The 72,089-nt window shown below is 41.6% G+C and overlaps 3 protein-coding genes across 8 annotated transcripts in view; 2 read left to right on the forward strand and 1 right to left on the reverse strand.

Moving 5' to 3' along the window:
- Positions 1-321: 321 nt before the first annotated feature.
- Positions 322-20,728, forward strand: LOC139415332 (consortin-like). Of its 4 annotated transcripts, none has more exons than XM_071163396.1 (12): positions 322-539; positions 3,840-3,969; positions 4,115-4,309; positions 5,889-5,986; positions 9,274-9,304; positions 10,008-10,094; positions 10,227-10,341; positions 11,061-11,082; positions 11,202-11,292; positions 11,615-11,877; positions 18,947-19,091; positions 19,258-20,728. In XM_071163396.1, the coding sequence occupies exons 3-12, from the start codon at positions 4,222-4,224 to the stop codon at positions 19,464-19,466; spliced, it is 1,149 nt and encodes a 382-aa protein (XP_071019497.1). In that variant the 5' UTR covers positions 322-539; positions 3,840-3,969; positions 4,115-4,221; the 3' UTR covers positions 19,467-20,728. The 4 variants fall into 4 exon arrangements, with proteins under 4 accessions (XP_071019497.1, XP_071019498.1, XP_071019496.1 ...); XM_071163397.1 differs by having other exon boundaries at positions 4,119-4,309; XM_071163395.1 differs by having other exon boundaries at positions 3,840-4,309.
- A 1,271-nt stretch (positions 20,729-21,999) lies between these two features.
- On the forward strand, positions 22,000-39,934 carry LOC139415331 (saccharopine dehydrogenase-like oxidoreductase). Of its 2 annotated transcripts, XR_011634958.1 has the most exons (13): positions 22,036-22,557; positions 24,948-25,060; positions 25,431-25,511; positions 25,788-25,917; positions 26,314-26,363; positions 26,730-26,860; positions 27,118-27,235; positions 28,407-28,526; positions 28,991-29,047; positions 29,240-29,351; positions 29,531-29,612; positions 29,985-30,138; positions 39,248-39,934. XR_011634958.1 is itself a non-coding variant. In XM_071163393.1 (12 exons), the coding sequence occupies exons 1-12, from the start codon at positions 22,365-22,367 to the stop codon at positions 30,079-30,081; spliced, it is 1,284 nt and encodes a 427-aa protein (XP_071019494.1). In that variant the 5' UTR covers positions 22,000-22,364; the 3' UTR covers positions 30,082-32,529. The 2 variants fall into 2 exon arrangements, 1 of the variants encoding a protein (XP_071019494.1); XM_071163393.1 differs by lacking the exon at positions 39,248-39,934 and having other exon boundaries at positions 22,000-22,557; positions 29,985-32,529.
- An 8,503-nt stretch (positions 39,935-48,437) lies between these two features.
- The window catches only part of LOC139415335 (synaptosome associated protein 25a), a 38,709-nt gene continuing 15,057 nt past the window's right edge, over positions 48,438-72,089 (reverse strand). Inside the window, exons 2-8 of one of the 2 annotated variants that reach the window (XM_071163400.1) lie at positions 64,681-64,825; positions 63,139-63,180; positions 61,328-61,376; positions 59,066-59,183; positions 52,505-52,624; positions 51,414-51,558; positions 48,438-50,882 (exon numbers count right to left, since the gene is read on the reverse strand). In XM_071163400.1, the coding sequence (XP_071019501.1) occupies positions 50,814-50,882; positions 51,414-51,558; positions 52,505-52,624; positions 59,066-59,183; positions 61,328-61,376; positions 63,139-63,180; positions 64,681-64,752 (615 nt within the window). In that variant the 5' untranslated portion in view covers positions 64,753-64,825 and the 3' untranslated portion in view covers positions 48,438-50,813. Of the gene's footprint in view, positions 50,883-51,413; positions 51,559-52,504; positions 52,625-59,065; positions 59,184-59,379; positions 59,498-61,327; positions 61,377-63,138; positions 63,181-64,680; positions 64,826-72,089 lie in introns of both variants that reach the window. The other variant, XM_071163401.1, reaches the window with a different exon arrangement.

Below are 72,089 nucleotides of genomic sequence, written 5' to 3' on the forward strand. Positions count from 1 at the left end.
AGTCATCAAAGTAAGGGAATTTTGTATTTTTTTCACCCAACTTTTTACCCAAATCCAATGACATGGTGACATGTTTTTGTTGATTTCACGTTGAATTCACGCTAGTTGACAAATATACCAATTATAAATTACAACTAGACGTTAAACTGACGTCTGTGCCCAGTGGGATGCTATTAAACGAAATCGAGAAACAATTTTAACCAAATGTAAACACTGACGTGCCAGCCCTGTAAATTACAGTCCACCTCTGTGTGGAAGTTGAGACATCAACCAGCTGCCAGAAGATGGCCCCCTTGCCTCTGTTGTACAATAAAATGATATATTTCGCAATGAGTTTCGGACGAAGGCAGAAAATGCCCGGATTAGATCATAAACAACCATGGATCCGCAGAGATGGTGACACTCAAGGTTGTATATCAAGTGCATTTTAGAACATCGTGTTCAGAATAAAAGGGATATGGATTGAGCTGGATGTCCGTTCAGCTGATTGTCAACCACGAACCTTTCTTTGCTTTACAGCGGGACAGTATCTTGCATGTGTGAGTATGGTTACATCCGCGTGATGATGGGTACCGCCGTTTTTACTTACGGTTACCGTCTTCGAATATGATTATAATGACAGAATTGTTGCGTATATAGCTATAGCCTAAATATCGCATGAATGGCTTCTTGATTTCGCTTCGTTTATTCAATAGAAAAGGATGAAATAGTTGCTCTTCATTGTTGAATAATAAACATGAAATTGGCGTAAGAAAATGTATACTGTGAATTGCAACATTGTAGCGCATGTAGCCGGTTTATTACTGTGTAAACTGCGTTGATAATGTGCTACAGTATTCCAATGAATTGAATCAACATGAAATGTTTGTTTTGGCTTGGACTCACTTGAGTGCCACTGACTGGATAGGCACAGTAGGGAGCATCAGCTGCAGCATAAATTCTTCACTATTGGTTCGCAACATAAGTAAATGCAATGAGATGTAAACGTTTATCAAATAAAAATACACATGGCCATACGAAAGAGATCAAAGTATGCGTATAAAACCAAACATACTACTCTATACTAAAAAGGTTAATTATTCTGGTAAGAAATTGTACCTGAACGCGCTTCAGCCCAGTTTGAACAAAAAGGGAACCAGGTGCTCGACTGAGGGTCTTCAAAACCCAAAAGACAGACAGACACCCTTTGAAGTGTCCTGGGGGTATGTTTTTTGGAGGTTAATTCTGCTACCAGTGTATAACTATAGTTTATCGGTTACTGGTTGGATGATGCAAACATGGATGGTTATTCAAAATCTGTGAATTTTGTCACCTTCAATCTATGTAAGAGTGGCGTACTACACATTAGACACGATGCATATGAGTCACACTCCTCTTTCTAGTTCTATGTTCTAAACCACCTCACATCCACATGACTGTGAACATGGCACCTCTTGTCATGTTCCGAACTCCCACTCTGTGCATTCCATCCATACTCTCTGGTCATTCATTTATGCTTAAATGTAGGCTAGGTATATTAGAATAATAACCCGTGTTTAGAATAATACCCAAACATGCAAAGGAGGATATTACATTTTTCTACCTATTTTTTACCTATACATCACATGAACAGAATGACATAATTATGCATTTCTGTATAGTACAGAATAGGGACCCATGATGTCATTCTGTTACCATCATTCTACTGGGTGTTAATCCACTTCGATTACTGTCGTTAAATAACCAAAATAGATTTTTTTTCAAACTCAAGGAGTAATATCATAGCTGACACCCCATTCTTTCTGCAGACATCTTTGAATCATAATTCAGAGTAGATGTATAAGAGTTTTTGGAAAATGTGGTCACATAAAAAAGGGAGGGAGATTTGACCATCATTCTGATACCAAACATTACTGCACTGTTCTTTGAGCAAATGTGTTTTTGTCAAATGTTCTGTGGAAATTGTTAAAAGTAGTCCTTGTGCATAGAGTTGTATGATTTGTTTAACTTTGCAATCAATGGCTTCTGGCCTCATTCTGTTACTGTGGAATTGCCCATAAATTACTATGGAATTTGGCATATAGACAGTGCATTTGGAAAATATTCAGATCCCTTTACTTTTTCCACATTTTGTTTCGTTACAGCCTTACTCTAAAATGTATTAAATTGTTTTTTCCTCCCTCAACAATCTACACACAATACACCATAATGACAAAGCAAAAACAGTTTTTTCTGTAAAATATATTTACATAATATTTAAATATTTACATAAGTATTCAGACCCTTTACTCAGTACTTTATTGAAGCACCTTTGGCAGCGATTACAGCCTCGAGTTTTCTTGGGTATGACGCTACAAGCTTGGCACAGCTGTATTTGGGGAGTTTCTCTCATTCTTCTCTGCAAATCCTCTTAAGCTCTGTCAGGTTGGATGGGGAGCGTCACTGCACAGCTATTTTCAGGTCTCTCCAGAGATGTTAGATTGGGTTCAAGTCCGGGCTCTGGCTGGGCCACTCAAGGACATTCATAGACTTATCCTGAAGCCATTCCTCCATTGTCTTGGCTGTGTACTTAGGGTCATTGTCCTGTTGGAAGGTGAACCTTCGCCCCAGTCTGAGGTCCTGAGCGCTCTGGAGCAGGTTTTGATCAAGGATCTCGCTGTACTTTTGCGTCGTTCATCTTTCCCTTGATACTGACTAGGCTCCCAGTCCCTGCCACTGAAAAACATCCCCACAGCATGATGCTGCCACCACCATGCTTCACCGAAGGGATGGTGCCAGGTTTCCTCCAGACGTAACGCTTGGCATTCAGGCCAAAGAGTTTAATCTTGGCTTCATCAGACTAAAGAATCTTGTTTCTTATGGTCTGAGAGTCCTTTAGGTACCTTTAAGAAAACTCCAAGCATGCTGTCATGTGCCTTTTACTGAGGAGTGGCTTCTGTCTGGCCACTCTACCATAAAGGACTGATTGGTGGAGTGCCGCAGAGATGGTTGTCCTTCTGGAATGTTCTCCCATCTCCACAGAGGATCTCTGAAGCTCTGTCAGAGTGACTACTGGGTTCTTGGTCAACTCCCTGACCAAGGCCCTTCTTTCCCAATTGCTCAGTTTGGCCGGGCAGCCAGCCCTAGGAAGGCCACTGTTCTTGGGGACCTTCAATGCTGCAGACATTTTTTGGTACCCTCCCCAGATCTGTGCCTCGACACAATCCTGTCTCGGAGCTCTATAGACAATTCCTTCAACCCCATGGCTTGGTTTTTGCTCTGACATGCACTGTTGGACCTTTCCAAATTGACCAGAGGTGGACTCTAATCAAGTTGTAGAAACATCTCAATGATTATCGATGAAAACAGGATGCACCTGAGCTCAATTTTGAGTCTCATAGCAAAGCGGCTCAAAAAGCTATTTCAGATTTTTGCAAAAAAAAAAAAAAATACTGTTTTCGCTTAATCATTGTGTGTAGATTGATGAGGATAAAAAAAAAACAGTTTAAGAATAAGGCTGTAACGTAACAAAATGAGGAAAAAGGAAAGTGGTCTGAATACTTCCCGAATGCACTGTACATCTCTTTCTCTCTCGCTGTGTGCAGCCCCATGTGTTGATGATGTAACATGGCCATTATGGTTTCTAATAGACAAATATGTTATTTTAAGTTTCTCAAAATCAGCCTGGCTGATGTAACAGCTTCTCTGTGCCTGAAGGCAAGTCCTGGTTGTAACACAAAGAGTTCTCTCTGAAAAGATTAACTCAGCAAAAATAACTAGCATTTCACTCCCACTCTTCTGCACATTCAGTTTCCTCACTAACTCAAAGCTGAGAATGACACGCTGATGCTAACACTATCAAATCTGTTTAAATCCAACAGGGTATTGAAGAGGAGAGGAAAAAGCTTCGTGGTGACCTGCTAGAGGGATTTCAAGGACCAGGGAGAGCCCCAAACAACTCCAAACAAGGAGGCCAGAACACAGGGAGACCATAAAAACAAGGAGATTGAGGTGGAATAATAGACTGTATATCTACACTGATGACACAACCTTCTACTTATACTCTTCCAACTCCAACAAGCTGGACGCTAACCTAAATATTTTTTTGAGTTTTCTGTGACCCATAGAGTAGCCTAAACCAAATCCATGTTTCTAGACAGAATCCAGTCCTAGTAGGTGGCAGCCAGCCACCTCCCTCCTGTGGGCCCGACCCACCTCTTGGGAACCAGTGAGTTGGTGGAGAACAACATTGTGAGGGAGAGGATGGGCAACAAGAGCACCAGCCCCCCCAGAGACCCAGACACTGAGAAGACTCAGAGAGAGGAGGCAAACAACATGGAGACTGCCTCAGGTGCCTACAGCACTCATCACACAGTACAGATCTCATACAGTAGTTTAAGTGTACATTAGCGGTGCCCGGGTCAGCAGTTTTTTTTCTCGCGCACCTGCCTGCAATTGCTAATAACCCTTTTTCAACCGCCGGACTATATGTGATAAAGTGAAAATAGGAGGTATGCACCCAACCCTAACCCGCAAATATAGAAAATGCGTTAGGCTACAGTCAAAGACAGCAGAATTATTTTTTGAAAGGGGGGTGCATGATTTTTTTGTTGCCTGATTTAGATACGTTTCTGATGATAATTTCCGACATTTTGGTTGGCTATTTGTTAGTCAACTTGTCTATAATTAGATACATGTAGCTTTTTGTATGTCATTATATGTTGCCCTAAAATACAACATATATTCTTGCTCAACTTTTAGGGACTGGGGAGAAAATACAAGAACGCAAAAAAAAGTAATGGGAAAGGTTTTCTGTCCAAAAGACATCAGTTTGACCTGTTGTAAGGAAAACGAAAGCTATGAAAACGACCCAATGTGTTTCTGATAAAATTTCAGTTCTGAAAATATTTCACTTCGGCTTCGAAAGTGCTTGAAATATTATCAGCTTTTATAATGACGACAGAACCTCTATATGGTATCTAACTTGGCATTGCATTCGCTCAAGATGCAGAAGTAAATAAATCATATTTCTCCACTCCTGTTCCTAAATCCAGAACTTACCAAATGTTGGCATATACTTTTACTGCATAAATGCTTAATTCTGCAGGATTTATTAGGAAGGCTATATGAGAGGTTATAGACCTACAGCCAGTGTCCAGATATCAGTTTCCATTTAACCATCTAAACAGTTGGCTAGTTTCCTTGACATGCCTATTTGATGTCCCTTTCTGTGACTGTCGAGTTTGTAAAGCGTCTCGCAATCAACACACACAACACAGCGGGCACTCCTATCATTCTCTTTTCCCACTTCACCAAATATTTTTCAAACATTGCTTTTATGGCCCTTCCTTCTCTTTCTTTTCAACTATCATTTCACAGCTTTTGTCTTGTTAAATAAAACTTTGACACCGTCTTTTTTTGCCTTGGTGGATTGACGTGAACTTTTTCTGCCCGCTCTCAAAAGCATTATTTGGCGATTGGTTGTGTAAACTATTTGGCGCGTAGGCTACGGTTAAGCCCTAAAGTTGAGGCTTTTACACTAATACCAGATAGCCTAAAATAATGAAAGAGAACCCTCAGTGTAGTCTATAGATATAAATTGCACAATAATTATACATTTATGGATTTTTTAAAGTTATTTTTTCTCTTTATTCAACCTGCAGGCCACCCACCCTCCCTCCCTCCAGCTACACACTATTTAATGACCCTAAACCCGCTATCCGCCGGGACTGCGGGTTACGAGTCAACCCGTGTATCACTAGTGTACATTATACATATTTACTGTGTAGATTTGCATATGTCACCTACCTCAAGCTGTTTCAAAAGACAAGCACTCTCTATGGCTGCCACCTTTAAGAGTAACCTTAAAATGTCAAATCAAACATGCCTATTCATCAACTGTCAATTACACTTGACATTGTGTTTTTCAGGAAGTGCCCCGCCAGGCCCCAGCCCTGACCTGCTAGCCTCACTACAGTCTTTGGGAGAACACAGTGACCACACACTGCTGCCACAGACTCTACACCAGGTGTGTGTTTTCCCCGTCACCAGCACAAATCCTCTGTGTTCTTTTCCTCTGTGGTTTGGTCCTGTGGGTTGTACTGTGTTTTGCACAGTAAATCTCATCCTCATCTGTCACATGTGTTTTGCCACTGAAACATCTTGCTTTTCCCTTGTCTTCTTTTCATTTGTAGGGAGAGTAAATCAAGCTTTAAGATGTAACCATGATTACAATGATCATGTACTGTACTCTATACACTTGTTACAATCCTATTCAGGAAGAACACTTGCTTTGGCCCTCAATGTACAGTAATAGCCTTGCAGTTGTTGTTTTATCTTTGCCAGTTCTGGTCATCATGGAACAAAGAGCCAGCTATGATTTACACTCCCCGAGAAAAAGACAGGCCCCACTGATACACTGAGGTTGCGTCCCAAATGGCACCCTATTCCCTACATATTGCACTACTTTTGGGCCCTGGTCAACAGTAGTGCTCTAAATAGGCAGGGAATTGGGTGCCCTTTGGGACGGGTCTGATACACTGATACAGAAGAAAGGGTTGCTCTGTGATCAAACTGGTACAATCAGTGGAGCATTGAAAGAATAACTGGCCAAGAAGTACGCCACGAGATTGCATTTCAGTTATGTGGACAAAATAGATGCCCGCCCATACATGGAGAATTAGAGCTGTACAACAAAAAAACATAAAATCCTGGTAAACAGGCATTGACATTTGAAGAGATTCAGTCTGCCTCTTTGGTTTGTGTTCACTCTACACTGTGGAGTCTACAGAGAGTTGAGAAAGGGACAGGAAGAGTTGTCTGACAGTTTTTTGCGTTCTGTTGTGCGTCATGGTAGAAGTGAATCTGAGGTAAAACAGCTCGTTATTCGCCACATTACACCCGAGTCCCATCTTTTGTCATTCTATCCTTCCAGACTACTATTTCATTAATTAATTTACTAATTCATTCATTTATTCTACACACGGACAGGGGAGTGAGGTTCAAAATTAACAATACACAGTCATGTGTGAACATACTGGACTTCCTAAATGTACAGTAGCCCTTATCCTGCTATCCAGTTAGCTAAACAAATAACTCCATGAGAAGCAGGGTGCCGTTTTGGAAGTTTACTTTAATCAGTGTGAAACTGCAACAAACACAAAAGTACATGTTTTACACAATAACTGTACTAAATGTGCAAAATAAGGAATAAGTAAAATATAAAATCAAGTTACTATAATGAAACTGTATGCTTGATATTGCTAAGCTAGGTGTCCCTTTCGAGAAATAGTACTGAAGCTAATGAAAAGTAGCTAACTCAATTCTTAACCTTTTACAGAAATATGAACATTACATGTGATAAACATTTTATCTTGTGTTAATAAACAATGTACTTACAGACACTGCGCCTTACAAAGCTAATACAAAGGATGTTGAAGATTGTAACTACTCTGTCACACTTTCACGTCATACACGTTGCTTCCCTTCTGAAACTGCTTCCTGTCACATGACAAACAGGTCAATTATATACTGCTGCACTTAATCTGTCACTAGGGGGTGCTAAACAACTAACAGGCCCTTAACAGTGCATATAAACATGAAAAGCTCAGGGTAATACGCTAATCTAGGCTATAACATTTTACATTTATATTTTAGGCATTTAGCAGACACTCTTATCCAGAGTGACTTACAGCAGTGAGTGCATACATTTTCATACTTTTTAAAAGTGGTCCCCCGTGGGAATCTAACCCAAAACCCTGGCCTTGCAAGCACCATGCTTCACCAACTGAGCCACAAGGGACCACGTATACGTTCTTGCATTAAGACATTATGCCTTAAAGGTCATTGTCCAAGGTCAAATGTTTCTCCTGGTATGTCTGTCTGTATAATGTGATTTTAGGCTTTGATATACAGTATCTGTGCTCTCTCTCTCTTGGATTTAAAACTGAGAATATCTGCTTGTGAAACTATTTAATTAATGGAAATGTAATAGCGATGGTATTGCATTATCTCAGCACTTTAAAACCTACCTTACATAACTCAAACCCCCTTTCGTAGGCCCGCAAATCAATTTCCCCCCAAAAATTGGAACTCAGTCGCGGTATCAACTTACTGTTGAGAGTTAGAATAGTACAATACGCAAGGTGCAATTTAGAAATTCGTGCATCAGCAGTTTATCACTTGTTATGTCATTCACTGAGTCACTCAAGGAGCCCATGTCAGCTATAATGTTTTAGCTGGCTAGAATAACTTACCAATCTATCTAAACCGACGAGGGGCCCCTATTGATTTTGTTAGTCACTCTCACTCAGATATAATATTGAAAAAAGCAGCAAGCATTTTCTCTCCACCCTATGGCAAAATGTGTAGAATTGCAGGAAATGTACTTTAAAACAAACATTTTCTCTATGCTCCATGGCAAAATGAGTAGAATTGCATGAAATTTATGGTAAGATCTTCTTCTCTCCGGCTCATGGCAAATTTGTGGAATTCAAGCAAACTAGCTTTGGAGGTACAACCTTTTCTCTACACCCCATGGCAAAATGTGTGGAGTTGCAGGGGGAAAAAAAGTTAAACTTACTTTTTTCTCACCGCTGTCAAGAGGTAAAATGTTTTGCCCGCAACAAAATGTAACCTAGGGCCCCCAAAAGGCTAGGGCCAGCTTTGACTGCATGTGTGGATGGGTATGGTGGGTACACAGACCCGCGAGCCACTGCAGCCCTGTTTTTTGGGGGGACCCGACCCCAATCAAAGTTGCCCATCCCTTCTCTACAGTGACTTCATATAGTCTTTCAGAGCAACATGAAAGTGGTCTAAGGTTAACTCATGGCATTGTTTCATCCTTGAAGTTAAAACTTGAGCCATATTCAAGTTCATCGAGTGACTTGGCTTAGATACAAGATGTGTTGGAAGTCGCACTGTTTTAGTTTTCGGTAGCCGTTAATAGCTGTTAAGATCAGTTCATTACCAAGCAGGAGGATATCTAGTCTGACAGTTCAGTTGAACAGCTGAAGGATGTAGAAGGCTTTATTGGTTTCACTTAGTTCTAAACTGAATTGTCGCGGGGGTGAACATTTTCCTTCCATGCAATAGCCAACAGTAAAATAATAGTTTTCTTTAGGATAAAACCTTTCTAGTTCAATTACATTGATTACTTTAAATGAATCTTTCAAGTTGATTTATTTTCAGGTAGGTTAAATAGAGGACCTGACATACTGTACTGAAGTCTGATTCTGAGCAAGTGAGCTAAGTGACAGAATAAGAAGGTCAGTGTGTAATGATTTTTTTTCTCTCACTCTTTCTCTTTCTTAACAGATAGCGGAGGCCTACTCCCTGGAAGAGGAATGTATCCTTGCCATTGCTTATTGCCAATATTTATTTCCACTCCGTCAGATCTGAACAGCAGTTAAATAGCAGTGTTTTTTATTTTGACGCTTCAGGGACTTTGATGACTGATTTAGGATGACACTCTTGTTTCATTTGAAAAAGTAAAGGGACATGATATTTCTGCAGTGGTGGGGTAAGTGTTTCCATGTGTGCTGGGCAGAACGGAATATTAACTTTTAGTTTCTATAGGCGGGTTAAAATTGAGTTACTATTTGGCTTGTTCTGTTGGTTCATTGGTTGATTTCCCTGCAGGATTTCCCTTGATTTTGGTAAATACTGGGTGTGGAAGTTGGGGGTTGTTGATGAGGGAAATATGTTCTACTGGTAGTAATCCAATTAATTCCCATTGAGATAAGAATCTCTTACACGAGAGGTTTTGCCTAAGAAAGTAATAACACACACACACACACACACACAGAGTCAACTGCAGGAGAACATACTCTGGAATAGCTTTAAAATTCCAAGATTTATTTATAGCGTCATACATTTTCTGAATTCTTGGTTTTCGCACACAAGCACCAGCTCAACATCAGATGCTGTATATATTTGTCTGACGTTTGTTAGTATGATCCTGTCTTTTGAATCCCAGAGTTGACAGCTTCAGGGATAGGTGTTATGGGCTCTTGCAGTGTCCTCTTTCCTTAACTGCTGATGGTTATAAGATCAGTGGGCAGTGCAGTTCCTGCAGCTGGAGAGGCTATATCATGAGCGCCTCCTGTCTAACCTCACTGCCCTGCAGGAAGACTGGGGTACTGCACTCTTCTCTACACAACTGCTCTGTCACTACCGTAGACTCACCTGAACACGACTGACAAAATATAACTCTGTTATTCTTTGAATTCCACTCTGTGCGTGTGTGTGTGTTTTCTGTGTGCTTCCAGAGAGCCAGTGTAGAAAGTGTAACAGAGCAGCGGAGAGCACCTCACCAGGTGAAACCAACAGCATTGGACAGGAACACATAGAAATACTGAGCCAGATCTGCAGGACGCACCAGAGGTGAGATAGATACTGGTGGACCATAACATGGGTGCTGATCTAGCACAATTTTATACTATAACTATAACTGAGACGACATGCACAAAACATTGACTTAGACAATAACTTGTAGCAGTACTGCTTGCTGCAGTAGAAGGGAAAGCAAAGCATGTGTAGATAGTTTAGTTTGTCACATTCTGTCACCACCCACAATATTACCACTCCAGAGGGGGATCAGTAAACACGGTCTTCATTTAAATGCATATTTTCAATCATGAATGCTTTATAATGAACGGTTTATTAGCTAGTCATTTGGTTGATATGTCAGATTATACCCTGTTTGAACTTTGAACATACCATCGCACGCTAGTGGTTCTTGTCTAGACATGAACCACCCCTTAATTAAATAACACTCCTTTGATTTTCAAATATTTCTCTTTACTTACTCTACTAAGCTAGACTCAGATATGTTTTCATGCAAGTCACAGAACCCCACCCATGCCTCTTGGTATGTTAGTAGCTTGTGGCGGTTTGATGGAGATTGATTCAGCTGGATACCAGATGCTCAGTCACTGTAGTGGCCTCCGGTCATTCTAGCTTTACATTAATTAAATCAAGTGGCTTCTAAACATCAGCTTACCCAGTCAGACCTCTTCTCTCTCTCTCGCTCTATTTATTGCTATTGCTCTCTCTTCCTCTCCCTCTCTCGGTCTGTCTTTCTCTCGGTCTCTCCGTAATAGGCCAATGCTTAGTGCGGGAAAGGTAAGAAAATGCACTACACACCCTCCTTTTGATGACGTTTCTTAGTCCATACTTTAAGAGAAGATTAGTGTGTTTGTGACACGCAACATTTATGACAAAGCTGTTTGTTTTTTTCCTAGAGCATGGCAGACACAGTGTTGAAAGACAACCACAACACCAAGGAGCAATGTGAGAGGAATGAGAGAGAATCACCATCCCACCATGGAAAAGGTAAACAAAAAACCCCACCATCAGATGAATCCCTAAATCAATATTATAGAATGACCACTTAGCCTAGAGATGTGTATAGGAGGGAAATGATATCATCCTCTTTGTTCACTGGAAATCCCCAGAGTGTAGATCGGGTTCTAATCTATAAGGGCTCATAATATGGAATCTGATACCAGATGATGCTCCCATACTGCTCCCACAGTGTGATTGTGTCAGTATCTATAATAAGTGCTTATGGGCTCGCTTATGGGCTCTATATGCTGAAGCCAGGTGATTAGTAGTAGGCCTAGTATTGTAAGCAACACTTCTCTTGTCTCTGCAGTCAGAGGCAGCAACCCTGTAAGACAGGGTGAGGAGGATTTTGAGCAGACCACGTCAACAGGAGCTGACTCTGCCATGGCTGAGGAGGAGGAGGGAGGAGTGGTGGAGGGAGGAGTGGACGAGATGGAGGCGGAAGGGCAGGAGGTGGATGAAGAGGAGGTGTTTGAGGAGAGTCCAGAAGAGGAGGTGCAGGTGGTGGAGTGGCCAGCAGGGGTTCCCCAAGCCTCAGCCAAAGACCTGGTCAAACTCTCTCATGTGGAGGAGGTGAGAATACAATGTGACTGAGGCTTAAACAGCCTCATGTTTCTCTCTTTTCTCTGTCATTTTTGTCTCTCTTTCTCTCTCTCTCTCTGTTTCTCTTCTTGTGTGTCTAGATCTCTCTATCGCTGTCTTTCCCTCTGTCTTGTTTGGTAGAGGACACACATTTTGGAATGAGATAGCCTTGGACAGGCTCAAGGGAGCACAGAAATGTCTTGGCAAAGGAGCTGGGTCTGTAACTAGCGAATTGCCCGTGAGCTCGATACTTAATTCCATGTGCTGAGCCACACTACGGGGATGTGGCCATGGGTGGAAGGTTTGAGGACAGGACACAGAGGCTATGATGTCACTAAAGAGCCACAACAGATTTGGAACAAGTAGTTCACATACAAATCCTGAAAAATAGGTCAGACATGGTTCAGACAATGACGTTTAGGAGGGCTTTGTTGAGCAATTATGGTCCTTCTTGAGCATGCCTGGCTAGTATTTGAACCCAGTTTTGTCTAGTAGTGACTGCTGAAACCACAAGTCAGACTAGACACTAGAGACAACCTAATATGATATACTAGCACTCTTGGGTTGACAATAGATCTGTTGCCTGAGGCATTCTCCTGTGTTGTTATTGATCTCCGCATATTGACCCCATATAACTGACCTACCTATATATTATAGACGTGGATGACACTGCCAGTGTTATCAATGACCTAATTTCAGTGCAATAGTGTATGACTCCGCTGAGCTGTACATCATTGCAGTTTGTTGTGCAAACATGCACTTGTTTCACCTCTAGATACATTCTAAGGGTGTCTAAAATGGCTCCCTATTGCCTATACGGTGCATTATTTTGGGGCCGATGGCCCCCACAATAGTATATGCACTGGTTGACGCTCAATGTTAAATTCAAATCTCCCTACCGTCATATCTAAGCCAATATGACACAATGTCACCAGTTGGATGAGAGGCAAGCTACAAGCAAAGGAAGCTATATTTTGCTTTGGAAGGTTTTTCACATGGCTGAAGTCATCTGTGTAAACTGTTGGCCTTTGACACTTGTGTGAAATAAGCACGAATAAGATGGCGAACATCACTGACTGCATAATTACCAGTTAGCTAGCCAACTAAAGTTTGCCAGTAACGTTAGCTAGCTACAAGCCAACAAGGCTGTAACTGTAATATTAGCTGTATGGATGGATCATGCATTCAATGTACAGTGGGGCAAAAAAGGATTGTCAGCCACCAATTGTGCAAGTTCCCCCACTTACAGTGCCTTGCGAAAGTATTCGGCCCCCTTGAACTTTGCGACCTTTTGCCACATTTCAGGCTTCAAGCATAAAGATATAAAACTGCATTTTTTTTGTGAAGAATCAACAACAAGTGGGACACAATCATGAAGTGGAACGACATTTATTGGATATTTCAAACTTTTTTAACAAATCCAAAACTGAAAAATTGGGCGTGCAAAATGATTCAGCCCCCTTAAGTTAATACTTTGTAGCGCCACCTTTTGCTGCGATTACAGCTGTAAGTCGCTTGGGGTATGTCTCTATCAGTTTTGCACATCGAGAGACTGACATTTTTCCCATTCCTCCTTGCAAAACAGCTCGAGCTCAGTGAGGTTGGATGGAGAGCATTTGTGAACAGCAGTTTTCAGTTCTTTCCACAGATTCTCGATTGGATTCAGGTCTGGACTTTGACTTGGCCATTCTAACACCTGGATATGTTTATTTTTGACCCATTCCATTGTAGATTTTGCTTTATGTTTTGGATCATTGTCTTGTTGGAAGACAAATCTCCGTCCCAGTCTCAGGTCTTTTGCAGACTCCATCAGGTTTTCTTCCAGAATGGTCCTGTATTTGGCTCCATCCATCTTCCCATCAGTTTTAACCATCTTCCCTGTCCCTGCTGAAGAAAAGCAGGCCCAAACCATGATGCTGCCACCACCATGTTTGACAGTGGGGATGGTGTGTTCAGCTGTGTTGCTTTTACGCCAAACATAACGTTTTGCATTGTTGCCAAAAAGTTCAATTTTGGTTTCATCTGACCAGAGCACCTTCTTCCACATGTTTGGTGTGTCTCCCAGGTGGCTTGTGGCACACTTTAAACAACACTTTTTATGGATATCTTTAAGAAATGGCTTTCTTCTTGCCACTCTTCCATAAAGGCCAGATTTGTGCAATATACGACTGATTGTTGTCCTATGGACAGAGTCTCCCACCTCAGCTGTAGATCTCTGCAGTTCATCCAGAGTGATCATGGGCCTCTTGGCTGCATCTCTGATCAGTCTTCTCCTTGTATGAGCTGAAAGTTTAGAGGGACGGCCATGTCTTGGTAGATTTGCAGTGGTCTGATACTCCTTCCATTTCAATATTATCGCTTGCACAGTGCTCCTTGGGATGTTTAAAGCTTGGGAAATCTTTTTGTATCCAAATCCGGCTTTAAACTTCTTCACAACAGTATCTCGGACCTGCCTGGTGTGTTCCTTGTTCTTCATGATGCTCTCTGCGCTTTTAACGGACATCTGAGACTATCACAGTGCAGGTGCATTTATAAGGAGACTTGATTACACACAGGTGGATTGTATTTATCATCATTAGTCATTTAGGTCAACATTGGATCATTCAGAGATCCTCACTGAACTTCTGGAGAGAGTTTGCTGCACTGAAAGTAAAGGGGCTGAATAATTATGCACGCCCAATTTTTCAGTTTTTGATTTGTTAAAAAAGTTTGAAATATCCAATAAATGTCGTTCCACTTCATGATTGTGTCCCACTTGTTGTTGAATCTTCACAAAAAAATACAGTTTTATATCTTTATGTTTGAAGCCTGAAATGTGGCAAAAGGTCGCAAAGTTCAAGGGGGCCGAATACTTTCGCAAGGCACTGTAAAAAGATGAGAGAGGCCTGTAATTTTCATCATATGTACACTTAAACTATGACAGACAAAATGAGGGGAAAAAATCCAGAAAATCACATTGTAGGATATTTTATGAATTTATTTGCAAATTATGGTGGAAAATGAGTATTTGGTCAATAACAAAAGTTTCTCAGTACTTTGTTATATACCCTTTGTTGGCAATGACAGAGGTCAAACGTTTTCTGTAAGTCTTCACAAGATTTTCACACACTGTTGCTGGTATTTTGGCCCATTCCTCCATGCAGATCTCCTCTAGAGCAGTGATGTTTTGGGGCTGTTGCTGGGCAATACGGACTTTCAACTCCCTCCAAAGATTTTCTATGGGGTTGAGATCTGGAGACTGGCTAGGCCACTCCAGGACCTTGAAATTCTTCTTACGAAGCCAGTCCTTCGTTGCCCGGGCGGTGTGTTTGGGATCATTGTTATGCTGAAAGACTCAGCCACGTTTCATCTTCAATGCCCTTGCTGATGGTAGGAGGTTTTCACTCAAAATCTCACGATACATGGCCCCATTCATTCTTTCATTTACACGGATCAGTCGTCCTGGTCCCTTTGCAGAAAAACAGCCCCAAAAGCATGATGTTTCCACCCCCATGCTTCACAGTAGGTATGGTGTTCTTTGGATGCAACTCAGCATTCTTTGTCCTCCAAACACGACGAATTGAGTTTTTACCAAAAAGTTATATTTTGGTTTCATCTGACCATATGACATTCTCCCAAACTTCTTCTGGAACATCCAAATGCTCTCTAGCAAACTTCAGACGGGCCTGGACATGTACTGGCTTAAGCAGGGGGACTTGTCTGGCACTGCAGGATTTGAGTCCCTGGCAGCGTAGTGTGCTACTGATGGTAGGCTTTCTTACTTTGGTCCCATCTCTCTTCAGGTCATTCACTAGGTCCCCCCGTGTGGTTCTGGGATTTTTGCGTGGAGCCCCAGATTGAGGGAGATTATCAGTGGTCTTGTATGTCTTCCATTTCCTAATAATTGCTCCCACAGTTGATTTCTTCAAACCAAGCTGCTTACCTAATGCAGATTCAGTCTTCCCAGCCTGGTGCAGGTCTACAATTTTGTTTCTGGTGTCCTTTGACAGCTCTTTGGTCTTGCCCATAGTGGAGTTTGGAGTGTGACTGTTTGAGGTTGTGGACAGGTGTCTTTTATACTGATAACAAGTTCAAACAGGTGCCATTAATACAGGTAACGAGTGGAGGACAGAGGAGCCTCTTAAAGAAGAAGTTACAGGTCTGTGAGAGCCAGAAATCTTGCTTGTTTGTAGGTGACCAAATACTTATTTTCCACCATAATTTGCAAATAAATTCATTAAAAATCCTACATTGGGATTTTCTGGATTTTTTTCCCTCATTTTGTCTGTCATAGTTGAAGTGTACCTATGATGAAAATTACAGGCCTCATCTTTTTAAGTGGGACAACTTGCACAATTGGTGGCTGACTAAATACTTTTTTGCCCCACTGTATATTGTCAGCGACACAGTATTGACAATAAACAGTGCATACGGAAAGTATTCAGTCCCCTTGAAATGTTCCATATTTTGTTACGTCACAGCCTTATTCTAAACACACAATACCCCAATATAATGATAAAGCAAAAACAGTTTTTTAGAAATATTTGCAAATATATATATTTTTTTTAAAACACTGGAGATATGACATTTGCATAAGTATTCAGACTTATTGGGAATTCAGTCTTATTGGGAATGACACTACAAGCTTGGCACCTGTATTTGGGGAGTTTCTCCCATTCTTCTCTGCAGATCCTCTCAAGCTCTGTCAGATTGGATGGGGAGTGTCGCTGTACAGTTATTTTCAGGTCTCTCAGAGATGTTCGATCGGGTTGAAGTCCGTGCTCTGGCTGGACCACTCAAGGACATTCAGAGACTTGTCCCGAAGCCACTCCTGCGTTGTCTTGGCTGTGTGCTTAGGGACGTAAAACCTTCGCCCCAGTCTGAAGTCCTGAGTGCTCTGGAGCAGGTTTTCATCAAGGATCTCTCTGTACTTTGCTCCGTTCATCTTTGCCTCAATCCTGACTAGTCTCCCAGTCCCTGCCGCTGAAAAAACACCCCGACAGCATGATGCTGCCACCACCATGCTTCACATTAGGGATGGTGCCAGCTTTCCTCCAGATGTGACGCTTGGCATTCAGGCCAAAGAGTTCAATCTTGGTTTCGTCAGACCAGAGAATCTTGTTTCTCATGGTCTGAGAGTCCTTTCGGTGCCCTTTGGCAAACTCCAAGCGGGCTGTCTTGTGCCTTTTACTGAGGAGTGGCCTCGACACTTTGACCCCATGGCTTGGTTTTTGCTCTGACATGCATTGTCAACTGTGGGACCAAATATAGACAGGTGTTTGCCTTTCCAAATCATCATGGAAACAGGATGCACCCGAGCTCAATTTCGAGTCTCATAGCAAAGGGTCTGAATACTTATGTAAATAAGGTCTTTTTAAAATGCTTTTTTTAGACATTGGAAAAACATGTTTTTGATTTGTCGTTATGGGGTATAGTGTGTAGACTGATGAGGAAAAAAAGTGTATTTAATCAATTTTAGAGTAAGGCTGTAATGTAACAATATGTGGATAAAGTCGTCAAGGGGTCTGAATACTTCCCGAATGCACTGTAGCTATATCCGAATTTGCACACATCAACTCTTTTAGACAATTATTTTAAACAAGCAAAATAAATAAGTGTTCAATCATTACTGAGTGAATGAACAACAACAAAAGCTTCCTTTCATCACCAGACTGTCTATTTAAATAGTGTCGAGATAATGTGTTCATGACAGGGTTCATAGCATAAGCGTTAATGTAAACACCATGGAATCTGAAGGGTTACCACAGCAACAAAATCCAAATATTTTCCATAAAATAAATGTTAAAATGTTCTAACTCATTTTCATTGGGAAGGCAGATAAAGCATTATTATCAAAAGCAATCCCTTTCGCTTGAGAACACAATCCTAGTAACTACCACCCTCTGGGGGTTTGATTAATCCCGGCTGGGTGCCAATGTAGGCGTGTTTTGCATTGGCTGAAAGTTGATTGCATTCGATTTGGAACCAGGCTGCCTGCTGGACGTGAGCCAAGTGCCATGTTCAAAGCAAACGGTGAAGTTGGCTCAAAAACAAAAGTGACCTATTTAAAGCATGTGTAGTAATTTCTAGGATTCTGTGTTTTCCCAAGCAAAAGCGATTGCTTAAAAAAAAAAAAAGCTTTTATCTGCCTTCCCAATGAAAACTAGTTCGAATTTCAAACATTTATTTTTATGGAAAAGAGATGTTGTATGTTTCTGGACGATGCACCATGCTGCCTTGTTAACAAAATGACAGAGCAGGGCGATTTACTGCGTCGATTTGAGAAGGGCGCGCCTCCCTCCGGGCTCTCCAGGGCGACAACCCTACTGGTGCCCCCGCCTCTTCTTCTGTGGGGTTTATCGGCAGATGGCATCCAACGTTATGATGCATTACCGCCACCTACTGTACTGGAGCGGTCCCACCTGTGTACCAGAGTCCTAGCTTAAAAATGTACCAATAAAGGTATAAAAAGAGTTTCCTGCAGATGCAGGAATGCCCACATGCAGGAACAACCCGAATTGTGGGCCGCAATTGCACCCTGCTCCGTCTTGCTGCTACGGAGAAGAGTACAGTGGAGACTGGTGAGACCAACCCTCATCCTTCAGATGTGCTCCACCCCTATGGTACATCCCAAGGACACACTGCTTAATATTCCCTGAAATGTGTATGCCAGCTGGTTGACGGAGCGCCGAGCCACACTATGCACTTGTTTATCTTCTGGTTCCACTGGAACATCCAGCTCCTCCGCTATTTTAGAAGTTTTGAATCCTAAGCAACCTGCATACACATTGTTTGAAGTACAATAGACCAACATAGCTACTGTAGTAGGTCAAAGCTGTGTGCTGGAAAACCTTGGTAGAGCATGGATGGAGTAGGCATTGTGGTGCTCATGTGAATTTCCTTTATTTTTTTGGCTTCAGAACAATGCTTACTTCTGACTTAAAACAACATATTTTTTTGTTTTTAATTACACAAGGCTCTGGTCAAAAGTAGTGTACTGTATAGAGACAGAAATGTTTAAGCTATTCACTGCACACTGTTTCTAATTCTCACTTATCCACATCACTCTGTTCCCCTGCAGAGCTCCTCACCAGATGGCCTGGTGTCCATTCTGAAAAGGAGGAGGGCGTCGTTAGATGGCCTGCCCCCAGAGGGTCCCGATGCAGCCAAACAGAACTCCAAACGCAAGGTGCGCTTCAGCGAGCCAGAGGATGGCATGGAACCAGGTATGGATCAGCCTGATTAACCACCTCTCTCTCTGTCTCTCTCACTCACACACACACACACACACACGCATACACTCTATACATAAGTTCTTATACTGTGTCTTCAATAAAGACACAATAAGATAGTAGTAACATATTAATAAGTGTTTTTTTTTTATCTGTGCAGAGGAGGTGGGTGGAGACTCTTGTTTGATCCTGCTGTTGTTGTGCTTAGTAACCGTGGTGATCAGTCTGGGCGGGACTGCTCTGTACTGCACCCTAGTGGACACCTACAGTAGTATCTGCACCGACTTCTCTCACAACGTGGACTTTTACGTGGTCCAAGTACGACACTTCCTGGACGGGCTCAGACACTGGCTGTCCATACGCTCATAGTCAGCACAGTCTATCGGAGCAGTAAGGACATACAGTCAGTCGCCTGCTGCAGCAGTATATGGACTTATACAGAAGCCCACCTACTGCTACAGTCTAGGGACTCTTATGAAACCCTAGGAGGAAGACAAGCAAAAATATACTGTAAGACTGGTAACACTATTGGTTGGAGAGAATGCTTTAGGTGAAGTCAGACACTGGCTCCCCAAACTGTCCAAGCCAGGGAATAGATTCACTATACTGTATGAACTGCTCTGAGACTGAGACAAGATGGAGCACCTTACCCTAGTCCCAGTATGAATTAGAGAAGGTCATTGAAGTTCTGGGATAGGGTCTGAAATAGAGTGAACGGGCTTGTGAGCATTGATGTAACAGGAGGCACAGGTGCAGACATTTTGAACTACTGACATTTCATATGCAGACCAAACTGTTTCCGGAACACTGCCTCCTCTTGTTTTAGACCAGAAGTTTTTAACCTCGAGATGGACACAGCACAAAAGAGCTCCCAAAAACGTGCAAAGGAACAAAACACAGCATTGTAAAGTATATTCTAGTTGGATTTTTTTATTTAAAAAAATATAGGTTTATCTGAATTTGTAATGATGTTTATCTGAAAAACAGATACAATTCAGATAAACAGTAAAGATGTTTATCTGAATTTGAAAGCCTCGTGGTAAAATTTGGGGTACAGTATGCCAATAAAAAACAGACATTTTGGGGGATTGAAAGGACACTTTTTTTTTATTATCAACATTTCTGTGTTTTTCATGACAAGTCTTCTCGACTCCTTGACTTGTCAAATGTAGCCTACACGTTGTACATTTTACAGCTGTTTTTGTACATGGAGACATGGGTTTAGAATTGCTCTTACATTCCTCTGAAGGTACGCAAGGTTGTTGACCACTGCAAATGAAAGTCATTTGGGAAGAATGGCTCTCTGGAATTGGCACATTGTTAAGTCATTTGTTGAAAACAGAGTAATATCAATACAAATATGCATGAAAGATACTGTATGTATGGCTCTTGGTATGACAATATGAACAAGGTTTAATGTTCATACAGCAATGCATTTAAATGTAGTCATGATATTCAGTACTTGTACTGATTACTCCAATATTTCAAGAACTTATGTTAACTTTTTTGTGCTGGTCAATATTGTTATGTATTGTAACCATACATTTGTCTTTTATTCTATGTGTCTATTTTAATGTATTCAATACAAATCCATTTCCTTGCTTTGGTGAATAAACGTTGTTTGCTTTTTATCTACTGTATGTCCAGGCTGGTCTCATAGACTAGACGTAACATAGTAAACAAAAATCCGGGGACACTCAAATTAGTATAATATGTTACGTTCAGTATGGCTGCTTAAGACGTAAGTTTACTTAAGGCAAAAACGAAAGTGGAGAGGGAGGGTGGGCAACTCAAATGTTTAGCAACACAGGGAAGCTAACTCAAACATCTAGCAAACCAACGGTTGCATGTTCGAATCTCATCACGGATAACTTTAGCCATTTTTACTTTGCAACTACTTACTACTTTTTTTGCACACCCAGTAGATTTCCAGGACCAGAGTTGGAGAACCCTGTTCTAAACCTAGTGCTTGGTTTTGTGAATGTGTTTGAAGGAAATCAAGACAGAAAGTCACAGTTTGGCATTGGAATGTCCCTAATGACATACTACTTACTCTAATGGGCATGATCTTCTATCCATTGTCTGACATTGGTGTCTGGTAAAAGTAGTATTTCCTCCCATATGCTCTCCAAGAGTGCTATTCAATCTGTATCACTGAAGCATTGCCGATTTGCGTGATATAAATAATTTGAAAGGTAATTTCATATTGAAGCGACATCTGCAGCGTTGACCTGAATGCAGTCTCAGCTAATGTGGGAACATAGAGCCCCACAGTGGAGATGTTAAAACACCCATAAAACCTAGCGGTCAAATGGGGAAATGGTTCCAATTGTTTTTCCACCATTAATTTTTCCAATAGGGAATTTGAGAAACTTAAAATAAAGGCTGTGCTTCATGTAGGCGTACCCTGGTGTGACATTTAGCTAACCATTTAAATCTCTCTCGGACAAGGTGACTTTTATCAATATATTTGGCTCTATTTACACTCAGTTTCGAAAATGCTCATTATAGTCAAAGTAGACATCATGCAAAACTACAAATCCCTGCAAGTTCTCTCTAGCTGACACCTTTGATTACTGGTACTGTGCCAATTTAAAACTTGCAAAAGACAATATATGGATTGAAATAAGTCGTAGATGGCTGTGGTTGAGTAATGTCAATGAATGTTGCCTCTAATTGTCACTGTAGCAGCCTATGTTGTTTGCAATTGTGTTGCATCATGCAATCCATGTTTATATGTTGCAGTATTTTTGTTTACTTGTTTTCTTTATACATAAATGATATAAAATAAAGTTGGTAAGAGATGTTATTTCATTGTTCACTTTGGCATGAGTTGTGCAATGTTGTAGCCTACGGTGCTCCTCTCAAGATGTAATACCACCAACAGGTCACAAGATGTCTCAGTGCACCATGAAACCAAACCAGCCACCATTATTCTAGAATTGTGTATTTATACTACGTACTATCTATCAAGCGTTGGGCTAGAGCTCAGTCGACTCATGCAATATTGTTGCGTAGTTTATGTTTTAAGGCAAAGGTCGCGTTATTTCGGATATCCATATTATGCCTACCCATGTGGTTTTATATATCTCAGCTGTAGTATTTCAATCTCGATATATATTCTTTTTTTTCCAAACATTGCAGTAATACCGAATGCATTGGTTAACATTGTAGTCAGTTGATTCATACGAAACACTACGATAACAAATCCTTTTGCGCGTCACTCTGCGTAAACTAGGCTACAGTAAACGGACGTTTTAGTGCGCAATGGCGACTGTAACCTCTACCAGACCTTATCATATTATAATATTCGGAGCCTCCGGTTTCACCGGGCAGTTTGTGGTGGAAGAGGTAGCCCGGACCGCCTTCGAAGGACCCAGCGGGTCTCTGAAATGGGCCTTGGCCGGGCGTAGCAGACAGCGGCTGGAGGGAGTTCTGAACCAAGCCGCCGAGACCCTCCGTACGTGTTTGACACTAATCAGAAAAGATAAGCGAGTGCCTGCTGCCAGTAAAATAATGATTTTATGTCAAGCATGGTTTGACTAGGCTACTACTGTATAACGATTAACAGCGGCAACGGTTTCAGTTGCTTTTAAACGACAAGGCCTATACACTTGCATTTTTTGTAAAAGGTGCTAGTTACAAAGGTCTCTTCAGTTTCTCTGCAGGGGAACCATTTTTATAGCGGTTCTTCCAATACACCTTTGTATAACAATTTGTACGGTTCTTCATTGCACTGATAGAACCAGAGGGTTCTTCATTACAATGTAAAATAAAAAATCACGGCTTCAGGTTGCAGTGAAAATATGGTATACCCTTAGGAAAAATAATTTGCAGTCAGAGTGCTGTATAACTGCAGTACACGCAAATAATGCCTCCAAAATACACTTTTTTTTTACAGCAGTAATTTTGCAGTGTAACTGCAGTTAGAGTATAACAGCAGCTGTACACGGCAGTTATTCTGCAATTACTGTGTCAAATACAACAGTGGACTGCAGTTACTGCACTTTTACTGCAGGTTCAAAACTGAAATCATTTTTCGTAAGGGAATATACAAAAATATACTTTATTGTTAGAGCTGGATTAAGGTGATGTTTTTGTATATATATATATATATATATATATATTCATCTCACAAGGAACCCTGAGTTTATTTTTGTTTTGACCCTTTTGGGTAACCCAATTGGGTTCTACATAGAACCCTCTTGTTGCAGGATTCTGTCATCTGTCCCTATGGGGGAACCTTTTGGGGTGCCACATAGAACCCTTTGATTTGTCCCTGTAGGGGAACCCTTTTGAGTTCCATTTAGAGCCCTCATGAAGAACCCTCTGGTTCCAGGTAAAACCAATGACAGGTCTACAGATATACTTATAGGATACTTCAGATGTGTTTATGGCATACACTGTTAGGTACTCGCCTGTCGGTGAGTACTGGTCAGTACCATTAAGGATACATGTGCGCAAATCTAGTATAATGGTACATTTCATTTTTCCCCCGTCTATAATTTACTGTCCGCTTGCTGCAAGTAGTTATTTTAAAATTCAGTAACTTCCTGTGACTGATCTCTGTCGCACTCACTGACCAGATGGTGTGGCTGGACGGTCAGTTGGTTGTCAACAATGAGGTTGAGGCCAGTTGAGGCTGAGATCCAAGTGTGCTAACCACAAAGGATTCTTAGTAGTTGTCAACTAATGTTAAGCTTGTAATCAGTATAGTTCAGTGAAAGTACAGTAAGTTACTGTGAATTTTACACTAACTTCTGACAGCTAGTTGCCAGTTAGGTAACGCAAACTTCCAGTCAGCTAACGGCCATTAAGTTACTGTGAAATACACTGCGGTGTTTGCCCTATATTCATTCAAATTGTTGCCACCGCGGCAAAAAAATCCTCTTAGACAAAAAGTCCTCTTAGACATTTCTGTCGAGATGCGCTTTTAAATGGATAGTCATTGGCTCCATGACTGGAAGTCTATGGGAACAGCTAGCATATCATTGCGCTAACACTAGTAACAATGCACACCCACCCCCCTGCTAACCTTGCCACCACTGCTGAAAAAAAAAATCCCAGGGGAAACACTGCACAGTAACCTCTTAACAGTGCAGCTCTTCATGGTCCCAAAGATTGCAGAACTGTCAGTGTTACAAGTAAAAGAGGTGCTCAACCTTTAACGACATAACCACCAACCACTTAAACTGGTACAACACTGGGCACAAATACACAACATTCAGTACCTTGTGGTTTACTGTACTTTCACTGCAACCAGTAGCCTCTACTGTACTTTCACTGCAACCAGTAGCCTCTACTGTACTGTAAAATTACAGGAACCTTTTTAACAATCTATCGTTTCATGGCATAAAGCAAAACATGGAGGAGAGGGAAAGAACAGGATGGGTCTTCACAGCCATCACAGCAGTGAAGAACCCGACCTGAAAAATGGTTACACATATCACCCTCACCTCTGACAAAGAACCCCTTTTTTTGTTTTGTTGTATGGGCACGCAGTGTCCGTTGTTCTCTACGGCTGAACTTGACCGTTAAACAGGTGTCTTGATATTTAACTGGGTACACAGGGACACTGCTGTTTAATCTTAGTTGATATTGATCCCACTGGCTTGCAACTTGCTTAATAATGGTCACCAATGCAAACAATATGATCAGTGATTCAGAGGGGTTGGGTTAAATGCGAAAGACACATTTCAGTTGAGTACATGCAGTTGTACAACAGACTAGGTATTCCCCTTTCCCTTTCTAAATGCCTAATTTAAACATTGCATTAAGCTATGATTTGCTGTAAATGTGTGCGTTTTAACCTATGCGTGCATTCAGGACGACTTTGCTCTCTGTTTCCAGGTAAGCCGGAGTTAAGGACTGAAGTTGAAATCATTGTGGCTGATGTTTCCCAAGCAGATTCATTGGCCATCATGTGCCAACAAGGACTAGTTGTTCTCAACTGTGTGGGGCCAGTAAGTCTACAGTAATAATGAATGTTGTTGTTATTGATACCTGGGATGAGGGCTGGCCTTTTGGGGTGTCATTTGTCCAGACTCCCAAGTTACTCTTGTCCCCAATGATAATTGGAAAGCTTGTTAGGAATATGCTGCCTGTGTAGCTGTGGCCACGGTACTGCTGTACAGTACAGTCGACTCAGCTTTACCAGTGCTTATGGAACCGTAATAGCATGTGGTCAATTGCAAAGGTATGTCAATTTGATAGGGAGATGATACTTTTGATAAAGGGTTGATGTCACACACACACACACACACACACACACACACACACCCATACCTCCATTAACACCCAAATCTTATGGAGTCCTTTTTCTTGTCTCCCTAGTACAGGTTCTATGGTGAGCCAGTGGTTAAGGCCTGCATAGAGAATGGAGCCCACTGCGTAGACATCTGTGGAGAACCTCAGGTAGTAGGCTCTGTCGTTACACAACACCATCATATTAAATGTCCGTCTTTATGGCTCATTTCAGTGCCTTCACTAGCCTCGGCCTCCAACCTAGTTTTATTACTGTCTTTACAGAGACAACGATGGTAGGATATGCATTCGGATTCTAGGAGCTTTATGCTCATATCATCCCTATTGCCAACATAGTCTGGTCGAAAGCAGTGCATGCCTTTTGGGATGCACCCCATGTCTCTCTGCTAGGTGTTTTTACGGTGGTCTTGTGTTGTGGCTCCGTAGTTCCTGGAGAGAATGCAACTGGAGTACCACAGCAGAGCGATGGACAGTGGAGTGTATGTGATTGGCAGCTGTGGCTTTGACTCCATACCAGCTGACATGGGCATCCTGTACACAAAGAACCAGTTTAAAGGTAGAGAGCTACACTGTTAATTGGGGGGGGTGAATGTTTTTTTTAAATATGTTTTATTATAGAGAAACAGCACTTGTTTGTGTCTCTGGGTTTGTGATGGCAGCCACCTGTGAAGAAGACACAGTTCTCATACTTATTTTTGCCCTTGACATTGTATCTGCAGGCTCTTTCTGCTTTACTGGTGTTTTTCCTGTTATCAATGATGAATTACAGCACCATTTTGGCAAAGAAGATGTTTGTGTTTTTAGCTGAATTCCAAACAGGGCGATACAGCTACAGTACACAATTAACTCACTGCGTTAGAAACCTCATTGGAAAAGGGTACAATCGGTGTGCTCGTCCAGTCTGTCCTTGAGTAAAGGATGTATAATAACCCTGTGTCATATCTGTTAACAGGAACACTGACAGCTGTGGAGAGCTTCCTGACTATACACACTGGTCCTGAGGTAGACAGCTCTATCACTTCTGGTTTCCTACATGCACTATGGGAAATGTAGTCATTACACGTGATCTACTCTTGAGATGATTCCAAGGTCCACACCATTGTTTTGTTTAGATCCAGCTATATGCCTCAATCCTGAATGAATAGGAACTATAGGCACCATCTAATTTCATCATTTCGTTAGACACAACAAATGGCATGGGACGCGGACTAGTAAACCACTTTTGAGGTCTGAAAATGTCAACAAACAATTTGTTTGTTGTCATGGGGAATTCTGATAGACTTTCATTTTGGAGTGAACCATTCCTTTAATAGTTTGTTTGTTGTCATGGTGACTTGGCTTAAGCTTTGGGATATTCCTTCTCTGTAGGGAGGCTGTGCCCACGACGGCACATGGCAGTCCGCCATCTACGGCTTTGCAGACAGCGGCTCCCTGAGGAAGCTGAGGAAGAAATTTGGCCACCAACCTCTCCCAGTTGTAGGAGCCACGGTCAAGAAGAGGTATTGGCAGATGTCTAATGTACAGACAGTCTGTGTTCACTCCATTTCCATTCAAAGTCATTGCATTTGAATGGTATGGCACAGTTGTTGCTTGGCAATGCTGAAGTGGATTTAGAGGACTTGTCTATCAACATAGATGAAATGAGTTGATGGCGTCTGTCTGTGCTGAATTCTGTGGGATGCTGATGCTGAAAATTTGAGAGTGTATTTGGAAGTAAACTGACGTGTGTGTGTGTGTGTGTGTGTGTATTCCTCAGGGGTAGCCTCTTCTTCAGTAAGGAGATTGACCAGTATGCCATACCCTTCATGGGCTCAGACCCATCAGTAGTCAGGAGATCCCAGCGCTTCCTATATGAGGGCCATCAGGAGTTACCAGTAAGATCTAACACAACCACACACCTCTATTGCCTGACTGGCTGCCTGCGTTCAGTCACTCAACGATGCCACATTGTGGTCTTGCTGATGCGTAGAGGTTTGGCATGGCAAGAAAACAATCAGTTGGCTAAAGCAGAAACAGACTGGTACCCAGGCTACCCCTCCTTTGCCCAGTATTTTATCCATTATGGCTAGTCTATACAACCTGTTCAATACAGAGACTGTCAAACCCCATCTACTGTCACATACAATACCCAGAGGGGTACACGCTCCTCTGTAGCTCAGTTGGTAGAGCATGGCACTTGCAGCACCTCAATAGTAGGTTTGATTCCTGTTTTGTATGCGCGTATGACGGTATGTCCGCGAAATTACGTTATTATTCTGTCATGTCCATAGTCTACCTCCGTATCTACGTGTCTCTCCCCTTCCTTGCTTTCACAACTCCTAATTAGGTCAAACAACTCTGTCTGTCAAACTTTTATTCCATTTACTAGCTTCCTATGAAACTATATAATGAAGCCTCATTTACTCACAAACATCCAATGTGGAGAGAAATGGATTGTAAAGAACCCCTGTCTTTCTTCACGTGGGGAGAAATAGACTGTAAAGAACCCCTGTCTGTCTTCACGTGGGGAAAAATTGATTGTAAAGAACCCCTGTCTTTCTTCACGTGGGGAAAAATAGATTGTAAAGAATTCCTGTCTTTCTTCATATCGAGAGAGAGAGAGATTGTAAAGAACCCCTGTCTTTCTTCACGTGGAGAGAGAGAGATTGTAAAGAACCCCTGTCTTTCTTCATATGGAGAGAGATTGTAAAGAACCCCTGTCTTTCTTCATGTGGAGAGAGATTGTAAAGAACCCCTGTCTTGCTTCATGTGGAGAGAGATAAATGATAATGAGTCATACAGCAGCTCCAAGTGATTCATCATCTTTCTCTCCTCATTATCTCTGTGGGGTGTCTCAACACTGCTCCTGGCCAATATAGTGCACTAGAGATTATAGTGCCTGTGATGTGCCCTTTCTCTAGCCTTTCCATGGCCTGGGGGAGTACTATTTAGAAGTAGGGGACATCAGTAGCTTACAGGAGCATGCAGGAGTTAAAAGTTATTTATCGAGTTCCCTTCTCTTTCTTTCTCTCTCCCTTTCTTTCCCCCTCCCGCCTCCCTCTTCAGGTACAGTACTCTGCATATGTAGGGGTCGGTGGCGTCTGGTCGTTGATAAAGATGTTCTGTGGTGGCCTGCTCTTCTGGTTCCTAGGGAAGTTCGGCCTGGGAAGGAAGCTCCTCATTACGGTGTGTGTCCAAAATTGCTATTGTCTATATAGTTCACTACTTTTGACCAGAGCCCAAGACCATATTCCCTATATAGTTCACTACTTTTGACCAGAGCCCAAGACCATATTCCCTATATAGTTCACTACTTTTGACCAGAGCCCAAGACCATATACCCTATATAGTATACAACTTTTGACCCGGGCCCCTACAATGTATTTCTCCACATTAGATGTCTGTGGAAATTATATTAACCAAGTAGTTTGGTTACCAATCTTGTAAAAATAGCCAGTCACAGTTGGTTGGCTTAATTAAGGGTAGTTAAAGGAGTGCAGAAAAGACACAAACAAATGGTCTGTCAGATCTGTGTGACTATAACATACAGTTACTGTACAGTGATAACAAGAAGAGAAATGACCTGTGTTGGAGATGGGAGGTAATCAGCTCAATTTTCCGGTGAATTGGTTGATGTTTCTCCTCCTCAGTTTCCAGAGTTCTTCTCCTTTGGCGTGTTCACCAAGGCTGGACCCAGCAGGAAGCAGGTACAGTAGTGGACTCAGGCCCGATGGAAACAGTACATGAATGGCCCGGTCATAGCCATGTGTCTAGTGAGAAGAACCTCCATAAACGTTTCATGCTTAAGTCAAGTTTTGAATGCAGGCATTGTAGAATGTTGATAACACACACACATATATATATATATATAGCGGTAAGACTCTTCTCTCCTATCCCAGATGGAGGGAACATCTTTCAGTCTGACGTTTTTCGGGGAGGGCTATGCTGAGGGGCTGGACCCGTCTCAGGGAAGACCCAACGCTAGGATCTGTACCCAGATACACGGAGCAGGTAATACATTGTCTCTGATTGTAGCCTTGTTTTTGGTTTAGTTGTAATGCAGGTCAGGGTCATGTCTATTCATGCTCTGTCCAATGTCCACACAGTGCTTATTATTTTCTTTGTTTTGATTATCATTGGTCTACTATAGTTTTTGTTGATAAACTATGTTGACTTTCATTGGTCCACAGAGCCTGGCTATGTAGCCACACCTGTTGCTATGGTACAGGCAGCTATCACTGTGCTGAATGAACCACAATTCCTTCCTATAAAGTGAGTCAGGTGCCTCTCACTCTCTCTCTCTCTCTCGTGAATATTTTATAGTTCTACAAGGAATAAAGTCAGACACACTGGTACATCAAATATGCAGCTATCATTACTGTTCACATTGGTACATCAAATATGCAGCTATCATTACTGTTCACATTGGTACATCAAATATGCAGCTATCATTACTGTTCACATTGGTACATCAAATATGCAGCTATCATTACTGTTCACATTGGTACATCAAATATGCAGCTATCATTACTGTTCACACTGGTACATCAAATATGCAGCTATCATTACAATGTAACAGTACATATATATGGTAATATATGCATGTACAGGACCTAGAAGTAAACACTATGTTGTGATTGACAGGGGAGGAGTGTACAGTCCAGGAGCTGCATTTGCCAGGACAACTCTCATTGACCGCCTCAACAGACATGGCCTGGTGTTCTCAGTGAAGAGATTCTGACGAGAGGGTCTGAGAAAAAGGACTCCTGCCTGTGCCCAATCCCAACCCTTAGGACATGTATGGCTGCTAAATTCTGCTGCATTTCGTGCATCTGGGTGGCAGTGGCATTTCTATTATATCTGAGAGGTTTGGATTTGAACCGTTTTTTTTTGTTAGCAATATAGAAATTGGTAATATCTTCACTTTGCCCTCTGGTGGGCATGGTAGTATATTCACCATATTTTTTATACCCATCCAATCCTTTCAGATCTACATGAAGTGCCATGGTGTACAGGCGAATTAGGGTGTTGAGCGATACTCGAGCCCCCTATCACCCCCTAGCCCTAGTCCCACCAGCTCTGCGTATCTATTGCTTAACGCGATGACTGCTGTGGTCAAATGTTAGAGGAAATACTGGATGTCAATATTAGGTCACATGGACAAACCTCATCCCCTTAAAGTTGTATCTGTCTCCCCTTAAAGCCGTACACTATCAGGCTGAGGACACAGGCATTCAGACATCCGGCCACATTGTTACCATTCTCGTCTGAAGTCTGTGTGTCTCTCGTGGCCCGTTTCAACTGTCTTTTTAATGGCTTCACAATTTTGGTCATGCAGAGGTGTCACTCAATCTCTCGGTGGGTTTCAAATCAATTGTCCGTAATACAAGTGGCTTATTTGTGTTGTTAATGTGTAAGGGAGTGTCCTTGACCCAGCTTATACAGCTCTCCACAGTAGGATGTAGTGGAGGACTAGTCTAAGGGCTGTTGTGTGGTCTTGTAGCCAAGAAAGGACTGTGGCCTCTCGGTTCTTTATTCCGTGTTTTAATTCACATTTTAACACACATATTTTGCCACAGTGTGCGTGCGTGTGCTCGTCACATGGCATTTAATCAGACTAGTCCAAGGGCATTATAAGAAAGACTTTCAGAAAGGTGTTTCAGATTTTCCGAATAATACCAGTGTTTTATACACGTGGTGCTATTCTGTTTTTGTGTTATGTAAAAATAACAAGCAAGCAGTACACACTGCTCTGTACAAGTATAAACACACACATATGGTAACCTGAAAATGTAACGACAAATATCGCCTCAGACTGTGCGACCTAAATCATGTTTATAAGCTAACAAAAATGGTTTCAAATGAGGTCTACACCAATGCCCATCAGCACATTCAAGACCCAACCTCCCCACTAGGTGGTGGTGTTTCTCTAATTACACATTCCCTTCCCACTTCCCAAATATTTACACACCACTAACTAGATGAGCTGTCAGTTAAGGTAATTCGCCTGTGAGAGGAGACATGGGATGGTACAATATTTAACCTCAAATAAAAGTCCATGTATACACTTTTAGCCAGAATGGATGGGGGAGGCGGGGTTTATCATGGGTAACAGATGTGGTTATGTGAATGAGGAGGGTCAAGGTTGGAAGGACCTGGGAGGCATTGTCTCTAGACTGTGACTCAACCTCCTTTCTCTTCCCTCCTTAGCCTCCCTTCCCTCTTCAGCTCTGTCTCTCCCCTTCCACCACCACTATCGCAACAACTCTGTTAGCAGAGCATTACAGAGAGAGAGAGAAAGGGAGAGAGAGACAGAGAGAGCAGTGTCCTCGTTCTACTGTAGTGATACAGAGGGAAATAGACAGGTTTGTTCAATCATAAAACTGTGGGAGAGTAATTGTTAAGAAGCGTGGTTAAGTACAGGGTGTATAGCATAGCTATACGTGTTGCTGAGGAAACGAACAGGGAAAGGGAAAAAGAGAGCAAGACAGGAGGATACAGTGGTCTGTTTCCCTATGCACATAGGCTACAGGAGCCCCATCCCTCTTCCCTGCCCTCCTCTCCCTCCCCCACATCCCGCCATCGTGAGTGTGATGTTATTCATGCCATCTCCCTCACCATGGCCAGCTCGTCCCCTCTTCTATCTCCCTCTCCTTTCCCCTCATCTCTTCATCCCCTCTTCAATCACCTTTCTACTCCTCAATCCTCTCCTGCTGACTTGTCTCCTCTTCACTTCTCCTTTGCTCTCTCCCACTCTCTATCTCTTCTCTTATCCTCCCCTCTTCTGACTGATCCCTTCCTCAGTCCAGCAAACAGCCTCCACCCTACCAGTTAGTCATGATGTTTAGAGTGGGCTGCTGAGCAAAACACCTATCGGGCGCTCCCAGCCCCGCATTCACTCTCTATTTAACTATCTCTCTCTCTCCCTTTCTCTCTTGTCTTTTCTGTTCTTCCTTTCTTTCTCCTCTGACTTTCTGTTTACCTTATCTCTCCTCCCCGCTATCTCTTTCTATTTCTTTCTTTCATCCTCTTGCTGTCTCTCTCTGTCCTCTCTCTCTCAGTGGTGACCCATCATTCAGGGCAGGTGGGGCCTGTTTTGCATGTTATTTTGGCATTAATACATGTCACAAATCAGTTAGAAAACAATGTAAAAAATAAGTTATTGATTTAATAAAGACGCATAAAAACATGTTCTCTTTTTTTGCTTGAGAAAGGCAGCTCCAAAATGCCGGTGTTTCAGTCCAGCTCAGTGCTTTCTGTGGCGGAGGGGCAGCCAGATGAAAAACACAGAGTGTAGGGGTTGGTCATCTTCTCTAGTTGCGCCACGATTGGCTCAGTGTTCTATCACTCATGGGGACACTGCATGACTGCAAAACCTACAGGGAAAGCTAGAAAGTTCAAGCCCCCTTGGGTGCTGCCATAGATTTACATTAGAAGTGCCCATCCAAGAAGGCTCAAGGTCATTGGCCACAGATAAAATGACGTCAAATCACGTTATATCTACCGTAGCTTTGATTGGACTGATCATGTCAACATTATACTTTCAAAATCTTAGCTAGCAAACTAGACAGGCAGTCATCATTAATCATGTCGACAATCTACTGGCAAATCCTTTCATATGAAGAGAAATTATAGATGAAACGTATTGGTGCTCATCAGCCATTGGACATAAACATTACACAGCAAGTTGGAAATCACAGATTCAACAAAGAGTGGTTTGGAAGGAATCAGTGGCTAACTGCGAGTGTTGCAAAGCAATCACTATTTTGCTTCCCCTGTATGCTATGCAGCATTCAAAACAACTGGAAATTCAGAACTGGAAAATCTCAACCTTCAGTGAGTTCAAGACAGCTGGGATTCAGGAAAAAAATAGCTTCAACTGGAAAAATAATTTTTGAACGGTCATCCAAGTCGGAAACTGGCATCTTTCTAGAACTCCGACCTGAAGATCACTGACGTTTTCCAGTTCCCAGTTGTCTTGATAGCACTGTCGTGTCTTTACTATCATTAAACTGAAGACATAGGAGAATGTGCCCTAGTGGGCTAAACCGGCATGGCAGCTTGTTAGACAAAAGGGGAAGTGGGGGTCGACTAAGAAGTCACTACATAGTGAAAATTATAACAATTGAAATGCTAATCCCTTGCACATGAACGCTCACTCATTCGTGAACAATTGCAATCAATATAAACTGCTCAAAAAAATAAAGGGAACACTTAAATAACATCCTAGATCTGAATGAATGAAATATTCTTATTAAATACTTTTTTCTTTACATAGTTGAATGTGCTGACAACAAAATCACACAAAGATTATCAATGGAAATCAAATTTATCAACCCATGGAGGTCTGGATTTGGAGTCACACTCAAAATTAAAGTGGAAAACCACACTACAGGCTGATCCAACGTTGATGTAATGTCCTTAAAACAAGTCAAAATGAGGCTCAGTAGTGTGTGTGGCCTCCACGTGCCTGTATGACCTCCCTACAACGCCTGGGCATGCTCCTGATGAGGTGGCGGATGGTCTCCTGAGGGATCTCCTCCCAGACCTGGACTAAAGCATCCGCCAACTCCTGGACAGTCTGTGGTGCAACGTGGCGTTGGTGGATGGAGCGAGACATGATGTCCCAGATGTGCTCAATTGGATTCAGGTCTGGGGAACGGGCGGGCCAGTCCATAGCATCAATGCCTTCCTCTTGCAGGAACTGCTGACACATGCCAGCCACATGAGGTCTAGCATTGTCTTGCATTAGGAGGAACCCAGGGCCAACCGCACCAGCATATGGTCTCACAAGGGGTCTGAAGATCTCATCTCGGTACCTAATGGCAGTCAGGCTACCTCTGGCGAGCACACGGAGCGCTGTGCGGCCCCCCAAAGAAATGCCACCACACACCATGACTGACCCACCGCCAACCGGTCATGCTGGAGGATGTTGCAAGCAGCAGAACGTTCTCCACGGCGTCTCCAGACTCTGTCACGTCTGTCACATGTGCTCAGTGTGAACCTGCTTTTATCTGTGAAGAGCACAGGGCACCAGTGGCGAATTTGCCAATCTTGTTGTTCTCTGGCAAATGCCAAACGTCCTGCACGGTGTTGGGCTGTAAGCACAACCCCCACCTGTGGATGTCAAGCCCTCATACCACCCTCATGGAGTCTGTTTCTGACCGTTTGAGCAGACACATGCACATTTGTGGCCTGCTGGAAGTCATTTTGCAGGGCTCTGGCAGTGCTCCTCCTGCTCCTCCTTGCACAAAGGCGGAGGTAGCGGTCCTGCTGCTGGGTTGTTGCCCTCCTACGGCCTCCTCCACGTCTCCTGATGTACTGGCCTGTCTCCTGGTAGCGCCTCCATGCTCTGGACACTACGCTGACAGACACAGCAAACCTTCTTGCCACAGCTCGCATTGATGTGCCATCCTGGATGAGCTGCACTACCTGAGCCACTTGTGTGGGTTGTAGACGCCGTCTCATGCTACCACTAGAGTGAAAGCACCGCCAGCATTCAAAAGTGACTCGAAAACATCAGCCAGGAAGCATAGGAACTGAGAAGTGGTGGGTCAACCACTCCTTTATTGGGGGTATCTTGCTAATTGCCTATAATTTCCACCTGTTGTCTATTTCATTTGCACAACAGCATGTGAAATTTATTGTCAATCAGTGTTGCTTCCTAAGTGGACAGTTTGATTTCACAGAAGTGTGATTGACTTGGAGTTACATTGTGTTGTTTATTAAGTGTTCCCTTTATTTTTTTGAGCAGTGTATATATTTACGCTCAGTTTGTCGTCTTGATCGCTGGTGTTTCTTTTGTAGAATTGTCCGTCTCTCTCCCTCTCTCTCTTGGTTGTGGTTAGAGGGGATAGTTTAGAGTGACATTCGTTATAGAATGGATGTTTCGGCGGTTGTCGTTCTTCGTGTTCAATGATACCGAATTCCTAGCTGCAGACTAGTAATTAATATCAAAGACTTGTTCTTATTCTGTCGGTATCGATAGTCTAAGAGTTTAACCACGTGGTATGGTTAAAAGATTCAGCAATGGTCTGCAACCTTTAGCCATCTCGTAATTGAGGTAAGCTCGGTCTGCTGATCGAAAACCCGAGTGGGGGTTTTATTCGGAAGGGCCGAAAAAGGGCTGTCCCAGGAGGCCTGACCCTAACTGGGCTCAGGGGCGGTCCTCTGATTTAGTTAAATACAATTCCCTTTTGATTTGTTCTTCATTAAACAGTCCAAAATCATATTACACAATTATACAAACAGTATCATACTCACTCATTCATCTTATACAACAATTAGATGTAAACCTCATATCTGAGGCTATTATATAAACAGCGTTATGGTAATGTGGCCACACCGTCTCCCATGAGCTTCCCCAAGTTGTGACAAACGGACCAGTTCGTAGCTGGATTCTTCACCGATCTTTTATACTTTCTCCGGAACATGAAATCTGTTCGTACCTCAAGTTCTGTGAGGTGGAAGGAATTCCTTTGTTCTCCATGAAAATCTACTCCCTCTATACTGTGTGTCCATGAGGAGATTCTCAGGAATTTACGACGTCTCTCTGACTACAGCAACTTCGTTGAAGGAGGAAAGGGGGAGGCAGGGAGAGGGGGATGGGGCTTGCTATACCCAAAGAGGCCAACAATAGACAGCACCATAAATCCATAGAATGTTAGACTTTGATGACAAAGTTTTATGACAAAATTTTCCCACAAGAAGGACCGCCTCTGTATTCTGAATGGCACAGCGGTCTAAGGCACTGCATCGCAATTGGGCCAGCGTCGTCCGGGTTGGGGGGGGCTTTGGCCGGCAGGGATGTCCTTGTCCCATTGCTGTCTAGCGACTCCTGTGGCGGGCTTGGAGCATGCACACTGACACAGTCGCCAGGTGTACAGTGTTTCCTCCGACACATTGGTGTGGCTGGCTTCCGGGTTAAGTGGGCATTGTGTCAAGAAGCAGTGAATCTTGGTTGGGTCGTGTTTCGGAGGACGCATGGCTCTCAACCTCCGCTGTCCGTACGGGAGTTGCAGCGATGAGACAAGACTGTAACTACCAATTGGATAGCACGAAATTGGGGAGGAAAAGGCGTAAAAGTTAAAAAATAAAATACATGAAGGACTGCATCGCCACCTTCTTGTTCGAGTGAGCACAGCGCAATGGTGAGTCCAAAAATGTCTTGTATGCTGCTGCATAAATTATGTAAGATATGTATACTTAAATTGACTCAAATTATGTCAGTTAGCCTATCAGAAGCGTCTAAAGCCATGACATAATTTTCTGGAATTTTCCAGGCTGTTTAAAGGCACAGTCAACTTAGTGTATGTAAACTTCTGACCCACTGGAATTGTGATACAGTGAAATATTCGTGAAATAATCTGTCTGTAAACAATTGTTGGAAGAATTACATGTGTCATGCACAAAGTAGATGATTTGCCAAAACTATAGTTTGTTAACAAGAAATTTGTGGAGTGGTTGAAAAACGAGTTGAAAAACGGTTAAAGCGAGGGGTTCCTCTCGGGGAACGCCCCCCCCCCGTTCAGCTCAAACCGTGGCGCAGGCAATGCAAAAATATTCTTAGAAATATTTAACCTCCACACATTAACAAGTCCAATACCTCAATTGAAAGATAAACACATTGTTCATCTACCCAGCATGTCAGATTGTTTAAATGTTTTACGGCGAAAACACACCACATATTTGTATTAGACCACCACCGAAACAAAGACAAGAGGCAGCCATTTTGTCCCAGAAAATATAAAATGATAAAAGCAGGATTAAAAAATAAATCATTCACTTTCCTTTTGAAAATCTTCATCAGATGACAGTAATAGGACATGTTACACAGTACATATTTTTTTTCTCAATAATATGCCATTTATATCCATAAATGTCCATTTACATTGAATTCATGTTCAGAAAATACTCAAAAATGTCCGGAGAAATTATAGATAGCGCCGCAAGATAACATAAATAGACATCATAAACTTTGACTAAATATACATGTTCTACATATAGTTAGAAAGATATACTGCTTCTTAATGCAATCGCTTTGTCACATTTATTTTTAACGTTACAGAAATCGCTCACTATTCAATAATCTGAGACGGCGCTCAGACATAAGCAATATTTCTCCGCTATGTTGGAGTCAACAGAAACACAAAATTACAACATAAATATTCCCTTACCTTTGATGGTCTTCGTTCAGAATGTAGTGGAAGGGGTCATACTTACCCAAAACATCGTTTGGTTTCAAGTCGTGTGTCTTTGTATTAGCATCTGCTAGCAGTATCAGCTGAAATGCACCCAAAATTTCCTCTGGTCCCGAAAAGTTGCGCATCAAAACTTCAAAATTACATATTATATGTCGACTAAACTGGTCAAACTAAGTGCAGAATCAAGCTTTAGGATGTTCTAAACGTACAAAACAATTCTCAATTCAACCGGTCATTGTTACTTCTTCTCAGGCGAGCTGGAACAAAGGAATGACTGTGTCCAATTCGCGCCCTAACGCACAGGTATTTTCTCGTGACACGCACTCAATTCACTCCCAAAGAGTCAAAACTCGCGGGATTTGAACAATTAAACGCTGTACTGAATGAGGACATCTAGTGGAAGACATAAAAAGTGTCCCCAGATCCATAGCTGGTTAGGAAGGGTGGGGGCGATGGCGTCAAAGTTGCCCCAACTTTCATGATCCCAAAACTAGTTAGGGAGATTGCCTGCCCTGTGAGTTCTGCTATACTTAGAGACATAATTCCAACGGTTTTAGAAGCTTTAGAGTGTTTTCTATCCAATAATAATTATTATATGCATATATTAGCAATTTTGGACAGATTTTTTTTCAGTTTACTATGGGCACGCAATTCCTCCAAAGGGGGCAGTATTCTGCCTAGGCCTAACAGGTTTTAAAGGGACTCCAACCTAAGTGTATGTTAACTTCCGACTTCAACTGTACCTTTCCATGGTTGCAGAATCTTATCTATTTTTGCTAACTTTCTATTGAAAATAATTGTTGTAAGATCATATATTTTTTTGAATGTGAATAGCAAGTATGTCTGCTTCACCCATCCACCCATTTTATTGGTAAACTACAAGGTAGTGTTAACACAGTATTTTTTAACGATCCAATACATAATATGGTACACTTGTCATAGTTAGGTTTTAATCCAGAGGGGATAGAAAAGTGATTAAGATCTTCAATGAGACTGTGCAGGGATCCAGATTGTGGATTTAAGAAACAACTAGAGTCATCGGCATGCATTGAAACTTTGACACTTTATCCATAGGATTTGTAACCCATTGATGTTCTTGTTGGATCTAATTTTAATAGCTAGCATTTCAATGGCCATAATAAATAGATATGGAGACAACGGATAGCTTTATTTTACTCCTCTTGTCATGACATTGGCCTGTTGGGGGAGGTTTATGACCCCCATAAATACCTTCCCCCCTGTTTCTCTCTGTCTACTCTATAGAGTTGACTCTTTAAAATCCCGTTGTTAACATAGAGAGTCTGGGAACATCAAAAAGTGGGGAAAAGGAACCATATTTCGGTAATCCAACTAGCTGAAAATATGCGTTGGTAGGTAGAGAATATGATTTCAGATCAGTTGGCGTCTGAGACATTATTACTGATGATAGGACAACATAAACTTTATCTTGGAAAGTCTACACATTCTAGTTATCAGATTCACACGGAATTGTTGTGCAATTTAAATGTTTAAATGTGAAACTATTTGTGAAAAGATTAAATGTAATTTTAGCTTCTAAAGGAGAGAATTGGTTGTCATAGAGTAAACTCTGCTCACTCAGAGGCCCCGCCCAAGTGAACAGACATTGGTTGTAAACTGTGAAACATGCCCTTCTCTTCACCACTAAATAAACCCATTGACGAAAATTCTACTTTCTGTTCCAAGGACGTGAGGACTTGCGGTCCCTGCATTAAAAGGACAGAACTAAGCCAACCTCTTCATGAGCTCTGGTTGAACGACAAGAACCTAACGAAATTAGCATCGAATCTCAATGTGAAGGTGACGATCTACACGCCGGAAGGATGAATTTCGACTATACCAGCCAGAATATAGTATGAGCATATAGCATGGCAACATGGTATGAACTTTGAACTCTTAATCACTAAAGAAGTGATACATCCTAGCAGTTGCATTAGCAACAGCAGCTGTAAACATGGGCTAGGAAAGGACGGACAAAAGTATCTATTCTACCACACGACAACAGTATTACCATGTATCCGTTCTACCACGAGACATTCAAAGGTCAACCCGGCCTCCTATCTACGGCCAATCTACCGAAGCGCAGCTCAGAGTAAATATTTATTGCATTTTCATTTTCCAAATGGGCAGTTATTTAGAATGCCTAAGATTCTGCATTTACGATAGCATAGCTTCTCCCTTTGTTACGCAATCTTCCCACGCTCTCATTCGAACCCAACCCCCTCTCTTTGTGTAACCAGCCATCATATCGGTTCCGTCCACCAGGGACGTTTTCTTGTATGACATCATTTGTAATCAATGTATGATCCATTCTGTGTATGTGTAATTCTGTGTGACTGTTTAGGTATTTAGTAAATAAATAATTTAACCAAATGTTGTATTGCTGATTCAACTTGTTAGCCAGGGTTCGTGAAGATAACCAAGAATTTACAACTTTCAGATAAGAGTTTATTCGGAAGATAACAGCTCTATAAACATTATTTCGTGGTGCCCCGACTTTCTAGTTAATTACATTTACATGGTTAGTTCAATCAGGTAATATTAATTACTGAGAAATTATTTTATAGAATAGCATGTCATATCACTTAATCCGGCATAGCCAAAGACACGACACTCTTAAAAACTCGATACTTTCTGAGAAGTAACCATTATTTACTATTTTACATCTGGGGTTGCTGTACATATCTTTAACCTATTCTATAAGAGATTCACCAAAATTAAAGTGATCCAGGCATTAAAATCCAGGCCTGGTATCTTCGATGTTTCATAATGTTCAATTGTTTCAAGTAATTGTCGTATATTATCCTTAGTATGTCGTCCATGTAAAAAAACTGTCTGATCAGGACAATATATCTGGTAAAATCTTTTTTTATTCTATGTGCTATGCATTTCGCCAGGATTTTCACATCACAACATTGAAGTGTAAGAGGCCTCCCGTTTTTTAAATGGACTGGATCTTTATACCACCTGGGTCCTGTTTTGCTAGTAATGAAATCAGACCTTGTTGAGTACCTGAAAGTCTACCATTTGTATAAGAGTAATTAAGACACGCTAATAATGGATCTTTGAGTACACCAAAAAAGATTTGACATACCTCTACCGGTATACTGTCAAGCCCTGGTGTTTTTCCAGACTGAAAATATTTTTTTGTTCCTCTTCTGTAAATTGACCTTCACACAGGTCTTTCTGTAAATGCGGCGGAAGGGTAGCCTAGTGGTTAGAGCGTTGGACTAGTAACCGGAAGGTTGCAAGTTCAAATCCCCGACCTGACAAGGTACAAATCTGTCGTTCTGCCCCTCGACAGGCAGTTAACCCACTGTTACTAGGACGTCATTGAAAATAAGCAGTTGTTCTTTAACTGACTTGCCTAGTTAAATAAAGGTAAAATGTGTTAATTTTACATTGTTATTCTTATTATTATAATTAGGAAAGACATCTTTACAGTTAACATCATTCAGTGAAAATGGAGGAGACATATTTAAAACATATGCTTAAAATATTTTGCTTCTTCTTTCAAAATATTATTTGGTGAATCATCGATAATCATTTGTAACAAGTTTCTGTAAATTATTTTTGGTGGAATTTCTATGTTAAATATGTTTTTTTTAAATTGGTGCATTTAAACAAAAATCCATCCAATTTGCTTTATTTTTGTAATATATTACACTTGATCGTTCTTGAATAAGTACCTCCAATTATTTTTGTTTTTCCTCTAACCTATTTTGTACCTCTATATAATGCAGTTCCCATTACCATCTACCTGCACTGTTATTTCCTTTATTAGTCTAATCTCTTTTGACTAAAACTGCTTTTGTTTTAATCATGAGTATTGTATTGAATGGCCTCTAAAGGTACATTTGAAAGTGTCCCATACAATAAAGGGGATCTGCTCTACCTTTGCTGTGCAAAACAAAGTCAATTATGAATTATTTTGTCTTAGTTTAAGAACATCCAATAGGCTTTGATTACATTTCTCTGTAAGAGTTATGTGGAGGCCAATTAGATGGTGGTCAGATCTCATTTGGTCTCCTATTAATAAGTAATCAAGACGGCTAACTCGATTAAGCATCCTCCATGTTTATCTCACTAGGTCAGGGTTTTTCAACCTCAAAATATCCACTAGTTCTGATGTATCCATGAGCTTCGTGATCTTCTTAAATGCTTGAGGGTGATAGTTTGTAGAGTGATTTCCTTTACGATCCATTGAGTACTTAAAACCGTATTAGAATCTCCCACCCTAAAAATGGAGTATTTCGTTGCTTGTGAGCTCAATACATTATTAAATATATTTTCAAAGAAGTGTGGATCATGATTTTTTTGACACATATAGATTAATTAGACAGATCTGTTTTTGGTCCAATAGTGTATTTAAAATAATCTGTCTTCCTTGTGGATCTGTTTGCACAGTTTGCACAATACCTCAAGACTTCTTTATATTAGACATCGCGTGCCAGCTGTTATTGACAAATAGACACACACCCCCACCACTTGTCTTAGTAGACGTAGCTTCTCTGTCCTGCCCATGCATGGAAAATCCCACCAGCTCTATATTATCTGTGTCGGCGTTCAGCCACGACTCGGCGAAACATAAGATATTAATGTTTTTAATGTCCTGTTGGTAGGACAGTCTTGGTCATTTATCATCCATTTTGCTTTCCAATGATTGCACGTTGGCCAATAGAACGGATGGTAGTGGAGGTTTACTCACTCGCCTACGAATTCTCAGAAGGCAGCCCAACCGCCGACCTTTTTTTCTCAGTCTTCAAGCAAGTTACGGGATTTGGGCCCGTTCCTGAGAAAGCAGCATATCCTTCGCTTTGGACTCGTTAAAGAAAAAAAATCTTTGTTTTGTTCGAGGTGAGTAATCGCTGTTCTGATGTCCAGGAGATATTTTTGGTCATAAGAGGAGGAAGCAGCAACATTATGTACAAAATACGTTTTAAAAAAAAGTTACAAACGATGTGAAAAAAACGAACAAAATAGCATAGTTGGTTAGGAGCCCGTAAAACGGCAGCCATCCCCCAGGCGCCATTTAGCTCTAGCTGTCTCTGTGTCTTCGCTGTGGCCTGCTAGCTATGGACAGCCTGATTACATTTATAGGGGGGTCGATATAACCACTGTAGATGACAATGAGTCCTAGCAGGCCAGTTATCTCTGTTATAAATCACCACAAGTTTTAATTACTAGCTCGTAGCACAGCACAAACTGGGAAGGCACTGGGTCAACTATCTATCAGACACAGAGATAGACAGAGAGGGGGAGCCGAATGTATGTTTTCCGCTCACACTCTGGATGTAGGCGAGAGATAGAAAAATTACACATCCTGATTTGCTTGATATTAATAGTTAGCAATTAATACTTAACAAATGGGAGGGTATTTCTGTCCTGTTAGTGTTTGTGTTTTTATGGTTTCCACTCTAGTTCTCTGCAGCTAATCTTGGGCGTATGGTCACCAGAGATGGCTTGAACTGACAAATGAGATAGAGAGATAGCCAGGAGGAGTTTAGAACAAATCCTCATTGTCTCTAAATCATCCTTGCATCTGGGAAACTAAGCCAGGGTGGGGTTAAGACAACAACCCACGTGCAGATAACGACAGGATGAACCCAGAGTGGGTTATGATGCTCCTTGGTCTGCGCGAGGGGGGTTGAACCAACCATGACTGAGCACTGTTCGTGTCAGCTATATATCTGCATTTGTGTAAAGGTTAGGTTACTCGATCCAGCACTCAAGCGTAGGGGGTCGACCAGCCTCATTATTGCAATAATTAATTGATTTTAAATAAAGATGATTGTTTGAAGAAATGACCAAGTCTCTCTCAGTACTGAATTTCCACAACAAGTACCAGATAGGAGCTGCTGAAAGGAAAAAGTCAGCAATGTTGCACTTCAGGGAGTGCACTTGTCATTCATCACACACATACAGTACATACACGTGCACTGGTGTGCGCACACACACACACCCCACATGCCGTCATTGTAAATAAGAATAAGAATGCCTAGTTAAATTAAGGTTAAATAAAAAATAATTTTAAAAATGCACACCATTTTATTACATCCATTTTACAATCACGCAGCCCCATTACACACAGTCACACATATGTTCAACGAGTCAGGATTAGACGTTCACTCATGTTTCTCAAACATCAAATTTCGAAGTTGGCGCAAACGACAAGTGTTTAAGGTTAAGTTTAGGCATTAATTGCACATGTTTAATGTTAGGGTTAAGTTTAAGCATTTACTCCAGCATCTTAAGGTTAGTTTTTAACTCTGAATGGTTAAGGTTTGGGATAGGCTTAAAAAGAATCTCCAAAAACACTTTCTATCGCTGGATTTAAACTTGCAACCTTGGGAAGGTTTGAAAGAAATAAGCTTTTTGTGCTTATGGAACATTTCTGGGATCTTTTATTTAACCTCATGAAACATGGGAACAACACTTCACATGTGGCCTTTATATTTTTGTTCAGTATATTTCTACAAGGGCTGCTCAGATACGACCTTTGCTGTGGCCTGTTAGCTATGGACAGCCTGAGTACATTTAGGGGAACCGATATAGCCACTGTAAATGACAATGAGTGCTAGAAGGCTAGGCAGGCAGGCATGCTTTTGTGATGTTTTGGTCTGGTCTGCTGACTACCAAATGGGGCCCAGAATGTGTCAGTGGGGATGGGTGAATACTAGAAGCAAGAGAGACGGTGGGGAGAGGAGAGAGAGAGGGGGGAAGGAGGGAGAGAGAGGGGGAAAGGGGAGGAAGATAAAAAGAGAGAGCGAAGAAGAGAGAAAAAGAGGCTACAGCATTCACCACAGCTGAGAAAGGGGGGGGGGGCAGAGTAAGAAAGAGACAGGGAAGGGAGAGGAATCAAAATAAATAGAGAGGGCACGAGGGTACAGGACATGAGGGAGGGAAGAGGTTATGTGTTGTGAGAGTGGATTGTGTGAGTGTGTGAAATGAAAAATCAGAGCGGAAGCCAGCTAGGGATGCATGAGATGAGGGATTATGTTAAACAGTGAAGGGATGCCAAACAGTGAAGGAGATATGATTCCAGGGAAGAGGCCAGTTCTCAGTACTGTCTGGGACGATACACACCCCACCCCATACATACAATTTTATTACAGCCATTTTACAACCACACAGCCCCATTACACACAGTCACACATATGGTATACTTCAGCCATTCAACCCTCTTATTCGCTGTATCTCCTCTGAACAGACAGACTTACTGTATTGTGGGATGAGAGCCAGACATCACAACTAGATTACCCTATAATTTGCTGTGTTTAAGTGATCACCACCCACAGTCACGATGCAGGGAGCATCCAAGATGTAAATTACACTGTCTGCATCCCAAACAGCACCCTATTCCCCATTTACTGCACTACTTTTGACTAGGGCCCATATGGTCAAAAGAAGTGCACTATATAGTGAATAAGGTCCCATTTGGGATGCAACCACAGTGAGGGGATAAGGGGCCTGGTGGGTAGCACTTTATTTTACAGTATTTATTCATAGGTTTTAGAAATCAAATGGCCAGTTCTCTTCTGGCTGTGCCGGGTGGAGATTATAACAAAACATGGCCAAGATGTTCAAATGTTCATAAATGACCAGCATGGTCAAATAATCACAGTTGTTGTCGAGGGTGCAACAGGTCAGCACCTCAGGAGTAAATTGGGATGTGTAGAAAGGCCTCTTTAGTGTCCTAAGTTTTCATAACTGTGACCTTAATTGCCTACCGTCTGTAAGCTTTTAGTTTCTTAACGACCGTTCCACAGGTGCATGATCATTAATTGTTTATGGTTCATTGAACAATCATGAGAAGCAGTGTTTAAACCCTTTACAATGAAGATCTGTGAAGTTATTTGGATTTTAACGAATTATCTTTGAAAGACAGGGTCCTGAAAAAGGGACGTTTTTTTGTTGTTGCTGAATTTATATATATATACAGTGCCTTGCAAAAGTATTCGGCTCCCTTGAACTTTGCGACCTTTTGCCACATTTCAGGCTTCAAACATAAAGATATAAAACTGTATTTTTTTGTGAAGAATCAACAACAAGTGGGACACAATCATGAAGTGGAACGACAGTTATTGGATATTTCAAACTTTTTTAACAAATCAAAAACTGAAAAATTGGGCGTGCAAAATTATTCAGCCCCCTTAAGTTAATACTTTGTAGCGCCACCTTTTGCTGCGATTACAGCTGTAAGTCGCTTGGGGTATGTCTCTATCAGTTTTGCACATCGAGAGACTGACAATTTTTTCCCATTCCTCCTTGCAAAACAGCTCGAGCTCAGTGAGGTTGGATGGAGAGCATTTGTGAACAGCAGTTTTCAGTTCTTTCCACAGATTCTCGATTGGATTCAGGTCTGGACTATGACTTGGCCATTCTAACACCTGGATATGTTTATTTTTGAACCATTCCATTGTAGATTTTGCTTTATGTTTTGGATCATTGTCTTGTTGGAAGACAAATCTCCGTCCCAGTCTCAGGTCTTTTGCAGACTCCATCAGGTTTTCTTCCAGAATGGTCCTGTATTTGGCTCCATCCATCTTCCCATCAATTTTAACCATCTTCCCTGTCCCTGCTGAAGAAAAGCAGGCCCAAACCATGATGCTGCCACCACCATGTTTGACAGTGGGGATGGTGTGTTCAGGGTGATGAGCTGTGTTGCTTTTACGCCAAACATAACGTTTTGCATTGTTGCCAAAAAGTTCAATTTTGGTTTCATCTGACCAGAGCACCTTCTTCCACATGTTTGGTGTGTCTCCCAGGTGGCTTGTGGCAAACTTTAAACAACACTTTTTATGGATATCTTTAAGAAATGGCTTTCTTCTTGCCACTCTTCCATAAAGGCCAGATTTGTGCAATATACGACTGATTGTTGTCCTATGGACAGAGTCTCCCACCTCAGCTGTAGATCTCTGCAGTTCATCCAGAGTGATCATGGGCCTCTTGGCTGCATCTCTGATCAGTCTTCTCCTTGTATGAGCTGAAAGTTTAGAGGGACGGCCAGGTCTTGGTAGATTTGCAGTGGTCTGATACTCCTTCCATTTCAATATTATCGCTTGCACAGTGCTCCTTGGGATGTTTAAAGCTTGGGATTTTTTTATTTTTTGTATCCAAATCCGGCTTTAAACTTCTTCACAACAGTATCTCGGACCTGCCTGGTGTGTTCCTTGTTCTTCATGATGCTCTCTGCGCTTTTAACAGACCTCTGAGACTATCACAGTGCAGGTGCATTTATACAGAGACTTGATTACACACAGGTGGATTGTATTTATCATCATTAGTCATTTAGGTCAACATTGGATCATTCAGAGATCCTCACTGAACTTCTGGAGAGAGTTTGCTGCACTGAAAGTAAAGGGGCTGAATAATTTTGCACGCCCAATTTTTCAGTTTTTGATTTGTTAAAAAAGTTTGAAATATCCAATAAATGTCGTTCCACTTCATGATTGTGTCCCACTTGTTGTTGATTCTTCACAAAAAAATACAGTTTTATATCTTTATGTTTGAAGCCTGAAATGTGGCAAAAGGTCGCAAAGTTCAAGGGGGCCGAATACTTTCGCAAGGCACTGTATACATACATACATATATGTACAGTTGAAGTCGGAAGTTTACATACAGTTTGGGCACGTCTACTCATTCAAGGGTTTTTCTTTAGTTGTACTATTTTCTACATTGTAGAATAATATAGAAGACATCAACACTCTAAAATAACATATGGAATCATGTAGTAACCAAAAAAGTGTTGAACAAATCAAAATATATGTTAGATTCTTCAAAGTAGCCATACTTTGCCTTGATGACAGCTTTGCACACTCTTGGCATTCTCTCAACCAGCTTCATGAAGTAGTCACCAAGCATTACCATCTTGAAAGAGTTCCCACATATGCTGAGCACTTATCGGCAGCTTTTCCTTCACTCTGCGGTCCAAATCATCCCAAACCATCTCAATTGGGTTGAGGTTAGGTGATTGTGGAGGCCAGGTCATTTGATGCAGCACTCCATCACTCTCCTTCTTGGTTAAATAGCCCTTACACAGCCCGGAGGTTTGTTTTGGGTCATTGTCCTGTTGAAAATCAAATGATAGTCTCACTAAGTGCAAACCAGATGGGATGGCATATCGCTGCAGAATGCTGTGGTAGCCATGCTGGTTAATTGTGCCTTGAACTCTAAATAAATCACAGATAGTGTCACCAGCAAAGCACCATCACACCTCCTCCTCCATGCATCACGGTGGTGACCAGACATGCAGAGATCATCCATTCCCCTACTCTGCGTCTCACAATATACAATTATGTATCATAATTATGAAACGCCCCATCGCATTCATCTTACTAGTGAGACCTTCCAATGGCCCACCAGATACTGAATCCTGATCCATTTCCAAATGGCACACTATTATCTATATAGCCAGCAGGCGTGAAAAATATTCTGATGTTCCCTTGAGCAAGGCACTTAATCCAAATTTACTCCAGGGGCACCGTACTACTCTGGCTGACCCTGTAGAACAACAAATGTCTCTGCAACTATCATCAACAAACACTGTTTTTTTTTTTGGGGGGGGGGGGGGGGGGGGGGTGGACTGGAAAAGATATGTATCTGTAAAGATGGATGGTATAGTCAAATATGTGTCTTATTTACATGTATAATGTCAGTCACAGTATACATATACTGGGTATTGTTAATGTTGTCATTACATATACTTTTCAATTTACATACAGTATTTATTTCATGTTCATACATCATTTGGTTGTATATCGTGTTGTTGTCATATGTCAGTGTGGTGAATCTGACTGACAGATGAAGAGCAGGTGTGAGTCTATATATACAAAGCCATTGGCCGACAAGAGCAATAAAGATCCATCATGACCAATCACAGAGAATAGGTTTTATTTCTCAATTCAGCTAGCTACAAAATGTTCCACCACTTCAGAACCTGACAGAATACCAAGGGAGTCGTGATACTACATGCGTTTTGAGGACGTCAAATCTCACAATTGAATCTATGGTGTCGTTCAGAGAAGGTGTTTATTCGTTCATCTCAGCGATTTGGTGTGCGTCGCTATACAAATACAGAAGCAAACTAAAAAACATTTTTATGTCATTTTTTGTTTCAGAGTGTTTTTACTATCGTATTCATTAATTTGTATCATTATTATTTTACCATTAATAAACCACACGGGGAGATTAAACAAACACAATGCAGTCCTCTTATAGAAGTAAGGTCTCTCAGAAATACGAGTCTTTGTCTAGCATTTTTTTTCCCCCAGAGCATCCAATACCTATGATACAGTGCCCAACTAGTCCCCCACCTTTCAGCACATATTCAATATCTTCACTGAACTGGATATGAATTTAGAAAAAAACAGCTCCTCATTTTTTCACGATAATCTCTTCACGTGAAGATCATTTTGCATTATTGTACAATGGTCATAGTCTGTAAATATATGTTGATATAAATAGTGGAACTATTGCAAACTTGCAGGAGAGTATGGATCGTTTAACTGTGTCATAATACTGATTATGAGGGAACGAAACATTAGGAACACCTGCTCTTTCCATGACATAGACTGACCAGGTGAATCCAGGTGAAAGCCAGGATCCCTTATTGATGTCACTTGTTAAATCCACTTCAATCAGTGTAGGTGAAGGGGAGGAGACAGGTTAAAGAAGGATGTTTAAACCTTGAGACAATTGAGACATGGATTGTGTATGTGTGCCATTCAGAGGATGAATGGGTAAGACAAAAAAATTGAACTGGGTATGGTAGTAGTTGCCAGGCACACCGGTTTGAGTGTGTTGAGAACGGCAGCGCTGCTGGGTTTTTCACGCTCAACAGTTTCCCGTGTGTATCAAGAATGGTCCACCACCCAAAGGACATCCAGCCAACTTGACACAGCTGTGGAAAGCACTGTCAACATTGATCAGCATCCTTGAGGAACGCTTTCAACACCTTGCAGAGTCCATGCCCTGGTGAATGGAGGCCTTTCTCTGGGCAAAATGGGGTGCAACTCAACATTAAGAAGGTGTCCTTAATGTTTTTGTACACTCAGTGTATATATTTTTAAGACCGCTTTTATGTATAAGGCAAAAGAAATGGACCATTTGTCATGCAGAACGCACAATTAACATCACTTGGATTGCAAAGTCTATTACAGCGAATCTAGTTGCACACTGAACAGTAATGAACCAACGACAGTGATTGTCCTTAAGTGCTTTTTGAATTGACTATAATTTGTAATCATCGTATTTTTTTCCCTCTTCTTCATTTGTCATGACAACATCAAAATAAGGAGCATGACAGCAGCTGATGGAATGATACAGTTTTACAAAGACAATACTGAGATACTGACAAGGGAAACAGCTTGTATAGCATTCCTATTATATTTGTCATCTGGCAGTGTATCGTGCGTTATACAGTATATACAGGTATCTGTCAGAATAAAGGAAACACCATCATAAAGTATCATAGTAGGGCATTGGGCCACCACAAGCCACCAGAACATTTTCAGTGTGCCTTGGCATAGATTCTACAAGTGTGCGGAACTCTATTGGAGGGATGCGACACCATTCTTCCGCAAGAAATTCCATCATTTGTTGTTTTGTTGACGGTGGTGGAAAACGCTGTTCCAAGGCGCCACTCCAGAATCTCCCATCAGTGTTCAATTGGGTTGAGAACTGGTGACTGAGATGGCCATGGAATATGGTTTATTTCATTTTCATGCTCATCAAAACGTTCAGTGACCACCCGCCCTGTGGATGGGGGCATTGTCATCCTGAAAGAGACCACTCCTATCACAATAGAAATGCTTCAGCATAGGTTGAAGGTGATCTCTCAGAATGGCTGTGTATTTATTGTTGTTTACCTTGCCCTCGAAGAGGTTGAATGGACCTAAATCATGCCAGGAAAATGCACTCACAGCAAAACAGAGCCGCCAGAACCCTAATCTACTCAAGTGTTTCTTTTATTTTGGCAGTTACCTGTATTTACTATATTTGATAAAGAGAATAAAACTTCACAAGTGAACTAGAGCCATCGAGTCAGCACTGTATACAATCTTTGGAAAGAATGATACAGAGGATAAGAAATATTTCATTTTACGAGGACAATCATTGAAAAAGCCAGACAAAGGATGCACAGAACAACATTTACAATGTGGGGAGGTGTTATGTGCACATGTGCAAACCTAGAAGGTAAATACCATGTCAATAAATTGCAATTGCGGGAAAAGCAACATGTTCTGGGAGCCTAGCCACTGCCCAGCATCTTAGTGGCCCGTTGGTTGGCTTCGTCAATCCTGGTCTTGTTAGAATCAGCCTGGAGAAGGAAAGGACAGGAAAGGAAAGGAAAGGAAAGGAAAGGAAAGGACAGGAAAGGAAAGGAAAGGAAAGGAAAGAGAAAGAGAAAGAGAGAAAAAAAACGTTATTTGTGTTTGTGGTTCTGTTTGTTTTCTCTTGGAACATTTTGCAGATAATATACGTAGATAATGGCACTGAGATGTGAGGCTATTGAGTCTCGGTTGTCATGTGATGTCAACAAATATTTGAACAACAACTCCTAATAATAGTATATAGACAATAAAAGACCAATAGAGGACCAATAGAGGACTAATACAGACGTGGACATCGATTAAGACAGGCCCCGTACTTCTCTGATTCAGAGGAGTTGGGTTAAATGCGGAAGACACATTTCAGTTGAATTCATTCAGTTGTGCAACTGACTAGGTATCCCATTTCCCTTCCTTTTCCCAACAGAGGACAAATAGAGGACCAATAGAGGACCAATGGAGGACCAACACAGGGCCGATACAGGACAAATAAAGGACCAATAGAGGACTAAGGGCAGTACCTTTTCCATGATCCTGTCGATCTGTCGATTCTGGGTGTCGATCTCATTGCCCATATCCAGGGCCATGTGGCGCAGGTTACCGATGATGCCTCCCACCTGTTCCAGGTTCTCATCCATCTCATTTTCCCGGGCATCATCTGTTACCCTGTGGTTTAGGAACTGAATTAGGCTTGCATGCATTCAAACAAACACGCAGTCATACACGCTCGCTCGCTCGCACACACACACACACACACACACACACACACACACACACACACGTACACTTGTTTTTCTATCCTTTTCGAGACATAAAATTCATTTCCATTCAAAATCCAATTTTCGCTAATGCATAACCCTAATTGTAACTCTAACCACAAACCTAACCCCTAAGCTTAAAATAGCCTTTGTCCTCGCTGGGAATTGGGAAATGTCCTCACGAGGGAGAATCTTCCATCTTTTACTATCCTTGTGGGGACTTTTGGGGATTTCAGGTACCCACAAAGACAGAAGAACAAGACCACACACTACATATGAAATAATATAATTCATAAAGGTAGCCATACATATTTCACCTTTAATTTCTCCTCCTTTGGGGACCTTCGCCTCCCATCAAACTCTCCGTTCCATACAGCTCCCCCAAACTGAAAACAACTGAATATCCCTGCCCCCTACATTAACCACCAACCCACCCGGTCCCTCCACGAACCCCTCCCTTACTTGCCCCCTACATTAACCACCAACCCACCCGGTCCCTCCACGGCCCCCACCCTTACCTGCTCCCTACATTAACCACCAACCCACCAGTTCCCTCCACGGCCCCCTCCCTCACCTACCCCCTACATTAACCACCAACCCACCCAGTCTCTCCACGGCCCCCTCCCTTACCTGCCCCCTACATTAACCACCAACCCACCCGGTCCCTCCACGAACTCCTCCCTCACCTGCCCCCTACATTAACCACCAACCCACCCAGTCCCTCCACGAACCCCTCCCTCACCTGCCCCCTACATTAACCACCAACCCACCCGGTCCCTCCACGAACCCCTCCCTAACCTGCCCCCTACATTAACCACAAACCCACCCGGTCCCTCCACGGCCCCCTCCCTCACCTGCGAACGAATCCTCCACTGATGGCCATCTGTTCGCGGTCGTCCACCACACGGGCAGGCTGGCTGGCCACCACCCCATCCTGGTTGTTCCCCCAAGCCTTGCTGCCGCCACTCTTCATCCTGGGGGGGGGGGGGGGGGAAGAGGAGGGTGAAGCTTAATCACTACTAGATATTTTATCTATCAGGTGTAGTTGTATCATCATGAATTAATCCACCACATAGAAATATGAGAAGCAAGTCAAAGACAACAGACTAACCAAGCAAAGCAGAGAAAGCAGGCATGGGTTTGGTCATTCCTTCATTCTCCAGTCTTAACATTGTTAGTGTGATGCGATGTCATATCTCAATGGTATATAACACACTGTACTCAGGCAAGTTTAGTATGCTGAGACACATACCTTTTCCCAGCTGAAAAATTTGACCTCTTAAGTATTTACATGCATTTTGTAAACAACAGTTGGGATAACTCATTTTTTTCCACCCTCCCCAAAGCATTCCTTCACATTGAAATGCCCCACCCCTTCTCCCCCCTCACAATGGTATCTCCCAGGTTGCATCTGAAATGCCACCCTATTCCCAACACACATCCACTACTTTTGGGAATAGGGTGGCTATATGTGACACAGAACAGAGAGACAAGGGTTTGGCAGACAAGACAACATAGAATAACAGGACTGGACTGCCACATAGTTTGGGGAAGAACTGGAAAAGAAAACAAAGCAGAGGGACATAACAAGAGTACACTTCTTTCTTTAATGTCAAGTATTTTGTTCACGCCGTGAATCTATCTAGGATATGTTATCTTGGGGTGGAAGGTGGCCTAGTGGTTAGAACGTTGCGCCAGTAACTGAAAGGTTGCTGGGTCGAATCCCTGAGCTGACAAGGTATAAATCTGTCGTTCTGCTCCTGAACAAGGCAGTTAACCCCCTTTTCCCTGGTAGGCCATCATTGTAAATACGTATTTGTTCCAAACTGACTGCCTAGTTAAATAAAAAATAATAATATCAGGTAGTTTTAAAGGGATACTTTAAAGGGATGTAGGCAATGGCTGGGTGTCTATGGTATCTACTAGCATGCTAGCAGTTACCATAGACTTCCAGTCATTGTGCTAATGCTAGTTAGCATTTGCACTAATGTTCATTAGCAACTTCATTCAAACTGCACTCAGAGGCATACAAATGGTGTCCACGAGTTGGATATGACTCTGGGGAAGTAGATGATCAAACCAGGAAGTATTCCTTTAAGGTCGATCAGTGAACAGTGCATTATTAAGGCATTCTTGCTCAGATGATGAGGTCTTTGACAAAATGTTTGCTTCCTCTATTTCAGGGGGTAAGTAATATTTATGCAGTACCTGCAGTGCCTTGAGTGCAAGAAATGCCCTTGATAAATTAAATGTAATATTAAGGTAGAAGGTAGAAGGTTTATTTTTAGCAGGTTAACCAAGATGAATTTAAAACAAATTATGTAGCTGTATCTAGATTTGCTATGTACTCTGTCTGACAAAGATCTTAATATGACAGGCAGCTTCTATGGTGGCTTAGGAGGCCCTGGGCGAGTCTATGCTTCAGGCTCCTTTTAATGAGTCTATAAGTACACTGCAGTTGTCAAGATATGAACCACCATCACAAACTGCCTGTCTGTGTGAAATGTATGTCATACTGTGTTTTGTATGCAATTATTAATTTTAATAACATTCAACACGGAGCATAAGAGGACCCTGAGTTATAATGTCCATCTTGACTTCTCTTTCTTTCCTCTCCCTAAAACCATGCCTGTCTTTCCTCTAAGTAACCAAATGGCTTGGTTGGATTAAGCCTTTCTGTAACCTCGAAGCTCGAGGAGGGTAGATATTTCTTGTTTTATCAGACGATGGAGAAGATGGCTGATTCTGACCCCTCCCACTGAGCTAGTATTTATAGAAATGGACTGAGGCGATGATTACACAGACCACTGTGGTAAAACACACACCGTCAGGCACACTGGCGACGCTCCTCTCTCCCTACATTCACTTGACTCAGTTATGTAATACAATTTGTTTTACATGCAACAGTTAGGTTATCCAATTCCTTCGACGTGCCATTTGCAACGTTCTCTATCACTCTCTCGTTTTATGAGGTAAAAATGTGTTGTTGTTTTTTTTAAAGTGAGAAACTCCCAAGTCCCCTGATCAGAGTGAATCTGTTTTAGTAACATACCGTATACCCTCCATGGACTTAGAGCTCTACCTACTGTACTTGGATATGATGTCAATCAGACAACAAGAGAGAAACCTCATCAGGGTTAACTAACCCTTTGACCCACAGGCTCATAGTCCCAATAATCCTACTAGTGAAGAAGATTAAGTTGGATATGGTTGGATGAGGAATAAGAAAAGAGACCTACAATACAGGTTAAATCCAGTGGATCGAGTTCTTGTCTCCAGTATAGATCTAGATATCTAGAACGAAGCCCTGGGTTTCAGTCAACAGGGTATCTTGCCTACAGTATGTATGATCTGGCTGACCTAGATCTGCGCTGCTTCCCTGGGGCTGCATGGGAAGAAGGGGGCACACAGCTACCACTGTGCTCTGTGGGAGTGGCGGTAGGCTACTGCATAGGCAATGCAGCGTGGTATCCACTCGTTTTTAGAATAGTCATTTGGTTTTAGTAGCCTATCATAACCTGTTTGCGTCTGGGACCAAGAGACTGAATAACAGCTTCTATCTCAAGGCCATCAGACTGTTAAATAGCCATCACTAGCACATTAGAGGCTCCTATATACGTACATAAACTTGAAATAACTGTCCACTTTAATAAATGGAACACTAGACACTTTAATAATGTTTATATATTTTGCACTATTCATCTCATATGTATATATAATTCTATTATATTCTACTTTACCTTAGTCTATGCCGCTCTGGCATTGCTCGTCAATATATTTATATATTCTTAATTCCATTCCTTTACTTAGATTTGTGTACATTGGGTATATGTTGTGAAACTGTTAGACATTACTCGTTAGATATTATTGCACTGTTGTTAGATATTACTGCACTGTTGTTAGATATTAGTTGTTAGATATTACTACACTGTTGTTAGATATTACTGGTTAGATATTACTGCACTGTTGTTAGATATTACTTGTTAGATATTACTGCACTGTTGTTAGATATTAGTTGTTAGATATTACTGCACTGTTGTTAGATATTAGTTGTTAGATATTACTGCACTGTTGTTAGATATTACTGCACTGTTTTTAGATATTACTGCACTGTTGTTAGATATTACTGCACTGTTGTTAGATATTAGTTGTTAGATATTACTGCACTGTTGTTAGATATTACTGCACTGTTGTTAGATATTACTGCACTGTTGTTAGATATTAGTTGTTAGATATTACTGCACTGTTGTTAGATATTAGTTGTTAGATATTACTACACTGTTGTTAGATATTACTGGTTAGATATTACTGCACTGTTGTTAGATATTACTTGTTAGATATTACTGCACTGTCGGAGCTAGAAACACAATCATTTTGCTACACCCACAATAACTTCTGCTAAACACATGTACAGTATGTGACCAATAACATTTGATTTGATTAAAAATGAATGTTATTTTGTGTTTATTATTATCACAATTACTGATTATCCCTTATTCTCATTTTTTCCAGTCACTACCATAATAGTGGCAAATTAATGGGACCCAATTTAGCACCCAATTATATGACAAGTAACAGGAGTTCATCATGAACATCATCAGCTTCATTTTTTCAACATGTGTACCATTAATATGAGCTGCATCATCAGCATGCATGGCATTCAATGGTCATGCTCTCCAGTCATTCCAGTCAGTAGTCATTCGTGGATTGGGTGTGCAGAGTTCACAGTTGCAGGGAGAGAGACAGAGATCTGTCTGCATGACGTGCAATTACTGATCTGTTCTGCAGATCTCAGGTTATTTGGGTGTCTGACCATGTGGTATTTACATGCAGATGAAGAAAACTGACAAGCAGTCCTGGAATCTTATAGTGGCTTAGATCGAAACTATAGTGGCTATGCAAGTAATAGTAACTATAGTGGCTATGCAAGTAATAGTAACTATAGTGGCTATGAAAGTAATAGTAACAAAAGTAAGTGGCTATGAAAGTAATAGTGGCTACAGTGGCTTTGATAGTCCGGCAAGAGGAGGGAGGAGAATGGTGCTGTTACGTGACGATACGTTTGCTTGGACGAGAAGGGATCTTGGAGAATGGCACTTAGAATATGGTGTTTGGAGAAGGGTGCTTGGAGAAGGGTGCTTGGAGGAAGGTGCCTGGAGAAGCCCCTGCTGATGAGTTTTGGCCTGATCTATAGGAGGATAGGAGTCAAGACTTTTGGTAGGTTGGTGTGTTCAGGGGCCATAGAAAGTCTCTCCTGTCTGTCTAACATTAATAGTTAGGGACAGCAAGTGTTTGGACATTTGTGGGCAGTATTCAGCTTGGCTATTATGCTGTTGAGGAGAACTCCAATATAGTCTACATGCTGTATAAGCTAACAATGCATTGTTAAGGGGTTGAGAAACTTCCATACACTGTTCTCACACCTTTGTTGATTGTTGGCTGTGACAGATGGGCCTGTGGGGAGCTCCCGAGCCGAGTCTGGGGCTTCCACAAGATATTCTGGGATATGTCTAGAGGCCTGTCCGGATTATTACCAGAGTGAGACCCATGAGGACCTGAGGCTCCTGTCAGTCACCACTGTGTGTGTGTGTGTGTGTGTGTGTGTGTGTGTGTGTGTGCAGAACGTGTGTGTGACATCATGTTGTGTGTGTGTGCACATATATTACCAGTCAAAGGTTTTGACACACCTACTTATTCAAGGGTTTTTCTTTATTTGTACTATTTTCTACATTGTAGAATAATAGTGAAGACATCATAACTATGAAATAACACATATGGAATCATGTAGTAACAAAAAAAGTGTTAAACAAATCAAAATATATTTTTGATTTTAGATCTTCAAAGTAGCCATACTTTGCCTTGATGACAGCTTTGCACACTGTTGGCATTCTCTCAACCAGCTTCATGAGGAATGTTGGAATGATTTCCCAACAGTCTTGAAAGAGTTCCCACATATGCTGAGCACTTGTTGTCTGCTTTTCCTCCACTCTGCGGTCCAACTCATCCCAAACCATCTCAATTGTGTTGAGGTCAGGTGATTGTGGAGGCCAGGTCATTTGATGCAGCACTCCTACACTCTCCTTCTTGGTCAAATAGGCCTTACACATTTTGGGGTTGTGTTGGTTCATTGTCCTGTTGAAAATCAAATGATAGTCCCACTAAGCGCAAACCAGATAGGATGGCGTTTCGCTACAGAATGCTGTGTTAGCCATGCTGGTTAATTGTGCCTTAAATTCTAAATAAATCCCAGACGGTGTCACCAGCTAAGCACCCCCACACCATCACACCTCCTCCTCCATGCTTCACGGTGGGAACCACATGTGCGGATATAATCCATTCACCTACTCTACATCTCACAAAGATGTAGTCTGCGTCTCACTCTGCGTCTCACAAAAATCTCATATTTGGACTCATCAGACCAATGGACAGATTTCCACCATGTCCATTGCTCATGTTTATTGGTCCAAACAAGTCTATTGTTCTTATTGGTGTCCTTTAGTAGTGGTTTCTTTGCAGCAATTTGACCACGAAGGCCTGATTCACGCAGTCTCCTCTGAACAGTTGATATTGAGATGTGTCTGTTACTTGAACTCTGCAAAGCATTAATTTGGGCTGCAATCTGAGGTGCAGTTAATTGCCCATTTCTGAGGCTGGTAACTCTAATGAACGTATCCTCTGCAGCAAAGGTAACTCTGGTTCTTCCTTTCCTGTGGCGGTCTTCATGAGAGCCAGTTTCATCATATCGCTTGATGGTTTTTGCGACTGCACTTGAAGAAACTTTGAAAGTTCTTGAAATTTTCCGGATTGAATGACCTTAATTTGTTAAGGTAATGATGGACTGTCGTTTCTCTTTGCTTATTTGAGCTGCTCTTGCCAAAATATGGAATTGGTCTTTTACCAAATAGGGATATCTTCAACTGATAGGCTCAAACGCATTAAGAAGGAAAGAAATTCTACAAATTAACTTTTAACAAGGCACACCTGTTAATTGAAATGCATTCCAGGTACCTCATGAAGCTGGTTGAGAGAATACCAAGAGTGTGCAAAGCTGTCATTAAGGCAAATGGTGGCTACTTTGAAAAATATAAAATATAAAATAAATGTAACACTTTTTTGGTTACTACATAATTCCATGTGTTATTTCATAGTTTTGATGTCTTCACTATTATTCTACAATGTCGAAAATATTAACAATAAAGAAAAACCCTGGAATGAGTAGGTGTCCAAACTTTTGACTGGTACTATATGTGTATGTGTGAGTGTGTGTCAAGAGGTCTTACGAGAGGATCAGAGGATTGAGGGGAGGAGTCAGTCTGGTTAGAGCTTGAGCAGACTAACGCACTGCTGGCCACTATGACGTCACTTCCACCTTGGTTAATGGCAGGCAGGCAGGCAGGCAGGCAAGCATCACCTACTTGTTACATGGGCAGGAGCAAATACCACAGAATTTTCCTAGATCGTTCAAATTCTTTTCTGCATCCTTCATGTCCTTATTGATTTGGTCCATTCCCTCTTCGATGCGCTCCAGTTGCTCTGATTAAACACAAGTAATTTATCCCCCACAGAACGAAGCACGGGAGAAGAAAAGGAAAGGAAAGGAAAGAACGGAAGGAGGAGAGAAGACAAAGAAGAGAAGACAACAGATTCAGACACTCACTGTGACAAAAGGGGGAAAAAATGGACGCCACCACAAGTGAAGAACCTTTGGGCTCGTTGGGTCAGTACCTACTTGTTACAGGGACATATGATAAGACCACAGCATTTCCCTAAATCTTTTAAACTTTTCTCGGCCTCCTTCATGTCTTGGTTGATATGGTTCATGCCATCTTCAACACGATCGAGTTGTTCTGGTCAGGACAAAGGGATGACAGCAGTGGAATGAATTTTATTGACTATTTGACAGAAAGATATGAGTCATGAGCAGCATTGAGCTGTATACAATAATATAATCTATATGAGTTTCTATTGTGTGCATGCATCAGTAAACTGGTATAATATGTGATGATGGATCTTCACGCCAGAGAGTACTGGGTACTGAATAAAGTTAAAACTGAGACTGTCAGTTGCAGTCTCAGTTATTCTTTAGATTTTCATTTTACAGAAAGAAGCCTTTTAGTGTTGAAAAGTACGCAAAACAAAATATTTGTGGTTTATTACTCATTGGTGAGGGGATTTATTATTTTTTAAATCTAAAGATACCATCATCAACGGTTTGCCATGGCTGTAGCATCACGGCAAATCTGAAATCCTACCGATCCTATACTACAGTATCATTCCCCTAGGAGATGAGCTGTTTGTGGGCAGTGTGGACATTGGGTCAAGGCATGAATATGGTAGCTGGATGGATGTTATTGGTGTGATGTCGTGCAGGGTTGGGGTCAATTCAGTTATCAATACAGGCAATTCATCAGAAAGTGTATCATGACTTAAAATGGACCATCTTTTATATGAGGATTCTTCAACTTATAAATTGCAAACAAAATGTATGGGAGGGGATTAATGATAGCGGGTAGGTGGGTGGATGGACAACTCTGATGTTCGGGTTTAGGAGGTTGCGTATGAATTACGTGCAGCACGTGTTATAGTAAGATGAGGTTGGAAAGTAGAGTAGAGTAGGTCAGGAATGCAGTCAAGGCTTAAGCCAATTGATAATGTCCACCTTTGTAAAAAATCCCCGGCATGCTTTTATACAACTAAGTCATGTGACCTTTACTTGAACAGCGGCGACTAAGAGGAATGTCAAATGGAAATAAGGTGATGTTGAACGGGTATTTTTCTTCCGCTCAGTATCAACATAATCAATTTCTTTGCTAGTAGAACATTTGTTCACAAACCCTATATTTTTCATTCCCTTTTTAATTGATTTAATCCTGTGACTGATTCAAGCCTTGTGTACGGCATCAGTCCAGGCTTCTCCACTACGGCACCGTCAATAAGCGGAAGTCAGAGAGCAGCTAAACAGGCTTACAGCCACCTCAGCGACCAGACAGCAGTCTAAATTGGCTTCGTGGAGGCAGCGCTGGACGGATGGACTGCAGAAGGAAGGGATGAGTAGTGGATAGAGGGATGATGATAGAGGAATGAGCAGATTACTTTGAGAGTGTCATTAAGGTCCTCGGTCAGTGGGGTTTCCCCAAAAAGGAACTGATTACTGCAGTCTCACCAGCCAATCAGAAGACTGGGTTGAGGCTAATGCCTTCTGGCAAGACAATTATGCCCTCTAATCAATCCCTCCAAGCACAACAAACCAGTAGTAATGCCAGGGTTTAGGCCCTGCAATTATTTTCTCTAAATCACATTTGTTATTGGTCATTATCAGGTGTAAATCATGTCTATATTCTTTTTTTTTTGGGGGGGGGGGGGGGGATTGGCCACTTAATGGATTACGAGCAAGTGCACAGGAAACAATTCAACCGTCAAGAAAATCTCTGTTTGTTTACATGGGTATCTAAAATATTGCTATTTGAGTGTTTTTGTACCTTCATCCACATATCTGTCTATTTCAATGCACAAGGCCCTTGAAAATAACTCAAGTTGAAATATGAAGCAGAATCTGTCATTCTAGCTAGCCACTTCAAAGCATGCACTGTTAAGTTATTCATAGCAAAAAGTCAGATGCAAGGCGGGGCACAAAGTCCTATTGGTTTTCCCTCCCAGAAGACCCATCCAACACTTACCTCCTTGCTCGTCCAACATAACCAAAGTCCTGATACCAGCATCTTTACTCTACTCCCCGAATAACCGCGGAGAAGAAGGAAGGGGTGAGAGGAAGAAGGAAGGGATGAAAAGGAAGGAAACAAGGAGAAAGAGAGAGGTAGGATCAGTAAGGGAGTATACAGAAGCCATGTAGAATGGAGATTAGAGGGCAAGGCAACGTGATAGTAAAACAGGATGACACCGTCAGAGACACCTCACGCTTTAGACAAAGTTAGATCAAGGTCTTGCAATTTGCTCAACAACAAAAAATCTCACAATAGGGGTAACACTGTCCGAATCGCAACAGCCTGATAACATTAGCATATTCGTACAGGAGGAGAGTATCAACGTTTGAGGCGAGCAATACGCAGCCACTGCAGTGTATAAATATTTGTTAATTTTTTTTTGTCATTTTGTAGATGCTCTTATCCAGAGCAATTAGGGGATTTGAACCAGCAACCTTTTGGTTATTGGGCCAGCAAGCTTAACCACTAGGCTACCAGCCACCCTATAATTTATGCTGTAAATTAGCATTCGGGTTCCCAGAGAAATCCCAAAGTAGTAAATAATGACTCCCAGGGGTTCTAATCAAACACGATCCCCATCCTGCACTGCACGGATCCCTTCAGCTCTGCTCAACACTACCACGTTATGCAAACCATATAGATGGAGATGGATACACCTTGATTCCGTCATTAAGTATTTGGAAATGCAGTTGCTTATTTGTTTGCATGAAAAATAAAATGTTCTCACCTATTTGTTATGATGATTGAGAGAGAGAGAGACAACAACTAAAATCAAACAGAATCTGTGCTCCAAACCAGTGTGGTGACACACTCTTATCGCTGAACAATTATCACACATAATCATCTGATTAATCATAGCAGTCTGACTAATGTGTCCCTCTATTCCTCTCTCTCTCATCCTTTATAGCTCCCTCTCTCCGCTCTCCTTCTTTTTCTCCTCTTAAGTCTTCCCTTTCGCCAGACAGCCCCTCCCTCTATCTTCACAGACGCTCGTCTGTTTGTCACGTCTGAGGTGCTGGTATCTTTCTCTCCCTCTTTCCCTCCAGTATTGACAGGGAGGTGCTGGTATCTTTCTCTCCCTGTCTTCCTCCAGTATTGACAGGGAGGTGCTGGTAACTTTCTCTCCCTGTCTTCCTCCAGTATTGACAGGGAGGTGCTGGTATCTTTCTCTCCCTCTCTTCCTCTAGTATTGACAGGGTGGTGCTGGTATCTTTCTCTCCCTCTCTTCCTCCAGTATTGACAGTGAGGTGCTGGTATCTTTCTCTCCCTGTCTTCCTCCAGTATTGACAGGGAGGTGCTGGTATCTTTCTCTCCCTCTCTTCCTCCAGTATTGACAGGGAGGTGCTGGTATCTTTCTCTCCCTCTTTTCCTCCAGTATTGACAAGGAGGTGCTGGTATCTTTCTCTCCCTCTCTTCCTCCAGTATTGACAAGGAGGTGCTGGCATCTTTCTCTCCCTCTCTCCCTCCAGTATTGACAGGGAGGTGCTGGTATCTTTCTCTCCCTCTCTCCCTCCAGTATTGACAGGGAGGTGCTGGTATCTTTCTCTCCCTCTCTTCCTCCAGTATTGACAGGGAGGTGCTGGTATCTTACTCCCCCTCTCTTCCTCCAGTATTGACAGAGAGGTGCTGGTATCTTACTCATATCAATACCATGCACTGTTCTGAGGCAGATACTGTACAGTACACTAAGAGCTGTGACACAGCTTGCATTGTATTCTGGCTTGGCGTTGTGAACACTGTAAGTATGAATGGTGTCTTTCTCTAACCTCTTCCACCAGCTGTAGCATACGACGAGTGCTCTCCAGCGACTGTGGACAGAAAGGAGAAGAAAGTTAGAATTGGAAAGCATGAGAAGACATGACAGATATGAGTGGAGACAGAGATGTAGGTTGACGAAGCTCCATAGACATCACTCCCTGTGTTTGTGAAATGGAATTGCCTGGAATTGGGACGTAGACACTGGAATCGATAACCAATACAATGAACATGATGATCATTTGGAAAGCTAATGAATTATTTGTCATTTCATACATATTCCATTGATAAGAAAATGTCAATATAATGTGCATCAGTAGGTTGAATGGCGAAAATACAACTCTGATGTAACTACCCGCAAAAGGGAGTCAGTCAGTTATAATATATGTTTTCTTTAGAGGCACAGAAACCATCACAACTATACTGTGGAATCAATACTTTTCAAGATGTGGAACTATTAAAGAACTTGCACTGTAAATGTATTTGAATTCAAATAAGATTTTTAAAAAACAGTGCTTCTAATTTTTTGTATCATTCAAAGCGATATAAACCCTGTTTTTAAATAACTGCATAAAGTCTGCTTTGATAGCTTAGGATCCCAGACCCCTTCTCAACCTCTACAATTGATGGCTAGCTAGCAAACAAACTATTTTGAATACTTCTCAGAAAACCAAATATTTGAAGGTAATTGAATATATGCAAGTTATAAAATAATATATATATATATTTATTTGATGGATGCCAAATACTTGATGAAGACCCTAAAACTACAACAGTTAGTTGAATTAGTCTAAATATATTATCATAAGCACATGGTTTGGAGGGCTCTTAGATATGAATAATAATATAGCCTATAGCCTAGAATTAATTACATGAGGGACATGGAATCAATTCAACATTGGAGTAGACCACTTTTACAGCTTCAAAATAATTAACAAATCATAGTTACAACTATAATTATCCTAGGTCTGGCACACACATAAACTAACACTTATCCACACGCACGCACACACACACACACACACACACACACACACACACACACACCACTATTATGTAAGAACGGAACCAGGTGGACTCTCCCTCCACCTGACACACAGACCCTGGTATTGCACAGTCGGAGCCAGGAGTTGTAAGCCCGAGGCTGGGGCCATCAGCATGTTACAGTACCCTCCCTGTGCATCTGCCCTGCTTGTCCTCTACAGGAGCTGGCTGCTGCTGACAGGAGGAAGTCATCTAGTGGGGCTAGATTGTGATACAATGTGTGATACTGTCAAATGTATTCGTAAAAAAAACCAAGAAGGATTTGACTGGATCTGTTTAAGTTGATTTTATGTCAAGAGGAGATTGAGAAATTCACATTTCCTCAATTCTACAGCTAAAACATACAGATGTTTTAATTCTATAGCTAAAGCATACAGATGGTTTTGAAGTGTAGTTGCATATGCCTACATTTGGATGATTTTCTGTGTAGGCTTGAGTGTCTCTCAGGTGTCTAAAAATCTGTTGGAAATGTGGTATACAGTAGCATTGGTTGGGGCTGTGCTGCTCACCTCATCTCCAAGCTGGTCGGCGCGTTGCTGCATATCCGACAGCTCGTTGCGCATGTCCAAGTCTTCAGCCATAGCTGCTGGCTGTGCGTGGTGGAGCTGGTCTCCAACGGGGAAGAGTAGGTTCTAATGGGAGGCCGGGGATAGGCTAGAGGTGGAAAGGAGATACAAAACAACAACCATTAGCATGCTACAGTCTTTAGCACTGTAAGCTAAACAATAGTCTTTATCCCGCTAAGCTAACCGACATAACGTAGCATGCTAAGCTAAGCAACTACTTTTAGCGTGCTAAGCTAAGCCAAATAAGTATGTTCCCAAAGCTAAGGCTACGTTTCAACGTCCATACTAGAATATCACAGAATACATGTTTAAAACACTTGAGTGTACAAAACATAAGGAACACCTTCCTAATATGAGTTGCACCCCCCTTTTGCCCTTAGAACAGCCTCAATTCATTTGGGCATGGACTCTACAAGGTGTCGAAAGCGTTCCACAGGTATGCTGGCCTGTGTTGACTCCAATGCTTCCCACAGTTGTATCAAGTTGACTGGATGTCCTTTGGGTGGTGGACCATTCTTGATAGTGACACACGGGAAACTGTTGAGCGTATTAAAAAAAAACAGCAGCGTTGCAGTTCTTGACACACTCAACCCAGTGCACCTGGCACCTACTAACATACCCCGTTCAAAGGCACTTAAATATTTTGTCTTGCCCATTCACCCACTGAACGGCACACATACACAGTCCATGTCTCAATTGTCTCAAGGCTTAAAAATCCTTCTTCAACCTGTCTCTTCCCCTTCATCTACACTGATTGAAGTGGATTTAATAAGGGATCATGGCTTTCACCTGGATTCATCTGGTCAGTCTATGTCATGAAAAAACCTAATGTTTTGTTCATTCAGTTTTGTGCTCCAGTGCACTGTTAGTGTGGATATATCAGTCTTTTTGGGAAGGGTGCTACATCATGGATTTTTATGAGATGTGTTTTTGCCCAATGTCACAGTAATTGAATTGAATTTGAATCTGTTAAGAGATTTTATCAAGGTTTAACATGAATGATTAAATAATTCTACTCAGAAACTTAATCATTAGGGATTAGAGGTTATGTAGCATGGATAAGGGGTAATTGGAAATGATAACCATTGTGGAAGAAGGAATGTATGTGTGTGTCTAAAGTAAGCAAAGAGAATCATTAACCTATGTTTGAACCGACTCAGCTATAACTCTGTGGCGATAAAATAAGACAGTGAGAGCCCCTTCAGGTTTTCCTTATCTGGAACTGTCTGCTAGGTGGTAATAGACTATGGTGAGACTTCAGGAGTTAATCCAGGTATAGTGTGTCAGGTATGTGCGCTAGTGAGTTGGAATGAACTTTTGAACCTGCTTTGTCCTGGTCGAGAGGAGGAGAGACATTTTAAAACCTATGACGTCATATGTGATATATAAGCTGTTGTACATGGTTCTATGAGCAGCGCTCTCAAGAATAAATGCTATTGGCTAATTTTGGTAGACTGGTCTCTGTCTATTTTATGCAAATTAGGATCTTACAAATTCTTAGAAACAGACAGAGTGATTTTAATTGAATTGGTTAATGAACACACATAGGAATTGTTAAATTCTTTTGACAGAATCTACCCAGTTTCTTCCCCCCCAAAACAAATATTTTTGTTTGATCTCATAAGCATTATTTTCTTGGATCTCAAGTGAATGAACGGCAGTCTCTTTTCCAGCTGCAGTTAGAACCCAGTATAATAGAGGATGAGTGACTACAACAGCGTTTGTTCCACTCAATGAAAGGGAAGCAGAGCCATTGATGTTTGTAGAAGCATGGCAGTCTTAGAGAGTTGTGTCGGTGGAATAGTGTGGATTAGCTAGCTAGCACACCAGACGTAAATGTTCTGCTGCAAGCCCGTGCCGTGTTCTCCTGTAGACAAGCGTCATGAGAGTTTCAATCACACACCAGACAGGGGTTTGATCGTTCCTCAGCAGCAACGACCCACACTCACTAAGGGAATGATGACATGAAGTGATTAACTTACTGTAGCTCAGTTGGTAGAGCATGGCTCCTGCAACGCCAGAATAGTGGGTTTGATTCCCGGGACCACCCATAGGTTAAAAATGTTTGCATACATGACTGTTAGTCACTTTGGATAAAAGTCTGTAAAATTGCATATACTATCATAATAATACAAAGGAAGTGCAATCATAATGGTATGCATGCAGCATACCACCCTGCATCCCACTGCTGGCTTGCCTCTGTGGGATGCAGGGTGGTCCCTGGATGAGGCACCAGATGGTGTTGGAGGGCCAGCTGGGGGCACTCTTCCCTCTGGTCTCATGAGATCCCAAGGCATTGAAGGGGACATTGCCCTGTGACGCGTGCCAAAATCTTTGTAAACCTCAAATACACTACAATTTTAAAATGTCCTGCATTGCAGGAAAGCTCTCCCGCTACACGGTGATCAAATTAAGATCATACATCTGTAGCTGATGTGTGGTGAGCTTTCTGGCACAAAATGGTCGGCGTGCATCACACAGGTGGGTGCCAGACATTGGCGGTGGATGATGTGAGTTTCCCCCTACTTTGTAAAGCACTATATACTGTAAATCCAATCAATTATGCCACAACATATAGGTACTTAATTTGAAACAGTTTGCTCCAGCAGGAAAATAATCCTGCAGCAACAGGACATTTTTCATAAGGGAAAATCAAGTCTGAAATTTCAAAGGGAAATTCACAAAATTCAGAAACCTTTTTAAAGGTCTAATGAAGCAATTTTGATCTCAATATCAAATAATTTATGGGTAGCAATTAAATACCTTACTGTGATTGTTGGTCAAAAATCATTTAAAAAAACACATTCTTAGCAAAAAGCAATTTCTCAAGGAAAGATGTTACTAGGACTGTCTGGGAGTGGTCTGAGTGTGGAGGGGAAAACGGAAAACTAGCTGGTATTGGCAGAGAGGCTTGGAGCTCTCTTGGTCTATTAGCTAATTCACACCCTGGTGATATCACCAGGCAGTCCAAAATTTCATCTGACCAAAACGGGCTAAAATGTCTTTTTTTAAACACTAAATGGGCATTACTATAATTTGCACTATTTAACAGTATTATTCCAAACTCACAGGGTGGAAATATATATATAAAACTCAGGTTTTTGACATCACTGTCACACACAAGTTTTACATTTCATGAATTGTAGAAAAGTTATCCTGCAACAGGGTGATCAAATTAAGATCCACGTCTGTACCCTTCACAGGTTCCGTTGATTTCTATAATATATAATCTCCTCAAGGGTAACCTAACAACATTAAAATATTCAATGTTAAAGTTATGTGTATTACTGTGCAATATTGTGTGCCAGAGAGTGTATCATTCTTTGTGACTAAGGAGTGAGAAGGACATCTACAGATGTAGGATCTTAATTTGAGACAGTTTGCTACAGCAGGAAAATCATTCTACAGCAACAGGAAATGTGAATTATTATGTGGATTATAATTAATTGACATTTTGTAGGAGATGATACATTTTCCATTAAGGAAAATCAAGTCTTTCATTTTGAAGTGGAAATGACAATCTTTAGAAGCCTTTTTAGTGTTAAACAAATTGTTAAACAGATTCTTCAAAGTATCCACCCTTTGCCTTGATGACAGCTTTGCACACTCTTGGCATTCTCTCAACCAGCTTCATGAGGTAGTCACCTGGAATGCATTTCAATTAACAGTTGTGCCTTGTTGAAAGTTAATTTGTGGAATTTCTTTCCTTAATGCGTTTGAGCCAATCAGTTCTGTTGTCACAAGGTAGGGTTGACATACAAGATATCCCTATTTGGTAAAAGACCAAGTCCATATTATGTCAAGAACATTTCAAATAAGCAAAGAGAAACAACAGTCCATCATTACTTTAAGACATGAAGGTCAGTCAAAATTTCAAGAAATTGTAAAGTTTTTTCAAGTGCAGTCGAAAAAAACATCAAGCGCAATGATGAAACTGGCTCTCATGAGGACTGCCACAGGAAAGGAAGACCCAGAGTTACCTCTGCAGTGGATACGTTCATTAGAGTTAACTGCACCTCAGATTGCAGCCCGTTCAGAGGAGTGCGTGACTCAGGCCTTCATGGTCAAATTGCTGCAAAGAGACCACTACTAAAGGACACCAATAATAATAAGAGACTTGCTTGGACCAAGAAAAATTAGCAATGGACATTAGACTGGTGGAAATCTGTCCTTTGGTCTGACGAGTCCAAATTTCCAACTGCCGTGTCTTTGTGAGACGCAGAGTAGGTGAACGGATGATCTCCGCATGTGTGGTTCCCATCGTGAAGCATGGATGAGGAGGTATGATGGTGTGGGGGTGCTTTGCTAGTGACACTGTCAGTGATTTATTTAGAATTCAAAGCACACTTAACCAGCATAGCTACCATTGCATTCTGCAGCGATACGCCATCCCATCTGGCTTGCTCTTAGTGGGACTATAATTTATTTTTCAATAGGACAATGACCCAACACACCTCCAGGCTGTGTAAAGGCTATTTGGCCATGAAGGAGAGTGATGGAGTGCTGCATCAAATGACCCGGCCTCCACAATCACCCAACTTCAACCCAATTGAGATGGTTTGGGATGAGTTGGACTGCAGAGTGAAGGAAAAGCAGCCGACAACTGCTCAGCATATGTGGGAACTCTTTCAAGACTGTTGGAAAAGCATTCCTCGTGAAGCTGGTTGAGAGACTGCCAAGAGTGTGCAAAGCTGTCAAGGCAAAGGTTGGCTACTTTGAAGAATATCAAATATCAAATATATTTTGATTGTTTAACACTCTTTTGGTTACTATATGATTATGTGTGTTATTTCTTAGTTTTGATGTAGAAAATAGTAAAAATAAAGAAAAACCCTTGAATGAATAGGTGTGTCCAAACTTTTGATAGGTACTGTATATAAAACTTTGCTGGGGGCGGGGGCCACAAAAAATCTCAACTCATCATGGTCTGCGTACCCACATGTGCATTCCCCCCCACCACATTGCGAACAAAACATGTTAGCAGCGCCCCTCTTGAATGCAGGCCGCCGGTTGCCCATCCCTGGTCTTGCGGATGCACAATAGTAGTTTCATCTTGCTGTGATGTTCTCACATTGATTTTTTTAGCTCTCAACAGGAAAAAATACAAAATAATTTCATAGAATTTAAACAAGACTAATTTCTCTTGGTCACAGATGGATGAAATCACTTTGTGTTTTAAGTTGAAGTTGTAATGAGTCTGCACACATTTGAATGGTGTCGCTGTGCTGCTCAGTGGACGTTGAGAATAAAAGTCTCTGTTGTCAATTATATGAAATAATGCCAATATTGTACTGTAAGTATGATCATATTTATTTTACAGTTATAAGAATGGTGAAATCTTATAGTAGGTCATTTATAATTGGATTGCTACTATATTCAGAAAGCATTTCAGTCCTTTCAAGCCCTATTGCCTCACTGTTGTTTCAATAATATTTGCGCTATGTACTTGAGTTTGTGTCCTCAAAAGTGAGAAGACCTAAGCAATTTATTTAAAAAAACGACCGGAAAGGTGAGTTCTAGACCTTTCTAAGACTATGCAATATTACCAGTTATTGTTTATGGCAATCTCATGTAAAGGAATTACGTTTGGGCATGTCTATTTAGGCGAAAATCTAAACGTTGTCCTATCATAAATAGATGGAAGTATAATCTAAGCAGGAATCAACTGGGACATTTTAGATAACACAAGTTAAGCATGTTTCTACAAAATCAAAATCTGTACTACAAAATCAACACTCAATGTGTGAGGGGGAATGGTCCACATACATCTCCGCTGACAGATAAACAGGTTGGTTTATGTTACTCTCAGATCCAACGGGTCTCTGTGAATTACTCACTTCTGCTGCACTCTGACAGCTGCCAGCATCTGCCTCATCCTCTACCTCCCTCCCCTTTCCAAATTCATCCACTATCTTCTCTTCAAACCCAAACTATACCGCCTCATTACCTCCCTCCCCTCTCCAAACCTCCTCCACCTCCCTCCCCAAACCCATCTACTACCTCACACTTCCCCTCCAAATCCAAAATAAATCAAATTGTATTAGTCACATGCGCCGAATACAACAGTGGAATGCTTACCTACAAGCCCCTAACCACCAATGCAGTTTAAAAAATATGAATGAGAATAAGAAATAAAAGGAACAAGTAATTAAAGAGCAGCAGTAAAATAACAATAGCGAGACCATATACTGGGGGTACCGGTACAGAGTCAATGTGTGAGGGCACCGGTTAGTCGAGGTAATTGAGGTAACATGTACATGTAGGTAGAGTTATTAAAGTGCCTGTGCATAGATAATAACAGAGAGAAGCAGAACCGTAAAAGAGAGGGTGGGGGGGCAATGCAAATAATCTGGGTAGTGTAAAGGTAGCTGGTGTAGAGAGTCAGGCGCAGGACAGCAGATATGAGTAATCAACATACTTTACTCAAAAATGACACAATACAAGGCAACATAGCGAGCCAAATTATTTCAATCTCCTGAAGAGGAATAGGTTTTGTTGTGCCCTCTTCTATACTGTCTTGGTGTGCTTGGACAATGTTAATTTGTTGATGATGTGGACACCAAGGAACTTGAAATCGCTCAACCTGCTACACTACAGCCCCGTCAATGAGGATGGGGGGCGTGCTCGGTCCTCCTTTTCCTGTAGTCCACAATAATGTCCTTTGTCTTGATCACGTTGAGGGAGTGGTTCTTGTCCTGGCACCACACGGCCAGGCGACTGACCTCCTCCCTATAGGCTGTCTCGGCGTTGTCGGTGATCACTGTTGTGTCATCGGCAAAATACTGTTGATTGTTTCATTTGGGATTCGTAGGCAAGTCCAACTACCTGCAGAGGAAATGTAACAACAACAACAACACCTTGACAATGTCTGTTGAGATGCTTTCGACTTTAATCGTTTCATTCATTACTAACACATGTTCAATTCTCCACCACTTCTGCATGCAAGCCACTGCTAGGTCTATCTTACTATTTGTCCTGATACCAGTTAACACACTCTCTCCCACAAACACACATGCACACATGCAGACACACACACAATCTTGAGTGAGCTTTGCTGACTATCATAATTTAATCATTTTCTTTATGGCGGCAGAAAATGTTGTTAAACATTTTATATGACAGCTATTACATTTCCCAAGGTAAATAACACTTTGTACGCCTCTAGTTGAGTAGAGACTTTTGAGGAATTATTACGATTTTCAAAAGCAGTTCATCAGTTAATGCCTGCATTAACTTGAACGTTTCCACATTTCTAAACTTAATTGCCAAAGATACTGCTAATGGCGCCAGAGGGGATGGCTGCCGTTTTATGGGCTCTTAACCAACCGTGCTATTTTGTTTTTTTTTGCATT

This window comes from Oncorhynchus clarkii, chromosome 8, assembly GCF_045791955.1.
Source record: "Oncorhynchus clarkii lewisi isolate Uvic-CL-2024 chromosome 8, UVic_Ocla_1.0, whole genome shotgun sequence".
Classification (NCBI taxonomy): domain Eukaryota; kingdom Metazoa; phylum Chordata; class Actinopteri; order Salmoniformes; family Salmonidae; genus Oncorhynchus; species Oncorhynchus clarkii.

Coding starts and splice junctions, on each gene's coding strand:
- LOC139415332 (XM_071163395.1), top strand. CDS start 4,222: ATGGGCAACAAGAGCACCAGCCCCCCCAGAGACCCAGACACTGAGAAG. Junction 9,305..10,007: donor CTACTCCCTGGAAGAGGAAT/GTATCCTTGCCA, acceptor GATGGTTATAAG/ATCAGTGGGCAGTGCAGTTC. Junction 11,083..11,201: donor CAATGCTTAGTGCGGGAAAG/GTAAGAAAATGC, acceptor TTTTTTTCCTAG/AGCATGGCAGACACAGTGTT.
- LOC139415331 (XM_071163393.1), top strand. CDS start 22,365: ATGGCGACTGTAACCTCTACCAGACCTTATCATATTATAATATTCGGA. Junction 25,061..25,430: donor TTCTCAACTGTGTGGGGCCA/GTAAGTCTACAG, acceptor TTGTCTCCCTAG/TACAGGTTCTATGGTGAGCC. Junction 27,236..28,406: donor AGGGCCATCAGGAGTTACCA/GTAAGATCTAAC, acceptor CTCCCTCTTCAG/GTACAGTACTCTGCATATGT.